Source organism: Pristiophorus japonicus, chromosome 5, assembly GCF_044704955.1.
Source record: "Pristiophorus japonicus isolate sPriJap1 chromosome 5, sPriJap1.hap1, whole genome shotgun sequence".
Classification (NCBI taxonomy): Eukaryota; Metazoa; Chordata; class Chondrichthyes; family Pristiophoridae; genus Pristiophorus; species Pristiophorus japonicus.
The window spans coordinates 302,624,964-302,697,052 of record NC_091981.1 but is presented as its reverse complement, the minus strand read 5'-3'; the positions used below and the strand labels follow the sequence as shown (position 1 = coordinate 302,697,052).

At 49.6% G+C, this 72,089-nt stretch overlaps 1 protein-coding gene across 1 annotated transcript; it reads left to right on the top strand.

Moving 5' to 3' along the window:
* The first annotated feature begins 34,123 nt into the window (after positions 1-34,123).
* LOC139264044 (plectin-like) lies at positions 34,124-64,911 on the top strand. Its single transcript, XM_070880144.1, has 2 exons — positions 34,124-34,210; positions 60,911-64,911. The coding sequence occupies exon 2, from the start codon at positions 61,004-61,006 to the stop codon at positions 64,904-64,906; it is 3,903 nt and encodes a 1,300-aa protein (XP_070736245.1). The 5' UTR covers positions 34,124-34,210; positions 60,911-61,003; the 3' UTR covers positions 64,907-64,911.
* Positions 64,912-72,089: the final 7,178 nt, after the last annotated feature.

Here is a 72,089-nt window from a genome sequence, read left to right as displayed (position 1 = left end):
CTGTACAGTGTTGTATATAACCCAGGTCAGACCCAGAATATAACTCTGTACAGTGCTGTATATAACCCAGGTCAGACCCAGTTTATAACCCTGTACAGTGCTGTATATAACCCAGGTCGGACCCGGTATATAACTCTGTACAGTGCTGTATATTACCCAGGTCAGACCCGGTATATAACTCTGTACAGTGCTTTATATAACCCAGGTCAGACCCAGTATATAACTCTGTACAGTGCTGTATATAACCCAGGTCAGACCCAGTATATTACCCTGTACAGTTCTGTATATAACCCAGGTCAGACCCGGTATATAACCCTGTACAGTGCTGTATATAACCCAGGTCAGACCTGGTATATAACTCTGTACAGTGCTGTACAGGGAGAGAGAAAACAGGTAATTATAGACTGGTTAGCCTGACATCGGTAGTGGGGAAAATGTTGGAATCAATCATTAAAGATGTAATAGCAGCGCATTTGGAAAGCAGTGACAGGATCGGTCCAAGTCAGCATGGATTTATGAAAGGGAAATTATTATGCATGTAAACCTGTAAATACCATGTCTAACCATGCTTATCTCCTGGAACATAAAAACATAAGAACATAAGAATTAGGAACAGGAGTAGGCCATCTAGCCCCTCGAGCCTGCTCCGCCATTCAACAAGATCATGGCTGATCTGGCCGTGGACTCAGCTCCACTTACCCGCCCGCTCCGCATAACCCTTAATTCCCTTATTGGTTAAAAATCTATCTATCTGTGATTTGAATACATTCAATGAGCTAGCCTCAACTGCTTCCTTGGACAGAGAATTCCACAGATTGACAACCCTCTGGGAGAAGAAATTCCTTCTCAACTCGGTTTTAAATTGGCTCCCCCGTATTTTGAGGCTGTGCCCCCTAGTTCTAGTCTCCCCGACCAGTGGAAACAACCTCTCTGCCTCTATCTTGTCTATCCATTTCATTATTTTAAATGTTTCTGTAAGATCACCCCTCATCCTTCTGAACTCCAACGAATAAAGACCCAGTCTACTCAATCTATCATCATAAGGTAACCCCCTCATCTCCGGAATCAGCCGAGTGAATCGTCTCTGTACCCCCTCCAAAGCTAGTATATCCTTGCTTAAGTAAGTTGACCAAAACTGCACGCAGTACTCCAGGTGCGGCCTTACCAATACCCTGTACAGTTGCAGCAGGACCTCCCTGCTTTTGTACTCCATCCCTCTCGCAATGAAGGCCAACATTCCATTCGCCTTCCTGATTACCTGCTGCACCTGCAAACTAACTTTTTGGGATTCCCCCCAGGTCCCTCTGCACCGCAGCATGTTGTAATTTCTCCCCATTCAAATAATATTCCCTTTTACTGTTTTTTTTTTCCAAGGTGTATGACCTCACATTTTCTGACATTGTATTCCATCTGCCAAACCTTAGCCCATTCGCTTAACCTATCTAAATCTCTTTGCAGTCTCTCTGTGTCCTCTACACAACCCACTTTCCCACTAATCTTTGTGTCATCTGCAAATTTTGTTACACTACACTCCGTCCCCTCTTCCAGGTTACCTGTGTATATTGTAAACAGTTGTGGTCCCAGCACCGATCCCTGTGGCACACCACTAACCACCGATTTTCAACCCGAAAAGGACCCATTTATCCCGACTCTCTGCTTTCTGTTAGCCAGCCAATTCTCGATCTATGCTAATACATTTCCTCTGACTCCGCGTACCTTTATCTTCTGTGGTAACCTTTTGTGTGGCACCTTTTTGAATGCCTTTTGGAAATCTAAATACAACACATCCATCAGGACACCTCTATCCATCATGCTCGTTATATCCTCAAAGAATTCCAGTAAATTAGTTTAACATGATTTCCCCTTCATGAATCCATGTTGCGTATGCTTGATTGCACTATTCCTATCTAGATGTCCCGCTATTTCTTCCTTAATGATAGCTTCAAGCATTTTCACCACTACAGATGTTAAACTTACCAGCCTATAGTTACCTGCCTTTTGTCTTCCCCCTTTTTTAAACAGAGGCATTACATTAGCTGCTTTCCAATCCGCTGGTACCTCCCCAGAGTCCAGAGAATTTTGGTAGATAATAACGAATGCATCTGCTATAACTTCCACCATCTCTTTTAATACCCTGGATATGCATTTCATCAGGACCAGGGGACTTGTCTACCTTGAGTCCCATTAGCCTGTCCAGTACTACCCGCCTAGTGATAGTGATTGTCTCCAGGTCCTCCCTTCCCACATTCCTGTGACCAGCAATTTCTGGCATGGTTTTTGTGTCTTCCACTGTGAAGACCGAAGCAAAATAATTGTTTAGGGTCTCCACCATTGCCACATTTCCCATTATTAAATCCCCCTTCTCATCTACTAAGGGACCAACATTTACTTTAGTCACTCTTTTCCGTTTTATACATCGGTAAAAGCTTTTACTATCTGTTTTTCTGTTTTGCGCAAATTTACTTTCGTAATCTGTCTTTCCTTTCTTTATTGCTTTCTTAGTCATTCTTTGCTGTCGTTTAAAATTTGCCCAATCTTCTAGTTTCCCACTAACCTTGGCCACCTTATACGCACGCATTGGTTTTTAATTTGATACTCTCCTTTATTTCCTTGGTTATCCACAGCTGGTTATCCCTTCTCTTACTGCCCTTCTTTTTCATTGGAATATATTTTTGTTGAGCACTATCAAAGAGCTCCTTAAAAGTCCTCCACTGTTCCTCAATTGTGCCACCGTTTAGTCTGTGTTCCCAGTCTACTTTAGCCAACTCTGCCCTCATCCCACTGTAGTCCCCTTTGTTTAAGCATAGTATGCTCGTTTGAGACACTACTTCCTCACCCTCAATCTGTGTTACAAATTCAACCATACTGTGATCACTCATTCCGAGAGGATCTTTTACTAGGAGATCGTTTATTATTCCTGTCTCATTACACAGGACCAGATCTAAGATAGCTTGCTCCCTTGTAGGTTCCGTAACATACTGTTCTAAGAAACAATTCTGTATGCATTCTATGAATTCCTCCTCAAGGCTACCCCGTGCGATTTGATTTGACCAATCGATATGTAGGTTAAAATCCCCCATGATTACTGCCGTTCCTTTTTCACATGCCTCCATTATTCCCTTGATTATTGCCCACCCTACCGTGAAGTTATTATTTGGGGGCATGTAAACTACGCCCACCAGTGACTTTTTCCCCTTACTATCTCTAATCTCCACCCACAATGATTCAACATTTTGTTCATTAGAGCCAATATCGTCTCTCACAACTGCCCTGATATCATCCTTTATTAACAGAGCTACCCCACCTCCTTTCCCTTCTTGTCTATCTTTCCGAATTGTCAGATACCCCTGTATGTTTAATTTCTAGTCTTGGCCCCCCTGCAACCACGTTTCTGTAATGGCCACCAAATCATACCCATTTGTAATGATTTGTGCCGTCAACTCATTTACTTTATTTCGAATGCTGCGTGCGTTTAGGTAGAGTGTTTTAATACTAGTTTTTAAACCATGATTTTTAGTTTTGACCCCTCTTGCAGCCCCTTTATATTCATACAAATTGTCCCTTCCTATCATCTTGTGGTTTACACTTACCCCAGTGTTACTCTGCTCTGTTGCCTCCTGCCTTTTGCATTCTTTCTTGGGGTTCTGTTCATCTGAGCTCTCACCCACTCTAACTAGCTCAGAGCTCTCTCCTGGGTTCCGAATACTCCTTGCATTGAGGCACCGAGCTTTCATGCTTGCCTTTTTATTACACTTTGACTCTTTAGAATTTTGCTGTACAGTAGCCCTTTTTGTTTTTTGCCTTTGGTTTTTCTGCCCTCCACTTTTACTCATCTCCTTTCTGTCTTTTGCTTCTGTCTCCATTTTGTTTCCCTCTGTCTCCCTGCATTGGTTCCCATCCCCCTGCCATATTAGTTTAACTCCTCCCCAACAGCACTGGCAAACACTCACCCCGAGGACATTGGTTCTGGTCCTGCCTAGGTGCAGATCTTCCGGTTTGTACTGGTCCCACCTCCCCCAGAACCGGTTCCAATGCCCCAGGAATTTGAATCCCTCCCTGCTGCACCACTGCTCAAGCCACATATTTATCTGAGCTATCCCTTGGGGGCACCTGTATATAAGGAGGCCTCACAGGCTGGAGAGGCACTCTGAGATCTGTAATAAAGGACTGCAGTCACACCTTACTTTGAGCTTGCAGTATCTAGTCTGACCCTTTATTCAAGATATAACAACTGGTGACGAGATACAGATGATGAACACCACCGTAGCAATGCAGAGAACCATGGGCATCCCGGAGATATTTTCGGAGGAAGATGATTGGGAAACCTTCGTGGAGTGACTCAACCAATACTTCGTGGCCAACGAGCTGGAAGGAGAAGCGAACGCTGCCAAATGAAGGGCGATCCTCCTCACTGTTTGCGGGACACCAATGTAAGGCCTCATGAAAAACCTGCTCGCTCCAGCGAAACCCACAGACAAGTCGTACGATGAGTTGTGCACATTGATACGGGAGCATCTAAACCCGAAGGAAAGCGTTCTGATGGCGAGATATCAGTTCTTCACGTTCAAGAGGTCTGAAGGCCAGGAAGTGGCGAGCTACATCGCCGAGCTAAGGCGCCTTGCAGGACATTGCGAATTTGAAGGACACTTGGAGCACATGCTCAGGGACTTCTTTGTACTTGGCATTGGCCATGAAGTAATACTTCGCAAACTTTTGACTGTGGAGACCCCAACCTTGAGTAAAGCCATTAGCGATAGCCCAGGTGACAATTCCAAGCAAATCTCTCAGCACACTAGTGCTGCTGCAAGTACTGTGAACAAAGTAACGTTGTTTTCGAAACAGGGCAGGACTTACACGCCTGTAGCTGCATATCCGCAGATGACTCAGAGTCCACCATCAAGGATGGTGAATCTAAGGCCATTAACACCTTGTTGGCGCTGTGGAGGTGATCAGCATTTCCATTCATGCCGCTTCAAAGGACACATTTGCAAGGGCTGTGGAACAATGGGACAGCTCCAACGTATGTGCAGGCGAGCTGCAAATCCTGCTAATCCTGCAAACCACCATGTTGCAGAGGAGGACAGATCCACGGCGGATCACGACGAATCAGAGCCTCGGACCGAGGAGGCAGAGGTATTTGGAGTACACACATTTACCACAAAGTGTCCCCCGATAATGCTGAATATTGAATTAAATGGACTCCCAGTGTCCATAGAGCTAAACACGAGCGCAAGCCGGTCCATAATGAGCAAAAAGACTTTCGATAAATTGTGTTGCAGCAAGGCCTCAAGGCCAGTCCTGACTTCCATTCGTACTAAACTGAGAACATACACAAAGGAACTGATTTCCATAATCGGCAGTGCTACTGTAAAGGTCTCCTACGATGGAACGGTGCATGAGTTACCACTCTGGGTGGTACCGGGCGATGGCCCCACGCTGTTCGGCAGGAGCTGGCTGGGAAAGATACGCTGGAACTGGGATGACATCCGAGCGCTTTTGTCCGTCAACGACACTTCATGTGCCCAGATCCTAAACAAGTTCCCCTCGCTGTTCGAACCAGGCATCGGGAAGTTCCAAGGAGCAAAAGTGCAGGTCCATTTGATTCCGGGGTGCGACCCATCCATCACAAGGCGAGAGCGGTACCGTACACGATGAGAGAGAGGGTGGAGATTGAGCTGGACAGGCTGCAATGAGAGGGCATCATTTCGCCGATCGAATTCAATGAGTGGGCCAGTCCGATTGTTCCAGTCCTCAAGGGAGACGGCGCCGTAAGAATCTGTGGTGATTACAAAGTAACTATCAATTGTTTCTCACTGCAGGATCAATACCCGCTACCAAAGACAGACGACCTATTTGCGACACTGGCGGGAGAGAAAGCGTTCACGAAACTGGACTTGACCTCGGCCTACATGACACAGTAGCTGGAGGAATCATCGAAAGGCCTCACCTGCATCAACACGCACAAAGGTCTCTTCATTTACAACAGATCCCCATTGGGGATTCGATAGGCCGCGGCAATATTCCAGAGGAACATGGAAAGCTTGCTGAAGTCGGTCCCGCGCACCATGGTCTTCCAGGATGACATCTTGGTTACAGGTCGGGACACCGTCGAGCACCTGCAGAACCTGGAGGAGGTTCTTAGTCAGCTCAATCGTGTGGGGCTCAGGCTGAAACGGCATCAGGCCCACCGATTCGAAGACGGAGGCAATCAAGAACACACTGAGACCACAGAACGTGACGGAGCTGCGGTCGTTTCTAGGACTCCTGAACTATTTTGGTAACTTCTTACCAGGTATGAGCTCATTGTTAGAACTCCTGCACTCTTTACTGAGTAAAAGAGATGAATGGGTATGGGGTAAAAGCCAAGAAAATACCTTTGAGAAAGCTAGGAAGCTGTTATGTTCAAACAAATTGTTTGTGTTGTATGATCCATGTATCCAGTTGGTACTAACATGCATGCGTTGTACGGGGTCGGGTGTGTATTGCAACAAGCTAATGAATTTAGGAAATTGCAACCGGTTGCTTATGGATCCAGAAGTCTGTCTAAGGCTGAGAGGGCCGACAGTATGATAAAAAAAGAAGCATTAGCGTGTGTTTAAGGGGTAAAGAAAATGCATCAATATTAGTTCGGGCTCAAATATGAATTGGAAACCGACCATAAACCACTTATATCCCTCTTTTCTAAATACGAATGCATCGGCCCGCATCCAGAGATGGGCACTCATGTTGTCCGCATACAATTGCGCCATCCGCCACAGGCCAGGCATAGAAAACTGTGCTGATGCTCTCAGTAGGCTACCATTGCCCACCACCGGGGTGGAAATGGCGCAGCCCGCAGATTTAGTTATGGTAATGGAAGCATTCGAGAGTGAGCAATCACCTGTTACCGTCTGACAGACAACAGACATAATCGAAATCCTGCTTGACAAATCTTCTAGAATTTTTTGAGGATGTAACTAGTAGAGTGGACAAGGGAGAACCAGTGGATGTGGTATATTTGGACTTTCAAAAGGCTTTTGATAAGGTCTCTCACAAGAGATTGATGTGCAAAATCAAAGCACATGGTATTGGGGGTAATGTATTGACGTGGATAGAGAACTGGTTGGCAGACAGGAAGCAAAGAGTAGGAATAAACGGGTCCTTTTCAGAATGGCAGGCAGTGATTAGTGGGGTACCGCAGGGTTCAGTGCTGGGACCCCAACTATTTACAATATACATTAATGATTCAGACGAAGAAATAGAATGTAATATCTCCAAGTTTGCAGATGACTCTAAACTGGGTGGCGGTGTGAGCTGTGAGGAGGATGCTCAGAGGCTGCAGGGTGACTTGGACAGGTTAGGTGAGTGGGCAAATGCATGGCAGATGCAGTATAATGTAAACAAATGTGAGGTTATGCACTTTAGTGGCAAAAACAGGAAGGCAGAATATTACCTGAATGGTGACAGATTAGGAAAAGGGGAGGTGCAACGAGACCTGGGTGTCATGGTACATCAGTCATTGAAAGTTGGCATGCAGGTACAGCAGGCGGTGGAGAAAGCAAATGGCATGTTGGCCTTTGATATATGTCCTTACTATACAGTATAAATGCACATGAGGCCCATACTTGAGACCGGTTACCTTTATTACCAAGACCTCAAGTGATGAAGGTGGGTGGAGCTTCCCCTTTTATACCTGAAAGTCCAGGTTAGGAGTGTCTCCCACAAGTTCACCCCCTTGTGGTCAATGTTCTCAAGGTGTACAACTTCGGTCAGCTTATACATGGGTTACAATGATAGTTGAATACATGACATCACCTCCCCCCAAAGTCTTATTGGGATCACAGGTTGAGTCTCTCTGGTGGTTTACGCTCCCTTGTAGAGCGCCTGAGTTGGGGCTCCGGTTGTTGGGCGCTGGCCTGAGTGTCTGCTGTTTGCGGTGCCTCAGGCCTGTCCGGACTGCCCACAGCGACTGGGCTCTCCTCCCTTTGGTTCCGGTGTTCGGTCACCTGTGGTGGAGTGAACTCTACATCGTGTTCTTCCTCTGTTTCTTCTATGGGGTTGCTGAACCTCCTTTTAGTTTGATCCACGTGTTTACGGCAGATTTGTCCATTGGTAAGTTTAACTACCAAAACCCTATTCCCCTCTTTGGAAATCACAGTGCCTGCGAGCCATTTGGGCCCTGCAGCGTAATTAAGGACAAAAACAGGGTCATTGTACACCAATACATCGCGCCCTCGCATTCCTGTCATGGTAGTCACATTGTGACTGACGCCTGCTCTCAACAATTTCTTTCATAGTAGGGTGTATAAGGGATAACCTGGTTTTGAGCGTCCTTTTCATTAGCAGCTCTGCGGGTGGAACTCCTGTGAGCGAGTGTGGTCGGGATCTGTAGGCCAACAGGAGGCGTGATAAGCTGCTTTGTAGGGAACCCCCTTGGATTCTGAGCATCCCCTGTTTGATTATCTGCACTGCTTGTTCTGCCAGGCCATTTGAGGCCGGCTTGAACGGTGCTCTTGTGAAGCACGGGCCATTGTCGCTGACCAAGATGTCTGGTAGACCGTGGGCGGCGAACATTGCCCACAGACTTTCCACCGTGGCAGAGGATGTGCTTGAATTTAAAATGTCACACTCAATCCGTTTGGAGTAGGTGTCTACTACAACCAAAAACATTTTTCCCATGAAAGGACCTGCGTCGTCCACATGGATGCGTGACCATGGCTTGGCGGGCCAGGACCAGGGGCTAAGTGGGGTTTCCCTGGATGCTTTGTCCAGCTGAGCACACGTGTTGCACCTGCAAACACAAAGTTCCAGGTCTGCATCTATCCCTGGCCACCAAACGTGTGACCTGGCAATTGCCTTCATCATGACAATGCCCGGGTGCTCATTGTGAAGTTCTCTGATGAACACCTCTCTGCCCCTCTGGGGCATGACTACTCGGTTTCCCCACAGTAGGCAATCGGCCTGAATCGAGAGTTCATCCTTGCGCCTATGAAACGGTTTAAATTCCTCAGGGCATGCCCCGTACGTGGCTGCCCAGTCCACATTCAGGACACATTTCTTAACTAAAGACAATAGCGGGTCTCTATTTGTCCAGACTTTAATCTGACGGGCTGTCACAGGTGAGCCTTCGCTTCCGAAAGCTTCAACAGCCATAACCATCTCAGCATCATGCTCAGTTGCCCTCTCAGTGGTGGCTAGTGGGAGCCTGCTGAGTGCATCGTCGCAGTTTTCAGTGCCTGGTCTGTGCCGAATTATGTAGTCATAGGCGGCTAATGTAAGTGCCCACCTCTGTATGCGGGTCGATGCATTCACATTTATGGCCTTGTTGTCAGCCAAAAGGGATGCTAGGGGTTTGTGATCTGTCTCCAGCTCAAATTTCCTGCCAAACAGGTACTGGTGCATTTTTTTAATTGCATATACACATGCTAGTGCTTCCTTTTCTACCATCCTGTAACCCCGTTCTGCCTGGGACAGACTTCTGGAGGCATAAGCTACCAGCTGTAACTGACCATTGGCATTCACATGCTGCAACACACATCTGACCCCATAGGACGACGCATCGCACGTTAGAACAAGTTTCTAACACGGGTCATATAACGTTAACAATTTGTTGGAGCATAACAAGTTGCGTGTTCTATCAAAAGCCCTTTCCTGGCTGTCCCCCCAGACCCAATCGCGACCTTTGCGTAGAAGCACCTGGTGCGGCTCTAACAGCGTGCTCAATTTGGGAAGAAAGTTACGAAAATAGTTCAGGAGCCCCAGGAACGAATGCATCTCCATTGTGTTACGGGGTCGAGGTGCTCTCTGGATCGCGTCCGTTTTGGACACAGTAGGTCTGATCCTGTCTGCTGCTACCCTCCTCCCTAGGAATTCTACCTCTGGAGCTAAGAAGACGCACTTCGCCTTTTTCAGTTGCAGCCCTACCCGGTCCAGTCTGCGTAGCACCTCCTCCAGGTTGTGGAGGTGTTCTTCAGTATCGCGACCCGTGATGAGACTTGAGGAAACTTTCCATACTTCGCTGAAAGATCGCGGCGGCCGAACGAATCCCGAATGGACATCTGTTATACTCAAACCACCCCTTGTGTGTCATGATGGTGGTCAGCTTTTTCGACTCACTCACCAGCTCCTGGGTCATGTAAGCTGAGGTCAGGACCAATTTTGAAAAAAGTTTGCCACCGGATAGCGTCGCAAAGAGGTCCTCCGCTCTCGGTAGCGGGTACTGGTCTTGGAGTGACACCCGATTGATGGTGGCCTTATAATCACCACATATCCTGACCGACCCATCCGCCTTGAGCACCGGCACGATCGGACTCGCCCAGTCACTGAATTCGACTGGCGAGATGATGCGTTCCCTCAGCAGGCGGTCCAATTCGCATTCTATCTTTTAGAAAAATAGAAAATAGGTGTAGGAGTAGGCCATTCGGCCCTTCGAGCCTGCACCGCCATTCAATGAGTTCATGGCTGAACATGCAACTTCAGTACCCCATTCCTGCTTTCTCGCCATACCCCTTGATCCCCCTATTAGTAAGGACTACATCTAACTCCTTTTTGAATATATTTAGTGAATTGGCCTCAACAACTTTCTGTGGTAGAGAATTCCACAGGTTCACCACTCTCTGGGTGAAGAAATTCCTCCTCATCTCGGTCCTAAATGGCTTCCCCCTTATCCTTAGACTGTGTCCCCTGGTTCTGGACTTCCCCAACATTGGGAACATTCTTCCTGCATCTAACTTGTCAAAACCCGTCAGAATTTTAAACGTTTCTATGAGATCCCCTTTCATTCTTCTGAACTCCAGTGAATACAAGCCCAGTTGATCCAGTTTTTCTTGATATGTCAGTCCCGCCATCCCGGGAATCAGTCTGGTGAACCTTTGCTGCACTCCCTCAATAGCAAGAATGTCCTTCCTCAAGTTCGGAGACCAAAACTGTACACAATACTCCAGGTGTGGCCTCATCCCTGCCCCTGTACAACTGTAGTAACACCTCCCTGCCCCTGTACTCAAATCCCCGTGCTATGAAGGCCAACATGCCATTTGCTTTCTTACATAAGAACATAAGAACAGAAGAATTAGGAACAGGAGTAGGCCATCTAGCCCCTCGAGCCTGCTCCGCCATTCAACAAGATCATGGCTGATCTGGCCGTGGACTCAGCTCCCCATAACCCTTAATTCCCTTATTGGTTAAAAATCACCTGCTGTACCTGCATGCCAACCTTCAGTGACTGATGTACCATGACACCCAGGTCTCGTTGCACCTCCCCTTTTCCTAATCTGTCACCATTCAGATAATAGTCTGTCTCTCTGTTTTTACCACCAAAGTAGATAACCTCACATTTATCCACATTATACTTCATCTGCCATGCATTTGCCCAGTCACCTAACCTATCCAAGTCACTCTGCAGCCTCATAGCATCCTCCTCGCAGCTCACACTGCCACCCAACTTAGTGTCATCCGCAAATTTGGAGATACTACATTTAATCCCCTCGTCTCAATCAGTAATTTACACTAAGGAGGACACAAACAACCTTCCGGATATAAAAGGGGTCAGAGGGTCGAGTAAGGAGGAGGAACTGAGGGAAATCTTTATTAGTCAGGAAATTGTGTTGGGGAAATTGATGGGATTGAAGGCCGATAAATCCCCAGGGCCTGATGGACTGCATCCCAGAGTACTTAAGGAGGTGGCCTTGGAAATAGCGGATGCATTGACAGTCATTTTCCAACATTCCATTGACTCTGGATCAGTTCCTATCGAGTGGAGGGTAGCCAATGTAACCCCACTTTTTAAAAAAGGAGGGAGAGAGAAAACAGGGAATTATAGACCGGTCAGCCTGACATCGGTAGTGGGTAAAATGATGGAATCAATTATTAAGGATGTCATAGCAGCACATTTGGAAAGAGGTGACATGATAGGTCCAAGTCAGCATGGATTTGTGAAAGGGAAATCATGCTTGACAAATCTTCTGGAATTTTTTGAGGATGTTTCCAGTCGAGTGGACAAGGGAGAACCAGTTGATGTGGTGTATTTGGACTTTCAGAAGGCTTTCGACAAGGTCCCACACAAGAGATTAATGTGCAAAGTTAAAGCACATGGGATTGGGGGTAGTGTGCTGACGTGGATTGAGAACTGGTTGGCAGACAGGAAGCAAAGAGTAGGAGTAAATGGGGACTTTTCAGAATGGCAGGCAGTGACTAGTGGGGTACCGCAAGGTTCTGTGCTGGGGCCCCAGCTGTTTACACTGTACATTAATGATTTAGACGAGGGGATTAAATGTAATATCTCCAAATTTGCGGATGACACTAAGTTGGGTGGCAGTGTGAGCTGCGAGGAGGATGCTATGAGGCTGCAGAGTGACTTGGATAGGTTAGGTGAGTGGGCAAATGAATGGCAGATGAAGTATAATGTGGATAAATGTGAGATTATCCACTTTGGTGGTAAAAACAGAGAGACAGACTATTATCTGAATGGTGACAGATTAGGAAAAGGGAAGGTGCAACGAGACCTGGGTGTCATGGTACATCAGTCATTGAAGGTTGGCATGCAGGTACAGCAGGCGGTTAAGAAAGCAAATGGCATGTTGGCCTTCATAGCGAGGGGATTTGAGTACAGGGGCAGGGAGGTGTTGCTACAGTTGTACAGGGCCTTGGTGAGGCCACACCTGGAGTATTGTGTACAGTTTTGGTCTCCTAACTTGAGGAAGGACATTCTTGCTATTGAGGGAGTGCAGCGAAGATTCACCAGACTGATTCCCGGGATGGTGGGACTGACCTATCAAGAAAGACTGGATCAACTGGGCTTGTATTCACTGGAGTTCAGAAGAATGAGAGGGGACCTCATAGAAACGTTTAAAATTCTGACGGGATTAGACAGGTTAGATGCAGGAAGAATGTTCCCAATGTTGGGGAAGTCCAGAACCAGGGTTCACAGTCTAAGGATAAGGGGTAAGCCATTTAGGACCGAGATGAGGAGAAACTTCGTCACCCAGAGAGTGGTGAACCTGTGGAATTCTCTACCACAGAAAGTAGTTGAGGCCAATTCACTAAATATATTCAAAAGGAAGTTAGATGAAGTCCTTACTACTCGGGGGATCAAGGAGTATGGCGAGAAAGCAGGAAGGGGGTACTGAAGTTTCATGTTCAGCCATGAACTCATTGAATGGCGGTGCAGGCTAGAAGGGCTGAATGGCCTGCTCCTGCACCTATTTTCTATGTTTCTATGTTTCTAAACAGCTGGGGCCCCAGCACAGTACCCCACTAGTCACTGCCTGCCATTCTGAAAAGTACCCATTTACCCCTACTCTTTGCTTCCTGTCTGCCAACCAGTTCTCAATCCACGTCAGCACACTACCCCCAATCCCATGTGCTTTAACTTTGCACATTAATCTCTTGTGTGGGACCTTGTTGAAAGCCTTCTGAAAGTCCAAATACACCACATCAACTGGTTCTCCCTTGTCCACTCGACTGGAAACATCCTCAAAAAATTCCAGAAGATTTGTCAAGCATGATTTCCCTTTCACAAATCCATGCTGACTTGGACCTATCATGTCACCTCTTTCCAAATGTGCTGCTATGACATCCTTAATAATTGATTCCATCATTTTACCCACTACCGATGTCAGGCTGACCGGTCTATAATTTCCTGTTTTCTCTCTCCTTCCTTTTTTAAAAAGTGGGGTTACATTGGATACCCTCCACTCCATCGAAACTGATCCAGAGCCTGTGGAATGTTGGAAAATGACTGTCAATGGATCTGCTATTTCCAAGGCCACCTCCTTAAGTACTCTGGGATGCAGTCCATCAGGCCCTGGGGATTTATCGGCCTTCAATCCCATCAATTTCCCCAACACAATTTCCCGACTAATAAGGATTTCCCTCAGTTCCTCCTTCTTACTCGACCCTCTGACCCCTTTTATATCCGGAAGGTTGTTTGTGTCCTCCTTAGTGAATACCGAACCAAAGTACTTGTTCAATTGGTCCGCCATTTCTTTGTTCCCCGTTATGACTTCCCCTGATTCTGACTGCAGGGGACCTATGTTTGTCTTTACTAACCTTTTTCTCTTTACATATCTATAGAAACTTTTGCAGTCCGTCTTAATGTTCCCTGCAAGCTTCCTCTCGTACTCTATTTTCCCTGCCCTAATTAAACACTTTGTCCTCCTCTGCTGAGTTCTAAATTTCTCCCAGTCCCCAGGTTCGCTGCTATTTCTGGCCAATTTGTATGCCACTTCCTTGGCTTTAATATTATCCCTGATTTCCCTTGATAGCCATGGTTGAGCCACCTTCCCTTTTTATTTTTACGCCAGACAGGAGGAGCATGACATGGGACCAAGCTCTCCTGCCATGACTTAACCCTTAAATTAATTTACTTACTAAAATTTACTTAAACACCAAACAGCTGCTTAGTAGTTCGCTGCCAATTAAACCAATCTAAAAGTCAGTCTAAAAGAGAGTTATACTTACCAGTCGAACCAGTTGACATCGCCCCATTTCCAGTTCATGATAGCAAGCCAACTCCTTCCTAGTAGTGCGGGACCGTCCCCCGGGACAACCCAGAGTGGCAACCTGTTCTCCGAATCTTTGTGCCTCATGACTACCGTGGCGCTGCCTAGCACCGGAATGATCTCCCTTGTATATGTCCGTAGCTGTGCGTCAATCGGCAATAATTTTGGCCTCCTGGCCTTGGACACCCAAAACCATTCGAACTGTTTGATACTCATCAGGGACTGGTTGGCCCCTGTGTCTAGCTCCATTGATACTGGGATGCCACTGAGGAGCACTTTCATCATTATCGGTGGCGTCCTGGTGTATGAACTGTATATGTGCTCCACATGAACTCGCTGAACTTCAGCTTCCAGCGATTTCCCCCAATATTCATTTGGCCTCGTAGGGCTTACATCAGGCCCGTCCTCCTCGTACATCAGCCTGGCTGCAGGCTTCCTGCACATACGCGCCAAGTGACTGCTGACGTTGCAGTTTCTGCAGGTATATTGCTGATACCTGCAAGCTCTGGCTGGGTGTTTGCCTCCACACTTCCAGCATGAGCTGGAGGCCCCGTTGTTGGAAACAAAAGGTCCATTACCAGTCGACTGTCTCTGTAACTGTCCTTAAGCGCACCATTGACAGGTGTTGATGGCCCCATTACTGGCCGCATTGTCCATTGCGATGGCATGAATTACCGTTCAGCTAGCCATTGTCTCTGTTGAATTCCCTCTTTGGGTTCGACCACATGCTCGGGCATGTCCGATTGCCCTTGTCTGCCTAGAGAACTGTGTGCCGCGTTAACAATGTTGACTCCCTGGTCGTTTGCTGCATTTGAGCCAAGATTTTTGTCATACATCATTCTGGTCTCTTCCTCTCCTGAGATAAATGTCTGGGCTATCAGAGCCGCCGCTTCCAAGGTCAAGTCTTTGGTCTCAATCAGTTTCCTGAAAACCCCAGCGTGACCGATATCCTCAATAAAAAAGTCTTGCAGCATCTCCGCTCTGCATGCATCTGGGAACTTACATAGTCTCGCCAGTCGCCGGAGGTCTGCCACGAAGTCTGGAACGCTTTGCCCTTCTCGCCGCCGGTGTGTGTAAAACTGGTGTCTCACCATGTGCATGCTGCTCGCCGGTTTAAGGTGTTCCCCGATCAACTTACTGAGCTCCTCAAACGTCTTGTCCGCTGGTTTCTCTGACGCTCGAAGGTCCTTCATCAGGGAGTACGGTCTGGATCCACAAACCGTCAGGAGATGAGCCCTGTGTTTGTCAGCTGAATCCTGTCCCAACCATTCCTTAGTGACAAAACTTTGCTGTATTCTCTCAATAAAATCTCCCAATCATCACCAACACAGTACCTCGCTTCTGTGCTGCTCGTGGCCATGCTTGCGTGGCCCAGTTTCTCGTCGCCAATAATACGTCCTTACTATACAGTATAAATGCACACAAGGCCCATACTTGAGAGAAGGTCACTCTGTGACCAGTTACTTTTATTACCAAGACCTCAAGTGATGAAGGTGGGTGGAGCTTCCCTTTTTATACATGAAATCCAGGTTAGGAGTGTCTCCCACAAGTTCACCCTCTTGTGGTCAATGTTCTCAAGGTGTACAACTTAGGTCAGCTTATACATGGGTTACAATGATAGTTGAATACATGACAGCCTTCATAGCTAGGGGATTTGAGTATAGGAGCAGGGAGGTCTTATTGCAGCTGTACAGGGCCTTGGTGAGACCACACCTTGAATATTGTGTTCAGTTTTGGTCTCCTAATCTGAGGAAGGACATTCTTGCTATTGAGGGAGTGCAGCGAAGGTTCACCAGACTCCCGGGATAGCAGGACTGACATATGAAGAAAGACTGGATCAATTAGGCTTATATTCACAGGAATTGAGAAGAATGAGAGGGTATATCATAGAAACATATAAAATTCTGACAGGATTGGACAGGTTAGATGCAGAAGAATGTTCCCAATGCTAGGGAAGTCCAGAACCAAGGGTCAAGGATAAGGGGTAAGCCATTTAGGACCAAGATGAGGAGAAACTTCTTCACTCAGAGAATTGTGAACCTGTAGAATTCTTTACCACAGAAAGTTGTTGAGGTCAGTTCGTTCGATATATTCAAAAGGGTGTTAGATGTGGTACTTGCGGCTAAAGGGATCTAGGGGTATGGAGAGAAAGCAGGAATGGAGTACTGAAGTTACATGATCAGCCATGATCATATTGAATGGTGGTGCAGGCTCGAATGGCCGACTCCTGCACCTATTTTATATGTTTCTATGTATATAACCCAGGTCAGACCCAGTATATAACCCTGTACATTGCTGTATGTAACCCAGGTCAGACCCGGTATATAACTCTGTACAGTGCTGTATATAACCCAGGTCATACCCAGTATATAACTCTGTACAGTGCTGTATATAACCCAGGTCAGACCCAGTATATAACTCTGTACAGTGCTGTATATAACCCAGGTCACACCCGGTATATAACTCTGTGACGTGCTGTATATAACCCAGGTCAGACCCGGTATATAACCCTGTACTGTGCTGTATATAACCCAGGTCAGTCCCGATATATAACTCTGTACAGTGCTGTATATGACCCAGGTCAGACCCAGTATATAACTCTGTACAGTGTTGTATATAACCCAGTTCAGATCCGGTATATAACCCTGTACAGTGCTGTATATAACCCAGGTCAGACCCGGTATATAACCTTGTACAGTGCTGTATACAACCCAGGTCAGACCCGGTATATAACCCTGTACATTGCTGTATATAATCAGGTCAGACCCGGTATATAACCCTGTACAGTGCTGTATATAACGCAGGTCAGACCCAGTATAAAATTCTGTACAGTGCTATATATAGCCCGGGTCAGACCCAGTATATAACCCTGTACAGTGCTGTATATAACCCAGGTCAGTCATTGAAGGTTGGCATGCAGGTACAGCAGGCGGTTAAGAAAGCAAATGGCATGTTGGCCTTCATAGCGAGGGGATTTGAGTACAAGGGCAGGGAGGTGTTGCTACAATTGTACAGGGCCTTGGTGAGGCCACACCTGGAGTATTGTGTACAGTTTTGGTCTCCTAACCTGAGGAAGGACATTCTTGCTATTGAGGGAGTGCAGCGAAGGTTCACCAGACTGATTCCCGGGATGGCGGGACTGACCTATCAAGAAAGACTGGATCAACTGGACTTGTATTCACTGGAGTTCAGAAGAATGAGAGGGGACCTCATAGAAACGTTTAAAATTCTGACGGGGTTAGACAAATTAGATGCAGGAAGAATGTTCCCAATGTTGGGGAAGTCCAGAACCAGGGGACACAGTCTAAGGATAAGGGGGAAGCCATTTAGGACCGAGATGAGGAGGAATTTCTTCACCCAGAGAGTGGTGAACCTGTGGAATTCTCTACCACAGAAAGTTGTTGAGGCCAATTCACTAAATATATTCAAAAAGGAGTTAGATGAAGTCCTTACTACTAGGGGAATCAAGGGGTATGGTGAGAAAGCAGGAATGGGGTACTGAAGTTGCATGTTCAGCCATGAACTCATTGAATGGCGGTGCAGGCTAGAAGGGCCGAATGGCCTACTCCTGCACCTAGTTTCTATGTTTCTAAGGTCAGACCCGGTATATAACCCTGTACAGTGCTGTATATAACGCAGGTCAGACCCAGTATATAATTCTGTACGGTGCTATATATAACCCGGGTCAGACCCAGTATATAACCCTGTACAGTGCTGTATATAACCCAGGTCAGACCCAGTATATAACCCTATACAGTGCTATATATAACCCAGGTCAGACCCGGTATATAACCCTATACAGTGCTGTATATAACTGTTGTAGGCATTAGGCACCCGAGGGCAACGGCACCTGTAGTATAAGGTTAGAACTAAATATGTAACTTGAATCATACAATGGCTACCAGTGAAGCCTCAAGGGATTTCTGTTAGCTGAATAAGACCGCATTCCTGGAAACTGATAATTGTTGTTTCCCACACACAGGACTAACAAGCTAATCAGCCAAGCCTCAGGACTAAATGTTCTGGTGGAAGTAAGGACAATACGACTCTGTAGCAGGATTGAGATAAGGAGGCTATCCAAAGACAGCACCCAAGGACAGTAAGATAAGGGAGGCCTGGATTCATGTTACATGAGTCGTTCCTAGCAACACACCTCTTAGCAACACATCTCTTAGCAACACATGAGCCACTTTATGTTTAGAAACTAACTCTATCTATTGGTCTAATTGAATTTATAATGTATATGATGTAACTGTAGTAAACTGTTGTAAAACATATAAAGATCCATGAAACCCTTTGTTCTGCGGAGTGAAGTGCCTGGAACCAGTCCTGAGGCTTCCTCCCCTCTGGCGTTAATAAAGGCCACATTGGCGTTGGAACCGACTCCGAGTGTTGAGTGATTCTTCTGATAAAACACTAACACTAACAGTGGCGTAGTCGGCAGGATTTCCCGGAGTTGCTGGACGCCCTTGGAAAAACCCGGGTGAGTATAAAAAACGATATTGAATTATAAAGGGTGCGGAAGGTGGAAGCTGGTTGATCGACACGAGGAGACGGTCTAATGTCTCAAACGCCTAGCCTGAGCCTGAATTAAGAGGATTTTTGTCCCACGTGACGGCCAGGAACCAAGTAGGCGTAGGGAACACACTTAGACCGTGGGATCGTGATACTGAAAGGCATCTTCCGGACCCAGTAGTGTGATTTGAAATATACCCCGGGGGAGAACCAAGCGGTGTACAGCGGCTAACGGAATCCAAACCTGTGAACAGGGTCGGACCAACGGTGGTAGGTAGTCATTAAGGATACGTAGAGCACTGCGGGAATTGCTTAAACGCGTTTTAAGAATTGTATAAGTTTGTGTAACAGCAGAACTTGTGACCTGACAGCAGCCCAGAGACGGTCTACTACAAGTTGTGCGAGGTAAAAGGCAAACCTCTGAGAGTAGATTCCGAACGGTTCTAGTCCTACCCAGGAATGGCCAGATAAAGCAGATAAACTCGAGTGGGGATCAGAAGGGTCCCTTACCCACCATCTGGCGGAAAAGCAAAAGAAACTAATCGAGAAAATGATTGGAGCAGGGTGGGATCCTCAGGACCTGCCAGCAGCCCAACGGGAATGGTGGGTGAAGGAACGGAAAAACCAATACCGGTAGTCCACTACAAAAGTTATGTGAGGAAATATTTAGATAAAACTACGAATTCCCTGAAAGGTCATGGATCCAAAAATAGAGCCAGCCAAAACATTAATAGGAAAGAAGAGAGACTGTTGTAAATGTCTGGTCGTTGAGTGAGAGTCCCTGTGTGATTTTGTGACTGCGGAATTAATTTTTATGTTGTCATGTTTCTGAAAGCCTGGTTGGAAGAGGAATGCAAGTGTCTGTTTATTTTAGCTCACCCTTTGTAGTGTTGTCCTGTATGTGGGAAGTTTTAAGACATTTTAAGTTAGAAACGCAGGTGTGGATTTATTCGGATGATAAGTTACGGAGCTAGGAAATGTACAAAGGATAGATTTGTTGAGCAAAAGATAAAAAATACATGGTCCCGGTGGTTAAAAAAAATAATAATTTACTTGTCGAAAGAAAACATGCAATGATTGATTACATTGGATTGAAAGACATAAATTTAGTCTCGGAATGTGATAAAGAATGCCTTTTAAGAAAGCTTCTAGCTCAAAACAAAAAAAAAAGGTTTTAAATAAAGATTGAAATGACAAAGTTTGAATTGGGATTTTGAGATATTCAGAGAAGGCACAGAAAATACTGAGGTGGATTCAAAAAAAATATATTAAATTAAATGATCAGGTCAAACTCCTGGGCGAGTGGCGAGCTATCTGCGAAGGTGTAAAAGGGACTTTTGGGAAAATGTTAAAAACAGCAAGCTTTAGCAGTTTAGAAGAGACATTTTAACGACTTTGAAACTGGAGCATTTTGAGATAACGAAAAGCAACCCTCAAACCCTCAAAGCTGGACTCCATTCCAGTTATGGAGAAAAGAAAAAGATAAAGATGCCACTTTGAAAGTAAATAAATGATTTTAAATTAACAAATGTGTTTGTGATGGAAAAAGACATAACTTACTAAATACTAGTTGATGTTTGCTGTGAAAAAGATATTGGTTTAATTCGAAGAAAAAAAATTGGAAGAGGTAAAACACACTACATGGATTCGAATTTTAAATTATGAGAAAGTTTCAATGCAGTTTGAAAAAATTTCCAAAATGGACAGTGTCTATCAAGAAAAGCCCCGAACAGTCTAAACAAGCAGGAGGGTTTTGAAGATCTAAGCTATGTGAACTCAGCACAGAAAAAAAAACTGGGAATTAGAGAATCTTACTGAATTCTTAAATTCTTATAGAAAATGGAACTGGCACAGAAGTTTAGATTTTGTGCTGAGAGAGAAATTTTAAAAAAAAAAATTGAATTTCAGTAAACAAAATTGCTATTAAAAATGTGTGATCTCGTTTTAAATCAATTAAAAAAAAATTATTTGGCAAGTACTTGAATTAGAAGTTAAGAAAACATTGGAGTTTACTCTAAAATGCCGTCTTCCCTGATGAGAAGATTTTTATTATGACCACTTTACTAATTTATGCTGTTTAACGGATTCCTAATTTCTAAGCAAGTTTTGAAGGCACAAAGACTTAAAAAAAAAGAATTTTTCGGATGATTACGTGAAGTCACGTAATGACATCAGGCTTTCTTACAAACCTGTAAAGGAGTTAACCCTTTCCATTGACAGCTGTTTTATACTGGACATTATTCATTTGGATTTCTTAATAAAATAAAGAAGACTCACCTGACAGACAGAGGAAATGGTGGGATATTCAGAATAAAAATAAAACGGAACTAGCTGGTCAAGAGTTAAAAGCTAAGATAAACAGGCTGGAAGAGATGTCACGCTTATGGTCTGTGGATGGTGGGACAGATCTGCCCAATCTCGACCAGATCCAATGTGGGGAAGTACCTGATTGGATAGACAGTTCACATTTAGCTCAGTTGGCAAACCAGAGGGGGACTCTGGATAATTGTACTCTGAAGGGACTGACCCGAGTATACCCAGCAATTCCAGATTGCCAGGTGGGAAGGAATACTGGGATAGGGATAGTCCTGATGATCCCTATAGCCACGCCGGACTCAGGGCCATTCCCTCTATACCAACTAGAGAATATCAGAGTAATACGGGAAAATGTCTCCATATGTTACTATCTGACCAACACCTCCGCTGTTCGTTGGAACAACATACTTACCGGGATTTCCCTAACAGATTGCAAGCAAAGGGGGAAATCACAGTATCACAGTATGCCCTCACCCGGTGGGCCGAGGGGAGCTAGACGAGTGCGGGTTTAACCGAACCGACGGGTGTGTACTAGAAATAGTGCCCGCACACATGCACTTCGTGAGGGCAGGCTACGGAGGGAAGGGAAGATACTGCGTCTCTACCACAGAGCGTTCATACCAGTATAATGACCTGCAGTGCCCTATACCACAGTCGAACTTTTGCTTTACACCACTACGACCTGTCGCGATCGGGCAAGCGCATATCACCCAGGTTAGGCGCCGGAAGTCCGAAGTTATTGATGTAACCGATCAGCTCCACGATCATTTGCAGGATTATGACGAGCCAGATCAGGTCCCTATCCCACATCTAACCAAAGCATTACGAGATTTGAGGCTCAGAGTGGGTCAATCCGTAAAGCTCTACCACCATCTGCAAACTAAAATCAAAGTATTGTAAGAAGATATCGAAATAGACTTACAAAGTCAGAGTTGGTGGAGAAAGGTCTGGGACTGGGGAATAAATGTGAACATCCATCCTTGGATTTGAATAATTTCACACATACTGGTCGGGACACAACTGATCTTAGCGATAACATGGGGCATAATGGCCTGCCAGGCATGCAGGCACCAAGCACAATGAAGAGGGACCCATGACCGGTCCCTAAATACTAAACAAGCCTGTCTAATAAAGGAGAAGGAGGATTTGACCTTAGTTAATTTGATCTAAGCAACTGGTACTCCTGAAACTACGTGACTGGCCAGCACGTTGAGGCAGGGAGTACCGGGCCGTGCACAAAAACTAATAAAAGTAGGGCGGTCGGTTAAAGGGGGACTAGGACTAGTCCCCTTACCGAAAGGAGGGAATTGTTGTAGGCATTAGGCACCCGAGGGCAACGGCACCTGTAGTATAAGGTTAGAACTACACCTGTAGTATAAGGTAAGAACTATATGTAACTTGAATCATAAAATGGCTACCAGTGAAGCCTCAAGGGATTTCTGTTAGCTGAATTAGACCGCATTCCTGGAAACTGATAATTGTTGTTTCCCACACACAGGACTAACAAGCTAATCAGCCAAGCCTCAGGACTAAATGTTCTGGTGGAAGTAAGGACAATACGACTCTGTAGCAGGATTGAGATAAGGAGGCTATCCAAAGACAGCACCCAAGGACAGTAAGATAAGGGAGGCCTGGATTCATGTTACATGAGTCATTCCCAGCAACACACCTCTTAGCAACACATCTCTTAGCAACACATGAGCCACTTTATGTTTAGAAACTAACTCTATCTATTGGTCTAATTGAATTTATAATCTATATGATGTAACTGTAATAAACTGTTGTAAAACATATAAAGATCCATGAAACCCTTTGTTCTGCGGAGTGAAGTGCCTGGAACCAGTCCTGAGGCTTCCTCCCCGCTGGCGTTAATAAAGGCTGCATTGGCGTTGGAACCGACTCTGAGTGTTGAGTGATTCTTCTGATAAAACACTAACACTAACAATAACCCAGGTCAGACCCGGTATATAACCCTGTACAGTGCTGTATATAACCCAGGTCAGACCCGGTATATAACCCTGTACAGTGCTGTATATAAACAAGGTCAGTCCCGGTATATAATTCTGTACAGTGCTGTATATAACCCAGGTCAGACCCGGTATATAACCCTGTACAGTGCTGTATATTACTCAGGTCAGACCCGGTATATAACCCTGTACAGTGCTGTATATAACCCAGGTCAGACCCAGTATATAACCCTGTACAGTGCTGTATATAACCCAGGTCAGACCCAGTATATAACCCTGTACAGTGCTGTATATTACCCAGGTCAGACCCGGTATATAACCCTGTACAGTGCTGTGTATAACCCAGGTCAGACTCGGTATATAACCCTGTACAGTGCTGTATATAACCCAGGTCAGACACGGTATATAATTCTGTACAGTGCTGCTGGCTGATTATCTGAAAGCATAACGGCACCAGACTCGCGATAAAGTGAGGGCAGGGGAGCAGGAGTGCAGCCAGTATCAGGAGCTGGAAAGTGAAAGTACAGCACCTCCCTGTCCTCTGCTGTTCCCTCCGGCTATGGGCCGTCTTGGCCTGTAAAACAAAGGAATGTGGGTGAGTCACAGTCCAGCTATGAGATACGCCTCTGACGTTGAATAGCTGTTCAATAGCTGTGAATGTAGGCAAGGCGTGAGATGAGGTTGTGCATTTGAGTCATTGAAGCACTGACTACACTCGATCAGCTCCGCTGGGCAGGCCACATTGTCCGCATGCCAGACACAAGACTCCCAAAGCAAGCGCTCAATTAGGAACTCCTTCACGGAAAACGAGCCAAAGGTGGGCAGAGGAAACGTTACAAGGACACCCTCAAAGTCTCCCTGATAAAGTGCAACATCCCCACTGACACCTGGGAGTCCCTGGCCAAAGACCGCCCTAAGTGGAGGAAGTGCATCTGGGAGGGCACTGAGCACCTCGAGTCTCATCGCCGAGAGCATGCAGAAACCAAGTGCAGGCAGCGGAAGGAGCGTGCGGCAAACCAGTCCCACCCTCCCTTACCCTCAACCACTGTCTACCCCACCTGTGACAGAGACTGTGGCTCCCGTATTGGTCTGTTCAGCCACCTAAGGTCTCATTTTTAGAGTAGAAGCAAGTCTTGCTCGATTCCGAGGCACTGCCTACGATGATGATGATAGTTGCAGGGTAGTGGTGCTTTGTGCAGTGTGCACAGACAGAGGTTCAGATACTGGTATGTAGGACCTGTTGAACCATGTACTCACCCTGACCACCCGACTGAGGTCGTTGAACTTCCTACGACACTGCGTGACGCTGCGGGCGACCGCACGACTGGGTGAGACCCCCTGTGCAACTTCCCTCCACGTTGCCCCGAAGGCATGGGCCAATGGTCTCCCCACATGGCTGATCTTCGACCTCAAATCCACTCTCCTGCACTGGCCCCATAATCCCTTGATTCCCAAAATATCCAAAAATCTAACAATCTCTTTCTTGGATATACTTTCCGAATCACTTGCTGTACCTGCCTGTTAACTTTCAGTGATTGGTGTACAAGGACACCCAGGTCCCTCTGAACACCAACATTTCCCAATCTCTCTCCATTTAAAAATACTCTGCTTTTCTATTTTTCCTACTAAAGTGGATAACTTCACATTTCTCCACATTATATTCCATTTGCCATGTTCTTGCCCACTCACTGAGTCTGTCTATATCCCCTTGAAGCCTCTTTGCATCCACCTCACAACTTACATTCCCACCAAGCTTTGCATCATCAGACCTGGGTCAGACCCGGTATATAACCCTGTACAGTGCTATATATAACCCAGGTCAGACCCGGTATATAACCCTGTACAGTGCTGTATATAACCCAGGTCAGACCCAGTATATAACCCTGTACAGTGCTGTATCTAACCCAGGTCAGCCCCGACATATAACCCTGTACAGTGCTGAATATAACCCAGGTCAGACCCGGTATATAACCCTGTACAGTGCTGTATATAACCCAGGTCAGACCCAGTATATAACCCTGTACAGTGCTGTGTATAACCCAGGTCAGACCCAGTATATAACTCTGTACAGTGCTGTATCTAACCCAGGTCAGCCCCAGTATATAACCCTGTACAGTGTTGTATATAACCCAGGTCAGACCCGGTATATAACTCTGTACAGTGCTGTATATAACCCAGGTCAGACCCGGTATATAACCCTGTACAGTGCTGTATATTACCCAGGTCAGACCCAGTATATAACCCTGTACAGTGCTGTATATAACCCAGGTCAGACCCGGTATATAACCCTGTACAGTGCTGTATATTACCCAGGTCAGACCCAGAATATAACCCTTTACAGTGCTGTATATAACCCAGGTCAGACCCAGTATATAACCTTTACAGTGCTGTATCTAACCCAGGTCAGACCCAGTATATAACCCTGTACAGTGCTGTATATTACCCAGGTCAGACCCAGTATATAACTCTGTACAGTGCTGTATCTAACCCAGGTCAGACCCAGTATATAACCCTGTACAGTACTTTATATAACCCAGGTCAGACCCAGTATATAACTCTGTAAAGTGTTGTATCTAACCCAGGTCAGACCCGCTATATAACTCTGTACAGTGCTGTATATAACCCAGGTCAGACCCGCTATATAACTGTACAGTGCTGTATATAAGCCAGGTCAGACCCGGTATATAAACCTGTACAGTGCTGTATATTACCCAGGTCAGACCCGGTATATAACTCTGTACAGTGCTGTATATAACCCAGGTCAGACCCGGTATATAACTCTGTACAGTACTGTATACATCCCATGTCAGACCTAGTATATAACCCTGTACAATGCTCTAATCCTCTCCCTTTAGAACATAAGAACATAAGAATTAGGAACAGGAGTAGGCCATCTAGCCCCTCGAGCCTGCTCCGCCATTCAACAAGATCATGGCTGATCTGGCCGTGGACTCAGCTCCACTTACCCGCCCGCTCCCCATAACCCTTAATTCCCTTATTGATTAAAAATCTATCTATTTGTGACTTGAATACATTCAATGAGCTAGCCTCAACTGCTTCCTTGGGCGGAGAATTCCACAGATTCACAACCCTCTGGGAGAAGAAATTCCTTTTCAACTCGGTTTTAAATTGGCTCCCCCGTATTTTAAGGCTGTGCCCCCTAGTTCTAGTCTCCCCGACCAGTGGAAACAACCTCTCTGCCTCTATCTTGTCTATCCCTTTCATTATTTTAAATGTTTCTATCAGATCACCCCTCATCCTTCTGAACTCCAACGAGTAAAGACCTTGTCTACTCAATCTATCATCATAAGGTAACTCCCTCATCTCCGGAATCAGCCTAGTGAATCATCTCTGTGCCCCCTCCACAGCTAGTATATCCTTCCTGAAGTAAGGTGACCAAAACTGCACGCAGTACTCCAGGTGCAGCCTCACCAATACCCTATACAGTTGCAGAAGGACCTCCCTGCTTTTGTACTCCATCCCTCTCGCAATGAAGGCCAACATTCCATTTGCCTTCCTGATTACCTGCTGCACCTACAAACTAACTTTTTGTGATTCATGCATAAGGACCCCCAGGTCCCTCTGCACCGCAGCATGTTGTAATTTCTCCCCATTCAAATAATATTCTCTTTTACTGATTTTTTTCCCAAGGTGGATGACCTCACACTTTCCGACATTGTATTCCATCTGCCAAACCTTAGCCCATTCGCTTAACCTATCAAAATCTCTTTGCAGTCTCTCTGTGTTCTCCACACAACCTGCTTTCCCACTAATCTTTGTGTCATCTGCAAATTTTGTTACACTACACTCTGTCCCCTCTTCCAGGTCATCTTTGTATATTGTAAACAGTTGTGGTCCCAGCACCGATCCCTGTGGCACACCACTAACCACCGATTTCCAACCCGAAAAGGACCCATTTATCCCGACTCTCTGCTTTCTGTTAGCCAGCCAATTCTCGATCCATGTTAATACAATTCCACTGACTCCACGTACCTTTATCTTCTGCAGTAACCTTTTGTGTGGCACCTTATCGAATGCCTTTTGAAAATCTAAATACACCACATCCATCGGTACACCTCTATCCACCATGCTCGTTATATCCTCAAAGAATTCCAGTAAATTAGTTAAACATGATTTCTCCTTCACGAATCCATGTTGCATCTGCTTGATTGCACTATTCCTATCTAGATATCCCGCTATTTCTTCCTTAATGATAATTTCAAGCATTTTCCCCACTACAGATGTTAAACTAACCGACCTATAGTTACCTGCCTTTTGTCTGCCCCCTTTTTTAAACAGAGGCGTTACATTAGCTGCTTTCCAATCCGCTGGTACCTCCCCAGAGTCCAGAGAATTTTGGTAGATTATAACGAATGCATCTGCTATAACTTCCGCCATCTCGTTTTTTTAGTTTTTAAAGCTCTTTAGTTTTACAGCCAGGTGTCGGGGCAGAATCTAATTTCTTGCTGATGTCAGTGTGAAATAGGGAGAGGCCTACCTCGCCACAAAGATAATTACCTGTTGACATTATATACCTTACATGATTTATTATTCTCAACACACATCAGAGGATTGAAAGTGCTGCAGGCCAGTGGGGACGCCCTAGAGCTGTCACAGCTGATGATTGTCAATAGCACGCCAGCTTCCTGTGCTCAAATGTTCAGCTCCTCATTCCCCACGTAGTGTCCTGAGCGACTGACTGGGTCTTCGAAAACCCAGGAGTGGAGAAATTCCACCCTGAACATCCCACCCCCTCCTTCCATCTGAAACATGGCACCTCTGACAGTGCGGCACTCCCTCAGTACTGCCCCTCCGACAGTGCAGCACTCCCTCAGTACTGCCCCTCCGACAGTGCAGCACTCCCTCAGTACCGCCCCTCCGACAGTGCGGCACTCCCTCAGTATTGCCCCTCCGACAGTGCGGCACTCTCTCAGTACTGCCCCTCCGACAGTGCGGCACTCCCTCAGTATTGCCCCTCCGACAGTGCGGCACTCTCTCAGTACTGCCCCTCCGACAGTGTGGCACTCCCTCAGTACTGCCCCTCCGACAGTGCCGCACTCCCTCAGTATCGCCCCTCCGACAGTGCAGCACTCCCTCAGTACCGCTCCTCCGACAGTGCGGCACTCCCTCAGTACCGCCCCTCCGACAGTGCGGCACTCCCTCAGTACTGCCCCTCCGACAGTGCGGCACTCCCTCAGTACCGCCCCTCCGACAGTGCGGCACTCCCTCAGTACCGCCCCTCCGACAGTGCGGCACTCCCTCAGTACCGCCCCTCCGACAGTGCGGCACTCCCTCAGTACCGCCCCTCCGACAGTGCGGCACTCCCTCAGTACCGCCCCTCCGACAGTGCGGCACTCCCTCAGTACTGCCCCTCCGACAGTGCCGCACTCCCTCAGTACCGCCCCTCCGACAGTGCAGCACTCCCTCAGTACCGCCCCTCCGACAGTGCAGCACTCCCTCAGTACCGCCCCTCCGACAGTGCGGCACTCCCTCAGTACCGCCCCTCCGACAGTGCGGCACTCACTCAGTACCGCCCCTCCGACAGTGCGGCACTCCCTCAGTACTGCCCCTCCGACAGTGTGGCACTCCCTCAGTACTGCCCCTCCGACAGTGCGGCACTCCCTCAGTACCGCCCCTCCAACAGTGCGGCACTCCCTCAGTACCGCCCCTCCGACAGTGCGGCACTCCCTCAGTACTGCCCCTCTCACTGTGCAGCACTCCCTCAGTACTGCCCCTCCGACAGTGCGGCACTCCCTCAGTACTGCCCCTCCGACAGTGCAGCACTCCCTCAGTACTGCCCCTCCGACAGTGCGGCACTCCCTCAGTACTGCCCCTCCGACAGTGCGGCACTCCCTCAGTACCGCCCCTCCGACAGTGCGGCACTCCCTCAGTACCGCCCCTCCGACAGTGCGGCACTCCCTCAGTACTGCACTGCTCTTTCAGCCGAAGTAACGAGCTCAATTCGTTTGGGCTGGGGCTGAAACACACAACCTTCTGAAGCAAGTGTACGGCCACAAGCGTCTCGGCATAACAACTTACCATCGTGCGTCAGGATGGGTGCAGTAACACCGTGGTGTGCTCCGTGACTAATAATCCAGGGGTCCATGATTTCAAATCCCACCCAGGCAAGTTGGGAAATTGATTCAGTAAATCTGGTAACTTGTGGCTGGAATCAGATTAAAATAAGCATGTAAACTCCTAGATTGTTGTAAAAAGGTGGTTGAGGAAAGGGTACCTACCATAATTTCCCATCAGACCTACACATGGCTCCATTCCCTTATAACTTTGTTCATTCTCCCTTCTTGCCCTCCGGGCACTTATGTGCAATAGGCGCTGTCCCTGACAATGATGGCTGATGTCAGGTTAATTATCATGCTCTCATGGACTGCCAAATCCTATACCCTTCAGGCACTTTCTTCATTTATTGCCCATCCCTAACTGCCCCTTGAGAAGGTGATGGTGAGCCGCCTTCTTGAACGGTTGCAGTCCGTGTGGTGAAGGTGCTCCCACAGTGCTGTTAGGGAGGGAGTTCCAGGATTGTGACCCAGCGACGATGAAGGAACGGCCGATATATTTCCAAGTCAGGATGGTGTGTGACTGGGAGGGGACCTTGCAGGTGGTGGTGTTCCCATGCGTCTGCTGCCCTTATCCTTCTAGGGGGTAGAGGTCACGGGTTTGGGAGGTGCTGCCGAAGAAGCCTTGGCGAGTTGCTGCAGTGCATCTTGTAGATGGTGCACACTGCAGCCAGGGGGCGCCGGTGGTGGAGGGAGTGAATGTTGAAGGTGGTGGATGGGGGGCCAATCAAGCGGCTGCTTTGTCCTGGATGGTGTCGAGCTTCTTGAGTGTTGTTAGAGCTGCACCATCCAGGCAAGTGGAGAGTATTCCATCACACTCCTGACTTGTGCCTTGTAGATGGTGGAAAGGCTTTGAGGAGTCAGGAGGTGAGACACTCACCGCAGAACACCCAGCCTCTGACCCACTCTTGTTGTCACAGTATTTATGTGGCTGGTCCAGTTAAGTTTCTGGTCAATGGTGACCCCCAGGATGTTGATGGTGGGGGATTCGGTGATGGTAATGCCATTGAATGTTAAGGGGCAGTGGTTAGACTCTCGCTTGTTGGAGATAGTTATTGCCGGCACCTGTGTGGTGCGAATGTTACTTGCCATTTATCAGCCCAAGCCTGAATGTTGTCCAGATCTTGCTGCATGCGGGCATGGACTACTCAATTATCTGAGGATTTGTGAATGGAACTGAACACTGTGCAGTCATCAGCGAACATCCCCACTTCTGACCTTATGATGGAGGGAAGGTCATTGATGAAGCAGCTGAAGATGGTTGGGCCTGGGACACTGCCCTGAGGAACTCCTGCAGCGATGTCCTGGGGCTGATGATTGATCTCCAACCACCACAACCATCTTCCTCTGTGCTGGTAATGACTCCAGCCAGTGGAGAGTTTTCCCCTTGATTCCCATTGACTTCAGTTTACTAGGGCCCCTTGATGTCACACTGGGTCAAATGCTGCCTTGATATCAAGGGCAGTCACTCTCACCTCACCTCTGGAATTCAGCTCTTTGTCCATGTTTGTAATGAGGTCTGGAGCCGAGTGGTCCTGATGGAACGTAAACTGAGCATCAGTGAGCAGGTTATTGATGAGTAAGTGACGCTTGATAACACTGTCGACAACACCTTCCATCACTTTGCTGATGACTGAGGGGGTGTTCAGAATGGATTTGTCCTGCTTTTTGTGGACAGGACATACCTGGGCAGTTTTCCACATTGTTGAGTAGATGCCAGTGTTATACTGGAACAGCTTGGCTCGAGGCGTGGCTAGTTCTGAAGTCTTCATCACGTCAATCGGAATGTTGTCGGTATGCATAGCGTTTGCTGAATCCAGATGACTCAGCCATTTCTTGATATCACGTGGGGACCTCAGGAGGAGGCCGCTATGGATCATCCATGCAGCACTGCTGGCTGAAGATGGTTGCAAACGCTTCAGCCTTGTCTTTTGCCCTTGCGTGCTGGGCTCTGCCATCATTGAGGATGGCGGGGTTCACGGAGCCTCCTCCTGTTAGTTGTTTAATTGACCAATTGTTTCACTCCACGTGATATCAAGAAACGGCTGAGCACACTGGATACAGCAAAGGCTATGGGCCCCAACAACACCCCGGCTGTTGTGCTGAAGACTTGTGCTCCAGAACTAGCCGTGCCTCTAGCCAAGCTGTTCCAGTACAGCTACAACACTGGTATCTACCCGTGTGAAAAACTGCCCAGGTATGTCCTGTCCACAAAAAGCAGGACAAATCCAATCCGGCCAATTACCACCCCATCAGTCTACTCTCAATCATCAGCAAGGTGTCGTTGACAGTGCTATCAACGGCACTTACTCACCGATAACCTGCTCACCGATGCTCAGTTTGGGTCTGCCAGGACCACTCGGCTCCAGACCTCATTACAGCCTTGGTCCAAACATGGACAAAGAGCTGAATTCCAGAGGTGAGGTGAGAGTGACTGCCCTTGACATCAAGGCAGCATTTGACTGAGTGTGGCATCAAGGAGCCCTAGTAAAACTGGAGTCAATGGGAATCGGGGGAAACTCTCCAGTGGCTGGACTCAGACCCAGCACAGAGGAAGATGGTTGTGGTGGTTGGAGACCAATCATCACAGCCCCAGGACATCGCTGCAGGAGTACCTCAGGGCAGTGTCCCAGGCCCAACCATCTTCAGCTGCTTCATCAATGACCTTCTCTCCATCATAAGGTCAGAAGTGAGGATGTTCGCTGATGACTGCACAGTGTTCAGTTCCATTCGCAACTCCTCAGATAATGGAGTAGTCCATGCCCGCATGCAGCAGGACCTGGACATCATTACAGGCTTGGGCTGATAAGTGGCAAGTAACATTCGCGCCACACAAGTGCCAGGCAATGACTATCACCAACAACCAGAGTCTAACTACCGCTCCTTGACATTCAACGGCATTACCATCGCTGAATCCCCCACCATCAACATCCTGGGGGTCACCATTGACCAGAAACTTAACTGGACCAGCCACATAAATACTGTGGCTACAAGAGCGGGTCAGAGGCTGGGTATTCTGTGGTGAGTGTCTCACCTCCTGACTCCCCAAAGCCTTTCCACCGTCTACAAGGCACAAGTCAGGAGTATGATGGAATACTCTCCACTTGCCTGGATGAGTGCAGCTCCAACAACACTCGAGAAGCTCGACAGCATCCAGGACAAAGCAGCCGCTTGATTGGCCCCCCATCCACCACCTTCAACATTCACTCCCTCCACCACCGGCGCCCCCTGGCTGCAGTGTGTACCATCTACAAGATGCACTGCAGCAACTCGCAAGGCTTCTTCGACAGCACCTCCCAAACCCGCGACCTCTACCGCCTAGAAGGACAAATGCAGCAGGCGCATGGGAACACCATCACCTCCACGTTCCCCTCCCAGTCACACACCATCCTGACTTGCACATATATCGGCTGTTTCTTCATCGTCGCTGGGTCAAAATCCTGGAACTCCCTCCCCAAAAAGCACTGTGGGAGCACCTTCACCACACGGACTGCAGCGGTTCAAGAAGGCGGCTCACCACCACCTTCTCAAGGGCAATTAGGGATGGGCAATCAATGCCGGCCTTGCCAGTGATGCCCACATCCCATCAATAAATAAAAAATAAAAGTTAAGAGTCAAGCACATTGCTGTGGGTCTGGAGTCACATTTAGGCCAGACTGAGTAAGGACAGCAGGTTTACTTCCCCAAAGGGACCAGATGGGTTGTTTGACAATCCGGTAGTTTCATGGTCATCATTAGTAACATTAGCTTTTAATTCCAGATGTATTTAATTAACTGAATTTAAATTCCCCAGCTGCCGTGGTGGGATTTGAACTTGGATGAGAGTTTGGTGTGATTGAGGGTTTGGTCGGAGTTTGGTGTGATTGAGGGTTTTGTCCGAGTGAGGGTTTGGTCCGAGTAAGGGTTTTGTCCGGGTTTGGTGTGAATGAGGGTTTGGTCTGGGTGAGGGTTTGGTCCGAGTGAGGGTTTGGTCTGGGTTTGGTCTGGGTGAGGGTTTGGTCTGGGTGAGGGTTTGGTCCAAGTGAGGGTTTGGTCCGAGTGAGGGTTTGGTCTGGGTTTGGTCCGGGTGAGGGTTTGGTCCGAGTGAGGGTTTGGTCCGGGTGAGGGTTCGGTCTGGGTGAGGGTTTGGTCTGGGTGAGGGTTTGGTCCGGGTGAGGGTTTGGTCCGGGTGAGGGTTTGGTCCGAGTGAGGGTTTGGTCTGGGTTTGGTCTGGGTGAGGGTTTGGTCCGGGTGAGGGTTTGGTCAGGGTGAGGGTTTGGTCCGGGTGAGGGTTTGGTCCGGGTGAGGGTTTGGTCCGAGTGAGGGTTTGGTCTGGGTTTGGTCTGGGTGAGGGTTTGGTCTGGGTGAGGGTTTGGTCCGGGTGAGGGTTTGATCCGAGTGAGGGTTTGGTCCGGGTGAGGGTTTGGTCTGGGTGAGGGTTTGGTCCGAGTGAGGGTTTGGTCCGGGTGAGGGTTTGGTCTGGGTGAGGGTTTGGTCCGAGTGAGGGTTTGGTCCGTGTGAGGGTCTGGCCCGGGTTTGGTCCGGGTGAGGATTTGGTCCGAGTAAGGGTTTGGTCTGGGTTTGGTCCGGGTGAGGTTTAGGGCCGGGTTTGCTCCAGCCCCGCTCTCTGCATTCCTTGGAGAGGTTGAACTGGTGTGATTCGGTTCGGCTCCGCCTCCTGTCACTGAGTTACGTGATATCTAAACTGCTGACGGGATTATTGTTTAAATGTCAGGGCGGGGTTTCTGTGCTAGATAAGGCTCAGCTCAGAGCGAGAGAAATCACAGAATCCGGAGCAGAGAGAGAGAGAGAGAGAGAGAGAGCCGGATCCGTGCTGACCTTCCCCAGGACAGGACAGAGCAGTGTGTCCAACTGCAGACAGGTGAAGTCCAACTCCTTTCAATAGCTCCTGTCTATATAAATCCAAACCTTTCTTGTCCCTGTATGGCAACCCACCCTGCTCTGTCCCCTGGGGTGGTGAATGCCTGACCTGGGGATCAGTGTCAGTCCCACCCCTGTGCTGAGCCAGTGTGAGACCGGCTCTCCCCAACTCCCCAAACTCTCGGGATTACACTGTGTGGGATATTAAATATCTTCGGAGTGTTTTTGAAATTACGGGGGTGGGTACCGCAGGGCTCAGTACTCGGTCCCTTACTTTTTGTGGTATATATCAATGATTTAAACTTAAATGTAGGTGGTAAGATAAAGAAGTTTGCAAATGATACAAACATTGGCTGATGAGGAAAGCTTTAGGCTGCAGGAAGATATTGATGAACTGGTCAGTTGGACAGAAACGTGGAAAATCGAATTCAATCTGCAAGGTAAGGGAATATACAATAAATGGGAGGATACCGAGTGGTGTGGAGGTGGTTAGTGTATGTCCCTGAAGGTATCAGGCCAGGTGGATAAGGTAGTTACGAAGGCATACAGAATGCTTGCCTTTATTAGCCGAGGCATGGAATACAAGAGCAGAGAGGGTTATGCTTGAACTGTATAATACTCTGGTTAGACCACAGCTGGAGTACTGCGGGCAGTTCTGGTCACCACATTACAGGAAATATATGATTGCACAAGAGAGGGTACAGAGGAGGTTTACGAGGATGTTGCCGGGAGTGGAGAATTTTAGCAATGAGGAAAGGATGGATAGGCTGGAGCCGTAACCTACATGGCTACGGACCTAGTGCTGGAAGGTGGGATTAGGCTGGACAGCTCTTCTTCAACCAGGGCGGTCACGATAGGCTGAATGGCCTCCTTCCATGTCGTAATTTATCTTTGAGTGAGGGGGAGAGTGGGATTAGACTGGGTGGGATATTAAAGTGTGTGGGGAGTGAGGGGAGAGTGGGACTAGACTGGGTGGGATATTAAAGGGTGTGGGGAGTGAGGGGGAGAGTGGGATTAGACTGGGTGGGATATTAAAGGGTATGGGGAGTGAGGGGGAGAGTGGGATTAGACTGGGTGGGATATTAAAGGGTACGGGTAGTGAGGGGGAGAGTGGGATTAGACTGGGTGGGATATTAAAGGGTATGGGGAGTGAGGGGGAGAGTGGGATTAGACTGGGTGGGATATTAAAGGGTACGGGGAGTGAGGGGGAGGGTTGGATTAGACTGGTTGGGATATTAAAGGGTACGGGGAGTGAGGGGGAGAGTGGGATTAGACTGGGTGGGATATTAAAGGGTATAGGGAGTGAGGGGAGAGTGGGATTAGACTGGGTGAGATATTAAAGGGTACGGGGAGTGAGGGGGAGGGTTGGATTAGACTGGGTGGGATATTAAAGGTACGGGGAGTGAGGGAGAGAGTGGGATTAGACTGGGTGGGATATTAAAGGGTACGGAGAGTGAGGGGGAGAGTGGGATTAGACTGGGTGGGATATTAAAGGGTATGGGGAGTGAGGGGGAGAGTGGGATTAGACTGGGTGGGATATTAAAGGGTACGGGGAGTGAGGGGGAGGGTTGGATTAGACTGGTTGGGATATTAAAGGGTACGGGGAGTGAGGGGGAGAGTGGGATTAGACTGGGTGGGATATTAAAGGGTATAGGGAGTGAGGGGAGAGTGGGATTAGACTGGGTGAGATATTAAAGGGTACGGGGAGTGAGGGGGAGGGTTGGATTAGACTGGGTGGGATATTAAAGGTACGGGGAGTGAGGGAGAGAGTGGGATTAGACTGGGTGGGATATTAAAGGGTACGGGGAGTGAGGGGGAGAGTGGGATTAGACTGGGTGGGATATTAAAGGGTATGGGGAGTGAGGGGGAGAGTGGGATTAGACTGGGTGGGATATTAAAGGGGACGGGGAGTGAGGGGGATTATCATGATAACTCCCTTCTATTTTGGTCTCCCTTGTCTGATGTCCCATTGACCTGACTAACGATTGTGTGATCCGCACATTGTGCTCCTAGTGTCCAAATCCAGATCATAGCAATACACTGGGCCCTGGGGGAAGCACTCCAGCCATCACTCGTGCCATGGGACCCGCACTGTACAATGTGAGTTCAGATCCGACCAGGGCAGTTTGAGAATTTGAATTAATTTCAAAAGAAGCGGGAAGTGAAAAGCTAGGATCAGTAACGGTAACTATGAAGCTGTTGGAAATTTCGTAGAAACCCAACTGGTTCACTAATGTCCTTTCGGGAAGGAAACCTGCCGATTCTGTCCCTGCCACAGCACCGAACCGGCTCTCATCAAAGTCACAAATGACATCCTTTGTGCCAGTGACAAAGGTAAACTATCCCTCCTCGTCCTTCTCGACCTGTCTGCAGCCATTGACACGGTTGACCACTCCATTCTCCTCCAACACCTCTCCACCATCGTCCAGCTGGGTGGGACTGCACTCGCCTGGTTCCATTCTTATCCATCTCATCGTAACCAGAGAATCTCCAGCAACAGCTTCTCTTCCCGCCCCCGCATCGTTACCTCCGGTGTCCCCCCAGGATCTATCCTTGGCCCCTCCTATTTCTCATCGACATGTTGCCCCTCGGTGACATCATCCGGAAACACGGAGTCAGTTTCCACATGTAATCTGAGACACCCAGCCCTACCTCACCCTCACTTCTCCCAACCCCTCCACGGTCTCTGATTCGTCAGACTGCTGGTCCGACATCCTGTCCTAGATGAGCAGAAATTCCTCCAACCAAATATTAGTAAAGCCGGAGCCATTGTTTTCGGTCCCCGCCACAAACTCCATTGCTGAGCCACCGATTCCATCCCTCTCCCCGGCCACTGTCTTGAGGCTGAGCCAATCCATTTGAACCTGGGCATTCTATTTGACCCCGAGATGAGCTTCCGACCACATACCATCTGCATCACCAAGACCACCTATTTGCACGCTGCAACATGGCCCGTCTCCGCCCGTGCCTCTGCTCATCCGCTGCTGAAACCCTCATCCGTGCCTTTGTTACCTCTGGACTCGACTATTCCAACGCACTCCTGGCTGGCCTTGCATCTTCCACCTCCATAAACTTGAACCTATCCAGAACTCCCGTATCCAAACTCGCACCAAGTCCCTCTCACCCATCGCCCCCGTGCCTCCTGACCTGCATTCTCTCCCGGTCCAGCAATGACTTTAATATTCTCATCCTTTTTTACAAATCCTTCAATGGCCTCGCCCCTCCCTATCTCTGTCGCCACCTCTGGCCCTACAAGCCGAGATCTCTGCGCTCCTCCAATTCTGGCCTCTTGAGCATTCATAATTTTAATCGCTCCACCGTTGGTGGCCATGCCTTCTGTTGCCTGGGTCCTAAGCTCTGGAATTCCTCCCCTAAACCTCTCCGCCTCTCTCTCCTTTTTTAAGACGCTCCTTAAAACCTACCTCTTTGACCAAGCTTTTGGTCATCTGCCCTAATAAGTTACTATGTGGTTTCGTGTTAGATTTTGACTGATAATTCTCCTGTGAAGCATTTGGGGCATTTTACTGTGTTAAAAATGCTATATGAATGCAAGTTAGAACCATAGAATTGTTTCAGCACAGAAGAAGGCCATTCATCCCGTCGAGCCCATGCCGGCGCTCTGCAAGAGCACTTCAAGCTAGTCCCACTGCCGCGCCCTCTCCACTTAGCCCTGCAAAAAAAAAAATTATTTCAGCTACTTATCCAACTCCCTTTTGAAAGCCGTGATTGAGTCTGCCTCCATCACCCTCTCAGGCCGTGCATTCCAGATCCTAATCACTCGCTGCATAAAAACATTTTCCCTCATGTTGCCTTTGGTTCTTCTGCCAATCACCTTAAATCTGTGTCCTCTGGTTCTCGACCCTTCCACCAATGGGAACAGTTTCTCTCTCTCTACTCTGTCCAGACCCCTCATGATTTTGAACACCTCGATCAAATCTCCTCGCAACCTTCTCTGCTCCAAGGGGAACAACCCCAGCTTCTCCAGTCTATCCCCGTAACTGAAGTCCCTCATCCCTGGAACTGTTCTGGTCAATCTCCTCTGCTCCCTCTCTAAGGCCTTCACATCCTTCCTAAAGTGTGGTGCCCAGAATTGGACACAATACTCCCGTTGAGGCCGAACAGTGTTTATAAAAGTTCATCATAACTTCCTGCTTTTGTATTCTCTGCCTCTATTTATGAAGCCCAGGATCCCGCAAGCTGTTTTAACCGTTTCTCACCCTGCCCTGCCACCTTCAATAATTTATACCCCAGGTCTCTCTGTTCATGTGCCCCCTTTAGAATTGTACCCTTTAGTTTATATTGCCTCTCCTCATTCCTCCCACCTGTCATGTATACAACCAGCATTGTAACCCATGTATAATCTGACCTAAGTTGTACACTGTGAGAACAATGACCACTAGGTGGTGAACTTGTGGGAGACACTTCTAACCTGGACCTTCGGGTAGAAAAGGGGAAGCTCCGCCCACCTTCATCACTTGAGTGCTAAGGAATAAAGGACAGGTCACAGACTGACCTTCTCTCAAGCATGGGCCTCGTGTCCATTAATACGTCCTTACTATACAGTATAAATGCACACGAGGCCCATGCTTGAGAGAAGGTCAGTCTGTGACCTGTCCTTTATTCCTTAGCACTCAAGTGATGAAGGTGGGTGGAGCTTCCCCTTTTATACCCGAAGGTCCAGGTTAGGAGTGTCTCCCACAAGTTCACCACCTAGTGGTCATTGTTCTCACAGTGTACAACTTAGGTCAGATTATACATGGGTTACAATGCTGGTTGAATACATGACACCACCAAAATGTATCACTTTGCACTTTTCTGTGTTAAATTCCATCTCCCACGTGCCCGCCCATTCCACCAGCCTGTCTGTGTCCTCTTGAAGACCATCACTATCCTCCTCACAGTTCACTATACTTCCAAGTTTTGTTATCTGCAAAGTTTGAAATTATGCCATGTACACCCAAGTCCAAGTCATTAATATAGATGAAGAAAAGCAGTGGTCCCAGAATCGACCCCTGGGGAACAACACTGTATATCTTGTCATTACCTTACCTGGTCTGGGCATAAATGTGACTCCAGTCCCATACCAATGTGGTTAACTCTGAACTGTCCTCTGAAGTGACCTGGCAAATCACTCACTTGTCTCTCTCTCTCTGTCTCTCTGTCCCTCTCCCTCTCTCTCTCTCTCTCTCTCTGCCCCCCCCCCACCCCCACCCCCCGCCCTCCCTGCCGTGTCTCTCTCCCTCTCTCTCTGTCCCTTTATCCCCTGACTTGTATTGTTGTAACCTGCTGTAATGGGTGTGTCAGGGGAAGATTTTGGACAGATACTGTCTGGAGCTGGCTGGAATCCAGCAGAGAGCACTCTGAACTTTGACCCTGCTTACGCACTGAGAGCTGTTCCATGGCAACAGGCTGCTGACCGAGGGCCGTGTGGCTCTTTGTCGGCCAGAATGGCCTCCTTCTGCACTGTAAGTTTCTATGTTTCTCGGCGCTGGTCAGTGTTTTGGCTTCTGGGCATCTGGCAAAGTGTCTGCTGACAGACGGGAATACTGGCGAGTCTCAGACCTGCAGAGCCAACAACAATGGCAGTAGCTGTGACCTCGGAACCACAGGACAGGGTCAGGCCAGGACACGGAGGTCTGAAATAATGAGACTGCTGGGTAATTGGCATCACAGTGAGATAAGAAAGGACTTGCATTTATAGAGCGCCTTTCACCACATTGCGATGTCCCAAAGCGCTTCACCCAATGAAGTACATTAGAGGTTTAGTCACTGTTGTACTATAGCAAATGCGGCAGCCAATTTGCACAGCAAGATCCTACAGACAGTGCGGTGCTCCCTCAGCACTGCCCCTCCAACAGTGCAGCACTCCCTCAGTACTGCCCCTCCAACAGTGCAGCACTCCCTCAGTACTGGCCCTCCAACAGTGCAGCACTCCCTCAGTACTGCCCCTCCAACAGTGCAGCACTCCCTCAGCACTGCCCCTCCAACAGTGCAGCACTCCCTCAGTACTGCCCCTCCAACAGTGCAGCACTCCCTCAGTACTGCCCCTCCAACAGTGTAGCACTTCCTCAGTACTGCCCCTCTGACAGTGCAGCACTTCCTCAGTACTGCACCTCCAACAGTGCAGCACTTCCTCAGTACTGCCCCTCTGACAGTGCAGCACTTCCTCAGTACTGCCCCTCCAACAGTGCAGCGCTCCTTCAGTACTGCCCCTCTGACAGTGCAGCACTCCCTCAGTACTGCCCCTGGCGTATCAGACCCCACCCCTCACACTGGGGTATCAGACCCCCCCTCACACTCTCCCTCTCACACTGGGGTATCAGACCCCCCCTCACACTGGGGCATCAGACCCCCCCCCCCGCACACTGGGGTATTAGACCCCCAGCCCTCACACTGGGGTATCAGACCCCCCTCACACTGGGGCATCAGACCCCCCCTCACACTGGGGTATTAGACAGTCCCCCTCACATGGGGCATCAGACCCCCCCCCGCACACTGGGGTATTAGACCCTCCCCCCTCACATGGGGCATCAGACCCACCCTCACACTGGGGCATCAGACCCCACCTCACACTGGGGTATTAGACCCCCCCCCCTCACATGGGGCATCAGACCCCCCCCCCACACTGAGGTATTAGACCCCTCCTCACACTGGGGCATCAGACCGCCCCTCACACTGGGGCATCAGACCCCTCTTCACACTCTCCCCCTCACACTGGGGCATCAGACCCCCCCTCACACTAGGGCATCAGACCCCCCCTCACACTCTCCCCCTCACACTGGGGCATCAGACCCCCCCTCACACTGGGGCATCAGACCCCCCCTCACACTCTCCCCCTCACACTGGGATATCAGACCCCCCCTCACACTGGGGCATCAGACCCCCCCTCACACTCTCCCCCTCACACTGGGGCATCAGACCCCCCTCACACTCTCCCCCTCACACTGGGGCATCAGACCCCCCCGCACACTGGGGCATCAGACGCCCCCCTCACACTGGGTTTTCAGACCCCCCCCTCACACTGGGGCATCAGACCCCCCCGCACACTGGGGCATCAGACGCCCCCCTCACACTGGGTTTTCAGACCCCCCCCGCACACTGGGGCATCAGACCCCCCCCGCACACTGGGGTATCAGACCCCCCCCTCACACTGGGGTATCAGACCCCCCCCCTCACACTGGGGTATCAGACCCCCCCTCACACTGGGGTATCAGACCCCCCCTCACACTGGGGCATCAGACCCCCCCCGCACACTGGGGCATCAGACCCCCCCCGCACACTGGAGTATCAGACCCCCCCCTCACACTGGGGCATTAGACCCCCCCCGCACACTGGGGCATCAAACCCCCCCCCCCCTCACACTGGGGCATCAGACCCCCCCCTCACACTGGGGTATCAGACCCCCCCTCACACTGGGGCATCAGACCCCCCCTCACACTGGGGTATCAGACCCCCCCTCACACTCTCCCCCTCACACTGGGGTATCAGACCCCCCCGCACACTAGGGCATCAGATCCCCCCTCACACTGGGGCATCAGACCCCCCCTCACACTGGGGTATCAGACCCCCCCTCACACTGGGGTATCAGACCCCCCCTCACACTCTCCCCCTCACACTGGGGTATCAGACCCCCCTCACACTGGGGTATCAGACCCCCCCTCACACTCTCCCCTTCACACTGGGGCATCAGACCCCCCCCCACACTGGGGCATCAGACCCCCCCTCACACTGGGGTATCAGACCCCCCCTCACACTGGGGTATCAGACCCCCCCTCACACTCTCCCCCTCACACTGGGGTATCAGACCCCCCCTCACACTCTCCCCCTCACACTGGGGTATCAGACCCCCCTCACACTCTCCCCCTCACACTGGGGTATCAGAACCCCCTCACACTCTCCCCCTCACACTGGGGTATCAGACCCCCCCTCACACTCTCCCCCTCACACTTGGGTATTAGACCCCCCCCTCACACTCTCCCCCTCACACTGGGGTATCAGACCCCCCTCACACTCTCCCCCTCACACTGGGGTATCAGAACCCCCTCACACACTCCCCCTCACACTGGGGTATCAGACCCCCCCTCACACTCTCCCCCTCACACTGGGGTATCAGACCCCCCCCTCACACTCTCCCCCTCACACTGGGGTATCAGACCCACACTCATCTGCCAGGATTGTGTTCAGCGACGCAAGCAGCGACGGGGTGAGCTTTGATGTGTGTGAGGAATGCAAACAGTCGGTCACAGATGGCCCACTCCAGCTCGGGGTGTGGAGAGGACAGGCTGCAACTGAGTGGATAGGAATTCAAAGCAGATTTATCTGATGATACACTCCCAGCAATCTGCAATCCACAGCGACCAATACCAGCACAACCCGTGCTGTACCTGCCATGGGAGTGTTTGATGGGACAGTGTAGAGGGAGCTTTACTCTGTATCTAACCCGTGCTGTACCTGCCCTGGGAGTGTTTGATGGGACAGTGTAGAGGGAGCTTTACTCTGTATCTAAACCCGTGCAGTACCTGCCCTGGGAGTGTTTGATGGGACAGTGTAGATAGAGCTTTACTCTGTATCTAACCCGTGCTGTACCTGCCCTGGGAGTGTTTGATGGGGACAGTGTAGAGGGAGCTTTACTCTGTATCTAACCCCCTGTACCTGCCCTGGGAGTGTTTGATGGGACAGTGTAGAGGGAGCTTTACTCTGTATCTAACCCCCTGTACCTGCCCTGGGAGTGTTTGATGGGGCAGTGTAGAGGGAGCTTTACTCTGTATCTAACCCCCTGTACCTGCCCTGGGAGTGTTTGATGGGGCAGTGTAGAGGGAGCTTTACTCTGTATCTAACCCCCTGTACCTGCCCTGGGAGTGTTTGATGGGACAGTGTAGAGGGAGCTTTACTCTGTATCTAACCCCGTGCTGTACCTGCCCTGGGAGTGTTTGATGGGGCAGTGTAGAGGGAGCTTTACTCTGTATCTAACCCCTGTACCTGCCCTGGGAGTGTTTGATGGGACAGTGTGGAGGGAAATGTTCAACAGGCACCTGCTGTTTTGGAGCGGGAGAGTGAAGGGGATTGCTGCTTACTGTTGCCCTGTCGGTATGGAGCAGGCTTGGGCCGAGTTCTGGTTACAGCAGAAAGCCCACTCCATCACCTCTCCCAGACTGGGACACTGGGACGTAGCTGGACAGGAATGATCGGACAAAGTGGGAGTCACCGACACAAGGGACCTTGCCACCCCTCACATCAGTCCATGTAACCAGAGTTTCTACTGTGTCAGCCATGTCTCAGTCACAAGGTCGCGGGTTCAAGTCCCGGTCCAGATACTTGAGCACATAATCCAGGCTGAGGGAGCACCGCACTGTCGGAGGGGCAGTACTGAGGGAGTGCCGCACTGTCGGAGGGGCAGTACTGAGGGAGCGCCGCACTGTCGGAGGGGCAGTACTGAGGGAGTGCCGCACTGTCGGAGGGGCAGTACTGAGGAAGTGCCGCACTGTCGGAGGGGCAGTACTGAGGGAGTGCTGCACTGTCGGAGGGGCAGTACTGAGGGAGCGCCGCACTGTCGGAGGGGCAGTACTGAGGGAGCGCCGCACTGTCGGAGGGGCAGTACTGAGGGAGTGCTGCACTGTCGGAGGGGCAGTACTGAGGGAGCGCCGCACTGTCGGAGGGGCAGTACTGAGGGAGCGCCGCACTGTTGGAGGGGCAGTACTGAGGAAGCAGTAGGACCCAAGTTCTACGGTCTCCTCTGCTCTCTCAGGCGGGCGTAAAATATCCCATGGCCCAACTCGAAGAAGAGCGGGGTGGCGGGGGAGGGAGCGGAGTTATCCCCAGTGCCTGGCCAATATTTATCGCTCAATGAGCAGCAGTGGAACAGATTATCGGAACATCGATCACAGCGTTGTGTGTGGGAGCTTGCTGTGCGCAATTTGGCTGCTGCGTTTCCTACATTACAGTAGTGACTACACGTCAAAAAGTACTTCACTGGCTGTAAAGCAATTTTGGGACATGTGATCACCCAGAAGCAACTGAAAATGGGAGTTCCACACAGGAAGGCAAGGCATTGTTAATCCTTTGGCCCTGCCCGAACAACACATCATCATCATAGGCAGTCCCTCGCAATCGAGGCAGACTTGCTTCCACTCTTAAAATCAGTCCTTAGGTGGCTGAACAGTCCAATACGAGAACCACAGTCCCTGTCACAGGTGGGACAGACAGTGTTTGAGGGAAGGGGAGGGTGGGACTGGTTTGCCGCACGCTCCTTCCGCTGCCTGCGCTTGACTTCTGCATGCTCTCGGCGACGAGACTCGAGGTGCTCAGCACCTTCCCGGATGCTCTTCCTCCACTTAGGGCGGTCTTTGGCCAGGGACCTCCCAGGTGTCAGTGGGGATGTTGCACTTTATCAGGGAGGCTTTGAGAGTTTCCTTGTCACGTTTCCTCTGCCCACTTTTGGCTCGTTTGCCGTGAAAGATTTCTGTGTAAAGCGCTTGCTTTGGGAGTCTCGTGTCTGGCATGTGAGCAATGTGACCTGCCCAGTGGAGCTGGTCAAGTGTGGTCAGACCCCAACACTGCACGAGGTAGAAAAAGCCATAAGACAGCTTAAAAACAACAAGGCTGCAGGAGCGGATGGAATCCCTGCTGAGGCACTGAAGTAAGGCGGAGAGGCACTGCTGGCGTGAATACATGACCTCATCGCTCTCATCTGGAGAGAGGAGAGCATGTCGGGAGATCTCAGAGATGCAGTGATCGTGACAATCTTTAAAAAAGGGGACAAGTCCAACTGAGGCAATTGCACAGTCTCTTTTTATTGAATCAAAGATGGGAGGAACAGAGTTCAGTGAGCTAATGTAAATAAAATTGGTTATAGATTAGCCCAGTAGCTCTGACACGTTGCAGATGCTCTGGTGTGCAAATATTTGCCATTGCTCAGAATGACAGTCCAGGAATTGCATTCCACACCAGCGATGACAGCCGGTTTATTAACCACCCACACTGGTTACTGAGGGGGCTGGGTGCAGCAAGAAGGGTTTACATGCTCAAACTTGTTCTGAATTAGCAGCCCATTGACATAACAGCACACCACAGAGCCTGTGTTGTTGGTTTTGTTAAGCACCCTGATGAGTTTAGCCAAGGGTACGGTGCACACCGTCACCTGTGGAGTCTCCCACCTCTTCCCGACTACCTGCCTGCTGGGCCGACGGACATCAGAGGGTTCACTGTCTGTCTGTCTGTCCCTCGCTGTCTGTCTGCCCCTCGCTGTCTGTCTGTCTGTCCCTCGCTGTCTGTCTGTCTGTCCCTCGCTGTCTGTCTGTCCCTCGCTGTCTGTCTGTCCCTCACTGTCTGTCTGTCCCTCGCTGTCTGTCTGTCTGTCCCTCGCTGTCTGTCTGTCTGTCCCTCGCTGTCTGTCTGTCCCTCGCTGTCTGTCTGTCCCTCACTGTCTGTCTGTCCCTCGCTGTCTGTCTGTCTGTCCCTCGCTGTCTGTCTGCCCCTCGCTGTCTGTCTGTCTGCCCTTTGCTGTCTGTCTGCCCCTCGCTGTCTGTTTGTCTGCCCCTCGCTGTCTGTCTGCCCCTCGCTGTCTGTCTGTCTGCCCCTCGCTGTCTGTCTGTCTACCCCTCGCTGTCTGTCTGTCTACCCCTCGCTGTCTGTCTGTCTGTCCCTCGCTGTCTGTCTGTCTGCCCCTCGCTGTCTGTCTGTCTGTCCCTCGCTGTCTGTCTGCCTGCCCCTCGCTGTCTGTCTGCCCTTCGCTGTCTGTCTGTCTGCCCCTCGCTGTCTGTCTGTCTACCCTTCGCTGTCTGTCTGTCTGTCCCTCGCTGTCTGTCTGTCTGCCCTTCGCTGTCTGTCTGTCTGCCCCTCGCTGTCTGTCTGTCTGCCCCTCGCTGTCTGTCTGTCCCTCGCTGTCTGTCTGCCCCTCGCTGTCTGTCTGTCTACCCCTCGCTGTCTGTCTGTCTGTCCCTCGCTGTCTGTCTGTCTACCCCTCGCTATCTGTCTGTCTGTCCCTCGCTGTCTGTCTGTCTACCCCTCGCTGTCTGTCTGTCTGTCCCTCGCTGTCTGTCTGCCCCTCGCTGTCTGTCTGTCCCTCGCTGTCTGTCTGTCCCTCGCTGTCTGTCTGTCTGCCCCTCGCTGTCTGTCTGTCTACCCCTCGCTGTCTGTCTGTCTGCCCCTCGCTGTCTGTCTGTCCCTCGCTGTCTGTCTGTCTACCCCTCGCTGTCTGTCTGTCTGCCCCTCGCTGTCTGTCTGTCTGCCCCTCGCTGTCTGTCTGTCCCTCGCTGTCTGTCTGTCTACCCCTCGCTGTCTGTCTGTCTGTCCCTCGCTGTCTGTCTGCCCCTCGCTGTCTGTCTGTCCCTCGCTGTCTGTCTGTCCCTCGCTGTCTGTCTGTCTGCCCCTCGCTGTCTGTCTGTCTACCCCTCGCTGTCTGTCTGTCTGCCCCTCGCTGTCTGTCTGTCTACCCCTCGCTGTCTGTCTGTCTGCCCCTCGCTGTCTGTCTGCCCCTCGCTGTCTGTCTGTCTACCCCTCGCTGTCTGTCTGTCTGCCCCTCGCTGTCTGTCTGTCTGTCCCTCGCTGTCTGTCTGTCCCTCGCTGTCTGTCTGTCCCTCGCTGTCTGTCTGCCCCTCGCTGTCTGTCTGTCTGTCCCTCGCTGTCTGTCTATCCCTCGCTGTCTGTCTGTCCCTCGCTGTCTGTCTGTCCCTCGTTGTCTGTCTGTCCCTCGCTGTCTGTCTGTCTGTCCCTCGCTGTCTGTCTGTCCCTCGCTGTCTGTCTGTCTGCCCCTCGCTGTCTGTCTGTCCCTCGCTGTCTGTCTGTCCCTCGCTGTCTGTCTGTCCCTCATTGTCTGTCTGTCCCTCGCTGTCTGTCTGTCTGTCCCTCGCTGTCTGTCTGTCCCTCGCTGTCTGTCTGCCCCTCGCTGTCTGTCTGTCTGCCCTCGCTGTCTGTCTGTCTACCCCTCGCTGTCTGTCTGTCTGTCCCTCGCTGTCTGTCTGTCTGTCCCTCGCTGTCTGTCTGTCCCTCGCTGTCTGTCTGCCCCTCGCTGTCTGTCTGTCTGCCCTCGCTGTCTGTCTGTCTACCCCTCGCTGTCTGTCTGTCTGTCCCTCGCTGTCTGTCTGTCTACCCCTCGCTGTCTGTCTGTCTGTCCCTCGCTGTCTGTCTGTCTGTCCCTCGCTGTCTGTCTGTCTGTCCCTCGCTGTCTGTCTGTCTGTCCCTCGCTGTCTGTCTGTCTGTCCCTCGCTGTCTGTCTGTCTGTCCCTCGCTGTCTGTCTGTCTGTCCCTCGCTGTCTGTCTGTCTGTCCCTCGCTGTCTGTCTGTCTGCCCCTCGCTGTCTGCCCTCGCCGAGCACCTTCACCACACGGACTGCAGCAGTACAAAACGGCTCCCACCACTTTCTCGAAGGTAATTAGCGACGGGAAATAAATGCCGGCCTGGCCAGCGACGCCCACATCCGGTGAATGAACAAAGAAACACAGATGGCCCTGCCCCTGGTGAAGGTTCACTCATATTACCATCTAATGTTGTTCTGCAGAAACATTGCTTTCTTTCATTCCCTTAGCTTCTCGTTCCATATTTATACAAAGAGCCGTATTGTCCTCTCACACGCCCCACCTTCATTTTCAGATCTGTTGGGCACTAACTACTCCACACTCACTCTCTCCGTGTCCATTCACGTAATCCCATTTAACCCTGAAGAGAAACTCCTATTTCGATAGAGCCTGTCACAAGCTCAGGGTGTACCCACATCGCTTTACAGCCAGTGAAGCACTTTGTAGTGTCATGTAGTCACTGATGTAGTGCAGGAAACGCGGCTAACAATTTGTGCACAGCATATCCCACAAACAGCAATGTGATAAATGAACAGATAATCTGTTTTAGTGATGTCGATTGAGGGATAATCATGGGCCCAGGAACATCGCACAGAATTCCCCTGCTCTTCTTGGAATAGTCTCATGGGATCTTTTACATTCACCCGAGAGAGCCTCAGTTTAATTACCTCAGTCTTGCCCCTCCGACAGTGCAGCCCTCCCTCAGTACTGACCCTCCGATAGTGCAGCCATCCCTCAGTACTGACCCTCCGACAGTGCGACGCTCCCTCAGTACTGCCCCTCCGACAGTGCGACGCTCCCTCAGTACTGCCCCTCCGACAGTGCGGCCCTCCCTCAGTACTGCCCCTCCGACAGTGCGACGCTCCCTCAGTACTGACCCTCCGATAGTGCAGCACTCCCTCAGTACTGCCCCTCCGACAGTGCGACGCTCCCTCAGTACTGCCCCTCCGACAGTGCGGCGCTCCCTCAGTACTGACCCTCCGATAGTGCAGCACTCCCTCAGTACTGCCCCTCCGACAGTGCGACGCTCCCTCAGTACTGCCCCTCCGACAGTGCGATGCTCCCTCAGTACTGACGCTCCGACAGTGCGGCACTCCCTCACTACTGACCCTCCGACAGTGCAGCACTCCCTCAGTACTGCCCCTCCGACAGTGCAGCGCTCCCTCAGTACTGTCCCTCCGACAGTGCGGCACTCCCTCAGTACTGTCCTTCCGACAGTGCGGCACTCCCTCAGTACTGTCCTTCCGACAGTGCAGCACTCCCTCAGTACTGACCTTCCGACAGTGCAGCACTCCCTCAGTACTGCCCCTCCGACAGTGCAGCACTCCCTCAGTACTGCCCCTCCGACTGTGCGACGCTCCCTCAGTACTGACCCTCCGACAGTGCAGCACTCCCTCAGTACTGACCTTCCGACAGTGCAGCACTCCCTCAGTACTGACCCTCCGACAGTGCAGCACTCCCTCAGTACTGACCCTCCGACAGTGCAGCACTCCCTCAGTACTGACCTTCCGACAGTGCGATGCTCCCTCAGTACTGACCCTCCGACAGTGCGACGCTCCCTCAGTACTGACCCTCCGACAGTGCAGCACTCCCTCAGTACTGCCCCTCCGACAGTGCGACGCTCCCTCAGTACTGACCCTCCGACAGTGCAGCACTCCCTCAGTACTGACCCTCCGACAGTGCAGCACTCCCTCAGTACTGACCTTCCGACAGTGCGATGCTCCCTCAGTACTGACCCTCCGACAGTGCGACGCTCCCTCAGTACTGACCCTCCGACAGTGCAGCACTCCCTCAGTACTGCCCCTCCGACAGTGCGACGCTCCCTCAGTACTGACCCTCCGACAGTGCAGCACTCCCTCAGTACTGACCCTCCGACAGTGCGGCACTCCCTCAGTCCTGCCCCTCCGACAGTGCAGCACTCACTCAGTACTGACCCTCCGACAGTGCGGCACTCCCTCAGTCCTGCCCCTCCGACAGTGCAGCACTCACTCAGTACTGACCCTCCGACAGTGCAGCGCTCCCTCAGTCCTGCCCCTCCGACAGTGCAGCACTCCCTCAGTACTGCCCCTCCGACAGTGCAGCACTCCCTCAGTACTGCCGCTCAGTGTGAACTTGAGTCCATGACCCAGAGCCGAGAGTGCTCCCGACTCAGCCACTGACTGCATGGAATGCGACAGCTGTAACGATGCGCTGGTCGGAGTCCGCCTGCCCTCCAACCCGCCGTGTCACCCTCACCAGGAGCAGGTCTTGCGATGTGTTGAATCCCAGTGAACGGGACCAACCTCCCAGTTCGGGCATTGCGTGGATCGCTAACCATGCAGCTGATGCCGCTCCGCGATCAGTGGGTGAGGTCCTGTGGCCAAGTTGCTGCTGCAGAGACCCTCCCCCTCCTCCCCGGGTCAGGCCCCCCTGGGGTACAGAGACACCCCCCTCCCCGGGTCAGGCCCCCCTGGGGTACAGAGACCCTCCCCCTCCTCCCCGGGTCAGGCCCCCCTGGGGTACAGAGACACCCCCCTCCCCGGGTCAGGCCCCCCTGGGGTACAGAGACCCTCCCCCTCCTCCCCGGGTCAGGCCCCCCTGGGGTACAGAGACACCCCCCTCCCCGGGTCAGGCCCCCCTGGGGTACAGAGACCCTCCCCCTCCTCCCCGGGTCAGGCCCCCCTGGGGTACAGAGACCCCCCCTCCACGGGTCAGGCCCCCCTGTGGTACAGAGACCCTCCCCCCCCTCCCCGGGTCAGGCCCCCCTGGGGTACAGAGACACCCCCCTCCCCGGGTCAGGCCCCCCTGGGGTACAGAGACCCTCCCCCTCCTCCCCGGGTCAGGCCCCCCTGGGGTACAGAGACACCCCCCTCCCCGGGTCAGGCCCCCCTGGGGTACAGAGACCCTCCCCCTCCTCCCCGGGTCAGGCCCCCCTGGGGTACAGAGACCCTCCCCCTCCTCCCCGGGTCAGGCCCCCCTGGGGTAGAGAGACACCCCCTCCCCGGGTCAGGCCCCCCTGGGGTACAGAGACCCTCCCCCTCCTCCCCGGGTCAGGCCCCCCTGGGGTACAGAGACACTCCCTCCCCGGGTCAGGCCCCCCTGGGGTACAGAGACCCTCCACCCCCCTCCCCGGGTCAGGCCCCCCTGGGGTACAGAGACCCCCCCTCCCCGGGTCATGCCCCCCTGGGGTACAAAGAACCCCCCCTCCCTGGGTCAGGCCTCCCTGGGGTACAGAGACCCCCCCCCCTGGGTCAGGCCCCCCTGGGGTACAAAGAACCCCCCCTCCCTGGGTCAGGCCTCCCTGGGGTACAGAGACCCCCCCCCTCCCTGGGTCAGGCCCCCCTGGAGTACAGAGACACCCCGCCTTCCTGGGTCAGGCCCCCCTGGGGTACAGAGACACCCCCTCCCCGGGTCAGGACCCCCTGGGATACAGAGACACCCCCTCCCCCTCACCCCCCCCGGATACAGATACACCCCCTCCCCCTCACCCCCCCCCCTGGATACAGAGACACCCCCTCCCTTTCACCCCCCTGGATACAGAGACACCCCCTCCCACTTACCCCACCCCCCTGGGGTACAGAGACACCCCTCCCCCCCACACAACCACTCCTCCCCACATAACCCCTCCCCCCCCACACAACCCCTCCCCCACACATAACCCGGTGGGGCGGGCAATAATCAAGGGAATAATGCAGGCATGTGAAAAAGGAACAGCAGTAATCATGGGCAATTTTAACCTACATATCGATTGGTCAAATCAAATCGCACTGGGTAGCCTTGAGGAGGAATTCATAGAATGCATACGGGATTGTTTCTTAGAACAGTATGTTACAGAACCTACAAGGGAGCAAGCCATCTTAGATCTGTCCTGTGTAATGAGACAGGAATAATAAATAATCTCCTAGTATAAGATCCTCTCGGAATGAGTGATCACAGTATGGTTGAATTTGTAATACAGATTGAGGGTGAGGAAGTAGTGTCTCAAACGAGCGTACTATGCTTAAACAAAGGGGACCACAGTGGGATGAGGGCAGAGTTGGCTAAAGTAGACTGGGAACATAGACTAAACGGTGGCACAATTGAGGAACAGTAAACTTGTGCAAAACATAAAAACAGATAGTAAAAGCTTTTATCGATATATAAAAGGAAAAGAGAGACTTAACTAAATGTTGGTCCCTTAGAAGAGGAGAAGGGGGATTTAATAATGGGAAATGTGGAAATGGCTGAGACCTTAAACAATTATTTTGCTTCGGTCTTCACAGTGGAAGATACAAAAACCATGCCAAAAATTGCTGGTCACAGGAATGTGGGAAGGGAGGACCTTGAGACAATCACTATCACTAGGGGGGGTAGTGCTAGACAGGCTAATGGGACTCAAGGTAGACAAGTCCCCTGGTCCTGATGAAATGCATTCCAGGGCATTAAAAGAGATGGCGGAAGTTATAGCAGATGCATTGGTTATAATCGACTAAAATTCTCTGGACTCTGGGGAGGTACCAGCGGATTGGAAAGCAGCTAATGTAACGCCTCTGTTTAAAAAAGGGGGCAGACAAAAGGCAGGTAACTATAGGCAGGTTAGTTTAACACCTGTAGTGGGGAAAATGCTTGAAGCTATCATTAAGGAAGAAATAGCGGGACATCTAGATAGGAATAGTGCAATCAAGCAGACGCAACATGGATTCATGAAGGGGAAATCATGTTGAACTAATTTACTGGAATTCTTTGAGGATATAACAAGCATGGTGGATGGAGGTGTACCGATGGATGTGGTGTCTTTAGATTTCCAAAAGCCATTCGATAAGGTGCCACACAAAAGGTTACTGCAGAAGATAAAGGTACGCGGAGTCAGAGGAAATGTATTAGCATGGATCGAGAATTGGCTGGCTAACAGAAAGCAGAGAGTCGGGATAAATGGATCCTTTTCGGGTTGGAAATCGGTGGTTAGTGGTGTGCCACAGGGATCGGTGCTGGAACCACAACTGTTTACAATATACATCGGTGACCTGGAAGAGGGGACAGAGTGTAGTGTAACAAAATTTGCAGATGACACAAAGATTAGTGGGAAAGCGGGTTGTGTAGAGGACACAGAGAGGCTGCAAAGAGATTTAGATAGGTTAAGCGAATGGGCTAAGGTTTGGCAGATGGAATACAATGTCGGAAAATGTGAGGTTATCCACCTTGGGAAAAAAAACAGTAAAAAGGAATATTATTTGAATGGGGAGAAATTACAACATGCTGCGGTGCAGAGGGACCTGGGGGTCCTTGTGCATGAATCACAAAAAGTTAGTTTGCAGGTGCAGCAGGTAATCAGGAAGGCGAATGGAATGTTGGCCTTCATTGCGAGAGGGATGGAATACAAAAGCAGGGAGGTCCTGCTGCAACTGTATAGGGTATTGGTGAGGCCACACCTGGAGTACTGCGTGCAGTTTTGGTCACCTTACTTAAGGAAGGATATACTGGACTTGGAGGGGTTACAGAGACGATTCACTAAGCTGATTCCGGAGATGAGGGGGTTACCTTATGATGATAGATTGAGTAGACTGGGTCTTTACTCGTTGGAGTTCAGAAGGATGAGGGTGATCTTATAGAAACATTTAAAATAATGAAAGGGATAGACAAGATAGAGGCAGAGAGGTTGTTTCCATTGGTCGGGGAGACTAGAACTAGGGGGCACAGCCTCAAAATACGGGGGAGCCAATTTAAAACCGAGTTGAGAATTAATTTCTTCTCCCAGAGGGTTGTGAATCTGTGGAATTCTCTGCCCAAGGAAGCAGTTGAGGCTAGCTCATTGAATGCATTCAAGTCACAGATAGATAGATTTTTAACCAATAAGGGAATTAAGGGTTACGGGGAGAGGGCGGGTAAGTGGAGCTGAGTCCACGGCCAGATCAGCCATGATCTTGTTGAATGGCGGAGCAGGCTCGAGGGGCTAGATGGCCTACTCCTGTTCCTAATTCTTATGTAACCCCTCCCCCTCCACACACAACCCCTCCCCCCACACACAACCCCTCTCCCCCCACACAGATCCTCTGGCCCCCCTCCCCCACACAGACCCTCTGGCCCCCCGCCCCCGCAACAACCCGCTGTCCTCCAGCCCAATATTGTGCAGCCCGCAACGGCTGGAGATCTCCGAGCTCGGTTCTCTGCCCCCGAGACTAACCAGTGTCTGATGGAACAGGTTTTGTCGCCGGGACACCCGGGAGTCCTGACATCCATTTGCCGGGGAAATCCCAGCCATGCTGAACTGCAACAGCACGGCACCACACGGCTCGCTATCTGTGGAGCACAAGCTCCCAGTCTGCGGCGTGTGATGGCGATACCCTAGAGCAGTGCCAGTCTGCGGCGTGTGATGGTGATACCCTAGAGCAGTGCCAGTCTGCGGCGTGTGATGGCGATACCCGAGAGCAGTGCCAGTCTGCGGCGTGTGATGGTGATACCCTAGAGCAGTGCCAGTCTGCGGCGTGTGATGGCGATACCCTAGAGCAGTGCCAGTCTGCGGCGTGTGATGGCGATACCCTAGAGCAGTGCCAGTCTGCGGCGTGTGATGGCGATACCCTAGAGCAGTGCCAGTCTGCGGCGTGTGATGGCGATACCCTAGAGCAGTGCCAGTCTGCGGCGTGTGATCGTACTCCTCTGGAACAGTCCCTTGTGGTGGATATCACGGCACTGCCCAATAATATTCCATTATAAGATATCACACTAGCAGCGCAGTACATCCCATTCCATTGCACAGTAAGGTACTCTCCACAACACGCTTGCGTGACCGAGAGTTCCTCTACAACAATCCATTTGGTTGCCTCGGTGTTGTCGAACTGCTGCATTATGTTCTGTAGTTGTGGTCCCACACTGCAATCCTTATATTGTCATGGCATTCACGGCGTGCATGGTATGGGTGGCCCGAGATCAGCGCCATGTATTACATGAAAGAAAGAAAGACGTGCATTTGTGTAGCACCTTTAACGACCACCGGACAACTCAAAGTAGTGTAGTCACTGTTGAATTGTGGGAAACACAGCAACCAAAGTGTGCACAGCAAGCTGCCACAAACAGCAATGAGGTAATGACCCACATAACCTTTTTTTGTGATGTCCATTGAGGGATAAATATTGGCCAGGACACCGAGGATAATTCACCTACTCTTCGGAAAACTGCCATGGGATCTTTTACATCCACTTGAGAGAGCAGACGGGACCTCGGTTTAACGTCTCTCTGACAATGCAGCGCTCCCTCAGCACTGCACTGGGAGTGTCACCTGAGATTTTTTTGTCCTTAAGTCCCTGGAGTGGGACTTGAACCCACAACCTTCTGACTCAGAGGTGAGAGTGCTGCCCACTGAGCCAGGGCTGACATGGCATAATAATAACACGCTAGAAAATATCCAATCTTTGTATGGCAAGGTGTTGATGTACAGGGTACATAGAAACATAGAAAATAGGTGCAGGAGTAGGCCATTCGGCCCTTCGAGCCTGCACCACCATTCAATAAGATCATGGCTGATCATTCACCTTAGTACCCCTTTCCTGCTTTCTTTCCATACTCCTTGATCCCTTTAGCCGTAAGGGCCATATCTAACTCCCTCTTGATTATATCCAATGAACTGGCATCAACAACTCTCTGCGGCAGGGAATTCCACAGGTTAACAACTCTCTGAGTGAAGAAGTTTCTCCTCATCTCAGTCTTAAATGGCTTACCCCTTATCCTAAGACTGTGTCCCCTGGTTCTGGACTTCCCCAACATCGGGAACATTCTTCCCGCATCTAACCTGTCCCGTCCCGTCAGAATCTTATACGTTTCTATGCGATCCCCTCTCATCCTTCTAAACTCCAGTGTATAAAGGCCCAGTTGATCCTGTCTCTCCTCATATGTCAGTCCAGCCATCTCTGGAATCAGTCTGGTGAACCTTCGCTGCACTCCCTCAATAGCAAGAATGCCCTTCCTCAGATTAGGAGACCAAAACTGAACACAATATTCCAGGTGAGGCCTCACCAAGGTCCTGTATAACTGCAGTAAGACCTCCCTGCTCCTATACTCAAATCCCCTCGCTATGAAGGCCAACATACCATTTGCCTTCTTCACCGCCTGCTGTACCTGCATGCCCACTTTCAGTGACTGATGAACCATGACACCCAGGTCTCGTTGCACCTCCCCTTTTCCTAATCTGCCGCCATTCAGATAATATTCTGCCTTCGTGTTTTTGTCCCCAAAATGGATAACCTCACATTTATCCACATTATACTGCATCTGCCATGCATTTTCCCACTCACCTAACCTGTCCAAGTCACCCTGCAGCCTCTGAGCATTCTCCTTACAGCTCACACCGCCACCCAGTTTAGTGTCATCTGCAAACTTGGAGATATTACACTCAATTCCTTCATCTAAATCGTTAATGTATATTGTAAAGAGCTGGGGTCCCAGCACTGAGCCCTGCGGCAGTCCACTAGTCACTGCCTGCCATTCTGAAAAGGACCCGTTTATCCCGACTCTCTGCTTCCTGTCTGCCAACCAGTTCTCTATCCACGTCAGTACATAGAAACATAGAAACATAGAAAATAGGTGCAGGAGTAGGCCATTCGGCCCTTCGAGCCTGCACCGCCATTCAATGAGTTCATGGCTGAACATGCAACTTCAGTACCCCATTCCTGCTTTCTCACCATACCCCTTGATCCCCCCATTAGTAAGGACTACATCAAACTCCTTTTTGAATATATTTAGTGAATTGGCCTCAACAACTTTCAGTGGTAGAAAATTCCACAGGTTCACCACTCTCTGGGTGAAGAAGTTTCTCCTCATCTCGGTCCTAAATGGCTTACCCCTTATCCTTAGACTGTGACCCCTGGTTCTGGACTTCCCCAACATTGGGAACATTCCTCCTGCATCTAACCTGTCTAAACCCATCAGAATTTTAAACGTTTCTATGAGATCCCCTCTCATTCTTCTGAACTCTAGTGAATACAAGCCCAGTTGATCCAGTCTTTCTTGATATGTCAGTCCCGCCATCCCAGGAATCAGTCTGGTGAACCTTCACTGCACTCCCTCAATAGCAAGACTGTCCTTCCTCAAGTTAGGAGACCAAAACTGTACACAATACTCCAGGTGTGGCCTCACCAAGGCCCTGTACAACTGTAGCAACACCTCCCTGCCCCTGTACTCAAATCCCCTCGCTATGAAGGCCAACATGCCATTTGCTTTCTTAACCGCCTGCAGTTCCTGCATGCCAACCTTCAATGACTGATGTACCATGACACCCAGGTCTCGTTGCACCTTCCCTTTTCCTAATCTGTCACCATTCAGATAATAGTCTGTCTCTCTGTTTTTACCACCAAAGTGGATAACCTCACCTTTACAGACTAGTCACTGCCTGCCATTCTGAAAAGTACCCATTTACTCCTACTCTTTGCTTCCTGTCTGACAACGAGTTCTCAATCCACGTCAGCACACTACCCCCAATCCCATGTGCTTTAACTTTGCACATTAATCTCTTGTGTGGGACCTTGTCGAAAGCCTTCTGAAAGTCCAAATACACCACACCAACTGGTTCTCCCTTGTCCACTCTACTGGAAACATCCTCAAAAAATTCCAGAAGATTTGTCAAGCATGATTTTCCTTTCACAAATCCATGCTGACTTGGACCTATCATGTCACCTCTTTCCAAATGTGTTGCTATGACATCCTTATTAATTGATTCCATCATTTTTCCCACTACCGATGTCAGGCTGACCGGTCTATAATTCCCTGTTTTCTCTCTCCCTCCTTTTTTAAAAAGTGGGGTTACATTGGCTACCCTCCACTCCATAGGAACTGATCCAGAGTCTATGGAATGTTGGAAAATGACTGTCAATGCATCCGCTATTTCGAAGGCCACCTCCTTAAGTACTCTGGGATGCAGTCCATCAGGCCCTGGGGATTTATCGGCCTTCAATCCCATCAATTTCCCCAACACGATTTCCCGACTAATAAGAATTTCCCTCAGTTCCTCCTTCTTACTCGACCCTCTGACCCCTTTTATATCCGGAAGGTTGTTTGTGTCCTCCTTAGTGAATACCGAACCAAAGTACTTGTTCAACTGGTCTGCCATTTCTTTGTTCCCCGTTATGACTTCCCCTGATTCTGACTGCAGAGGACCTACGTTTGTCTTTACTAACCTCTGGGATGCAGACTATCAGGGGATTTATTGGCCTTCAATCCCATCAATTTCCCTAACACAATTTCCCACCTAATAAGGATATCCTTCAGTTCTTCCTTCTCACTAGGCTCCCACTACTATGCGCTTTGATTTTGCACACCAATCTTTTGTGTGGGATCTTGTCAAAAGACTTTTGAAAGTCCAAATACACCACATCCACTGGTTCTCCCTTGTCCACTCTACTGTTATATCCTCAAAAAATTCCAGAAGATTTGTCAAGCATGATTTCCCTTTCATAAATCCATGCTGACTTGGACCGATCCTGCCACTGCTTTCCAAATGTGCTGCTATTTCATCTTTAATAATTGATTCCAACATTTTCCCCACTACTGATGTCAGGCTAACCGGTCTATAATACCCGCTTTCTCTCTCACTCCCTTTTTAAAAAGTGGTGTTACATTAGCTACCCTCTAGTCCATAGGAACTGATCCGGAGTCGATAGACTGTTGGAAAATGATCACCAATGCCTCCACTATTTCTAGGGCCACTTCCTTAAGTACTCTGGGATGCAGACTATCAGGCCCCGGGGATTTATCAGCCTTCAATCCCATCAATTTCCCTAACACAATTTCCCACCTAATAAGGATATCCTTCAGTTCCTCCTTCTCACTAGACCCACAGTCCCCTAGTACATTCGGAAGGTTATTTGTGTCTTCCTTCGTGAAGACAGAACCGAAGTATTTGTTCAATTGGTCTGCCATTTCTTTGTTCCCCATTATAAATTCACCTGAATCCGACTGCAAGGGACCTACGTTTGTCTTCACTAATCTTTTTCTCTTCACATATTTATAGAAGCTTTTGCAGTCAGTTTTTATGTTCCCTGCAAGCTTCCTCTCGTACTCTATTTTCCCCCTCTTAATTAAACCCTTAGTCCTCCTCTGTTGAATTCTAAATTTCTCACAGTCCTCAGGTTTGTTGCTTTTTCTGGCCAATTTATATGCCTCTTCCTTGGTTTTAACACTATCCTTAATTTCCCTTGTTAGCCACGGTTGAGCCACCTTCCCCGTTTTATTTTTACTCCAGACAGAGATGTACAATTTCTGAAGTTCATCCATGTGATCTTTAAATGTTTGCCATTGCCTATCCACCGTGAACCATTTAAGTATCATTTGCCAGTCTATTCTAGCCAATTCACGCCTCATACCATCGAAGTTACCTTTCCTTAAGTTCAGGACCCTAGTCTCTGAATTAACTGTGTCACTCTCCATCTTAATAAAGAATTCTACCATATTATGCTTACTCTTCCCCAAGGGGCCTCGCACAACAAGATTGCTAATTAGTCCCTTCTCATTACACATCACCCAGTCTAGGATGACCAGCTCTCTAGTTGGTTCCTCGACTGTACAGTACTGTCGTGTTTATGTTACTGTGCTAGTAAGTCAGCGCACATGAGTTCAAATCCCACCAGGGACGTTTGAGGTTTTGAATTAAGTTTTTTTTTAAATCTGGAAATTAAAAGCTTGCATCAGTAAAAGTGACCATTTACTGTCGGATTGGGATAAAAACCCAACGGGGTCACTAATGTCCTTTAGGGGAGGAAAACTGCTGTCCTTACCCGGTCTGGGCCTACATGTGACTCCAGTCCCACACCAACATGGTTGACACAAAAGAACATAAGAAATAGAAGCAGGAGTAGGCCTGTTCCACCATTCAATAAGATCATGGCTGATCCGATCATGGACTCAGCTCCACTTCCCCGCCCGCTCCCCATAACCCTTTACTCCCTTATCACTCAAAAATCTGTCTATCTCCACCTTAAATATATTCAATGACCCAGCCTCCACAGTTCTCTGGGGCAGAGAATTCCACAGATTTACAACCCTCTGAGAGAAGGAATTCCTCCTCATCTCAGTTTTAAATGGGCGGCCCCTTATTCTGAGACTATGTCCGCTAGTTTTAGTTTCCTCTATGAGTGGAAATATCCTCTCTGCATCCACCTTGTTGAGCCTCCTCATTATCTTATATGTTTCAATAAGATCACCTCACATTCTTCTGAACTCCAATGACTACAGGCCCAACCTACTCAATCTTTCCGCCTAAGTCAACCCCTTCATCCCCGGAATCAACCGAGTGAACCTTCTCTGAACTGCCTCCAATGCAAGTATACCCCTCCATAAAGAGAGACTAAAACTGTACGCAGTACTCCAGGTGTGGCCTCACCAATACCCTGTACAGTTGTAGCAGGACTTCTCTGCTTTTATACTCTATCCCCCTTGCAATAAAGGCCAACATTTAATTTGCCTTCCTGATCACTTGCTGTACCTGCAGACTAACGTTGTGTTTCATGTACAAGGACCCCCAGGTCCCGCTGTACTGCAGCACTTTGCAATTTTTCTCCATTTAATTATAATTTGCTTTTCTATTATTTCTGCCAAAGAGGATTACCTCACACTTTCCCACATTATTCTCCATCTGCCAAATTTTCACCCACTCACATAGCCTGTCTATATCCCTTTGCAGATTTTTTGTTTCCTCCTCACAATTTGCTTTCCCACCCATCTTTGTATCACCAGCAAACTTGGCGACATTACACTCGGTCCCTTCATCCAAGTCATTGGATGATCATTCCCTCAGTACCCCTTTCCTGCTTTCTCTCCATACCCCTTGATTCCTTTAGCCGTAAGGGCCATATCTAACTCCCTCTTGAATATATCTAACGAACTGGCCTCAACAACTCTCTGCAGTCGAGAATTCCACAGCTTCACCACTCTCTGAGTGAAGAAGTTTCTCCTCATCTCGGTCCTAAATGGCTTACCCCTTATCCTTAGATTATGTCCCCTGGTTCTGGACTTCCCCAACATTGGGAACATTCTTCCTGCATCCAACCTGTCCAGTCCCGTCAGAATTTTATATGTTTCTATGAGATCCCCTCTCATCCTTCTAAACTCCAGTGAATAAAGGCCCAGTCGATCCAGTCTCTCCTCATATGTCAGTCCTGCCATCCCGGGAATCAGTCTGATGAACCTTCGCTGCACTCCCTCAATAGCAAGAATGTCCTTCCTCAGATTAGGAGACCAAAATTGAACACAATATTCCAGGTGAGGCCTCACCAAGGCCCTGTACAACTGCAGTAAGACCTTCCTGCTCCTATACTCAAATCCCCTCGCTATGAAGGCCAACATGCATTTTGCCGCCTTTACCACCTGCTGCACCTGCATGCCAACTTTCAATGACTGATGTACCATCTCAGATGGAACAACAGTGAAGCTGTGCACAATAACGATATTGTTGTGTCTTTGAATAACAGATACTGATACTTGTGTGGTCTCCGCATCACAGACACCAACAGGACCTGCGGCAGCCCAATACCTGGACCAAGGTCTAGACTCAATCGGACAGAATGCAGAACACGAATGGTGTGGCCGTGTGTGGAGTCAAGGCGCTCCACTCCTCCCTGAGCACAGGTAACCAGTCTAAGGCCGGCGATGTCAGCAAGGGGTGTATTCTCATGGAACAGCTTACGCCGTCACTGTGCTACCTCAAATCTCGCCATGGAGAAGGGAGCATTGCTGGCCTCCTGGTTCATGCAAGTAATGAAAAGATGAGCATCTACCAAGCCATGAGGAAGGGCATACTGAGTCCGGGAGCAGCTCTCATTCTGCTGGAGGCCCAAGCGGCCACAGGCTTCCTCATTGACCCGGTGACAGACCAACAACTGTCTGTTGATGAGGCTCTGCAGGCAGGCATCATTGGGCCTGATGTGTATGATAACCTGCAATCTGCAGAGAAGGCGCTGTTGGGCTATAAAGACCCCTACACAGGAGACACGCTCTCCCTCTTCCAAGCAATGAAGAAAGAGCTGGTTGTAAACTCTCATGGAATCCGTCTACTGGAAGCTCAGATAGCAACAGGAGGCATCATTGACCCATGCTCTAGCGAACGCATTCCCGTGGATGTGGCCTACAAGCGAGGAATGTTTGATGAGGACATGAACAAGATACTCTTGGACCCCAGGGATGACACCAGAGGCTTCTTTGACCCCAACACCCAGGACAACCTCACCTACCTGGAGTTGAAGCAGAGATGTGTGACTGACCCAGACACGGGTCTGTGCCTCCTGATCGTCACTGACAAGCTGCTCAAAGGAGTCCAGATTTCCATAGATGACCAATTCAAGAAGATCTTTAAAAAGACTTTGGTTTCGCTAAAATACGGCCGGTTCAAAGACCGGTCGGCGACATTGTGGGAAATCATCAATTCTGAATACTTCACTGAAGATCAAATCAGGGAGTTTATCAATAATTTCAAATCAGGGAAAGTCACCATCGATGCAATTATCATCAGTGTCACTGCAACCATCGAACAAGCAGAGAGGAAGAAGAAGGAGATAAGCTTTCATGGCCTGAGGCGTAAAGTGTCCGCACTGCAGTTATGGGAGTCCAAGATCATTGACGACAATCTCCTTCGCAAACTAGAGCAAGGGATCACCACCATTAAAGAGGTTTCCCAGCTCCAGTCTGTAGACCAGTATCTGACAGGCACTTGTAGCATTGCTGGGGTAGTTGTGGAGTCAACCAATGAGAAGATGAGCATCTACCAGGCCATGAGGAAACAGATGCTGATGCCAGGAGCAGCCTTGATCATGTTGGAGGCTCAGGCAGCGACTGGGTTTCTCATTGACCCAGTGAAGAATGTGAAGCTCACTGTCGATGAGGCAGCTGAGGCAGGTCTTGTCGGCCCAGAACTCCGTCAGAAGCTACTGTCTGCAGAAAGAGCAGTAACTGGGTACAAAGACCCGTACACAAGTGATATGATCTCCTTGTTCCAGGCCATGAGGAAGGATCTGATTGTCAAGGACCATGGAATACGTCTCCTGGAGGCACAGATTGCCACTGGGGGCATCATTGACCCCGTCAACAGCCATCGTCTGCCGGTCGATGTGGCCTACAAGCGAGGACTGTTTGATGAGGAGATGAACAAGATTCTCTTGGACCCCAGCGATGACACCAAGGGCTTTTTTGACCCCAACACGAAGGACAACCTCACCTACCTGCAGCTGCAGGAGAGATGTGTGACTGAGCCGGAGACTGAGCTCTGTCTGTTGTGTCTCAGGGACCTGCGTTATATAGATCAGCAAACAGAAGTTGCATTCAAACAGGCCACATTCTCCATTACACGGGGCAAATTCCAAGGGAGGACCATCTCAATCTGGGAATTCATCAACACCCAATACGTGACAGACACAAAGAGAAGGGAGATTGTGCAAGAGTTCAAATCGGGCACCATCACCATCCAACAGGTCATCACCACCCTCATCACCATCATTGAAGAGACAGAACGCAAAACTCACTCAGACATTACTGTGGATGGGTTGCGAAAGAAAGTTCCCCTGGAGGAGTTGCTGAACTCTGAGGTGATTCAGACCAGAGTATTTGAAGATCTCCAGATGGGCAGGAAGACAATTGAAGAACTCCTTCAGATGGACTCAGTGTGGAAATACCTATATGGAGAGAGCAGCATTGCGGGGATACTCCTGGGACATTCCAATGAGAAGATAAGCATCTACCAGGCCATGAGGAAACAGATGCTGATGCGAGGAACAGCCTTGATCTTGTTGGAGGCTCAGGCAGCGACTGGGTTTCTCATTGACCCAGTGAAGAATGTGAAGCTCACTGTCGATGAGGCAGTTAAGGCAGGTCTTGTTGGTGCAGAACTCCATCAGAAGCTACTGTCTGCAGAAAGAGCAGTAACTGGGTACAAAGATCCCTACACAGGTGATGTGATTTCCTTGTTCCAGGCATTGAAGAAGGATCTGATTGTCAAGGACCATGGAATACGTCTCCTGGAAGCACAGATTGCCACCGGAGGCATCATTGATCCCGTGCACAGCCATCGTCTGCCGGTCAATGTGGCCTACAAGCGAGGACTGTTTGATGAGGAGATGAACAAGATTCTCGCAGATGCGGGTGATGACACCAAGGGCTTCTTTGACCCCAACTCCAAAGAGAATCTCACCTACCTGGAGCTGAAGGAACGATGTGTGACTGACCCAGGCACTGGTCTGTGCTTGTTGAAGATGACAGACCAGAGAGTGAAGGATCAGCGAAGTTACAGCATTGTAGAAACTCAGAGAGCGTTTCGGGGAGAAGCAATGTCTATCACATGTGGCACATTCAAGGGGCAGACTCTCTCAGTCTGGGACCTCATTCACTCGGAATATTTCACTGAGGAGAAGAGGCAGGAACTGATAGAGAAATACAGCAGGAAGGAGATCAACATGAAGACCATCATTACAACCATCACCACAATCATTGAGCAAACGCAAACAGCCTCCACCACCAAGCTCCCACTGCAGAGTGCCCAGGGTTACACTGCAGAAGCGATTGAAGCAGCATTTAGAAAGGTAACAGTGAGCTTCTCAGTCTGGTGTCTCATTCATTCCAAACTCTTCACTGAGGAGCAGCGGAAGGAGCTGATCGAGAAATACAGCAGGAAGGAGATTGACATGGAGACAATAATCAGAACCATCACCACAATCATCGAGGAAACCCAAACACAGACTGTCCCTTCAATGACCTTCACAGGTCTCAGATGTGAAATCTCTCTGCAAGAATTGGTGGAGTCAGAGATCATCGATCTAACAACATTGCAGGAGCTGAAGCAGGGTAAGAAGACTGTGCAAGACGTCAGTGAGTTGGACTCAGTGAAGATCTATCTCAAGGGATCAGACAGCATTGCTGGGGTACTTGTGGAGTCAACCAAGGAGAAGATGAGCATCTACCAGGCCATGAGGAAACAGATGCTGATGCGAGGAACAGCCTTGATCTTGTTGGAGGCTCAGGCAGCGACTGGGTTTCTCATTGACCCAGTGAAGAATGTGATGCTCACTGTCGATGAGGCAGTTAAGGCAGGTCTTGTCGGCCCAGAAATCCATCAGAAGCTATTGTCTGCAGAAAGAGCAGTAACTGGGTACAAAGACCCGTACACAGGTGATATGATCTCCTTGTTCCAGGCACTGAAGAAGGATCTGATTGTCAAGGACCATGGAATACGTCTCCTGGAAGCACAGATTGCCACCGGAGGCATCATTGATCCCATGCACAGCCATCGTCTGCCGGTCAATGTGGCCTACAAGCGAGGAATGTTTGATGAGGACATGAACAAGATTCTCGCAGATGCGGGTGATGACACCAAGGGCTTCTTTGACCCCAACTCCAAAGAGAATCTCACCTACTTGCAATTGAAGGAGCGATGTATTAAAGATCCTGTAACTGGTCTCTGTTTCCTGTTGCTTCAAAAATAAATGAATCTGATTAAGATTGAATTTTACACACTGGGTGCTATGTGCTCATTTCCTGTTTGTTTGCTCCATACCCCTCTCTTCACCCTCAATGCATCGCTTTGAGTTCTTCGATGCCGCCAATTGTAGTGGAATAGCAAGGGAGGCACATTCCTTTCCCATGTCCCACCGTCTCAGTGAGTGCCACTTCATTGCTCCCTTCCCTTGTCAGCCAAAGATCCAGGTTGTTCCTCATTCCCTGGGAGCTTTGGATGGGGAGGGTAGAATCAACTCTCCTCGTCCAATGTCCAATCAGAATCCGAGAGTGTGGAACGAGGTTTAATGGACAGGCCGATGCTCAGCTCATCCCCTCTCTGTCTGAGTGCAATCCTTCTCCCCAGATTGTGCCCCACAACAAGTTCGAGTTCAAATCGACAATATGTTCCTGCTCCTTGGCCTCTCGGGTAGACTTCAACCAGGACCCTTTCAAGAGAGTTCCGTCTCAATGAGAAAGAGAAATTAAAGCTGAAATAATCCACCATTCAGTTCCCCCCCCGGCAGCATGAGAAAGGATGGAATGTGAGAAGGTAACAAAGCAGAGAGGGGTGCACAGCAACAATGGGATCGAAGGAGCCTTAACCTCACCTTTGGTGCTTGGAGTGTGGTCCCGGGGTCTCCATGGATCACTGTGAAAGGGGGATCACTGTGAGAGGATCCCTGCGAGGGGGGATCCCTGTGAGAGGGGGAATCACTGAGAGGGTCACCAAGAGAGTGGATCACTGTGAGGGGGATAGCTGAGTGGCTCAATGTGAATCATTGAGAGAGGGATCTCTGTGAGAGGATCACTGAGTGGATCCTTGTCAGAGCAGATCACTGGGGATCGATCAATGAAAGAGGGCACTGAGAGTGGATCACTGTGATGAGATCATGGAGACAGAATCATTGTGATAGGAATCATCGTAACAGGGGATCACTGAGAGTTGATCACTTAAAGATAATCAGTGTGAGAGTGGATCACTGAGGGCTTCACTTAGAGGGGATCACTGAGAGGGGACCACTATGAGAGGATCAGTATACGAGTGGATCACTGTGAGAGGGGATCATTGTGAGAGGAATCATTGTAACAGGTAATCACTGAGGGTGGATTGCTGAAAGAATCATTCTTAGAGTGGATCACTGAGAGCAACACAGAGGGTGGTGGGGGTCTGGAACTCACTGCCTGAAAGGGTGGTAGAGGCAGAAACCCTCACCACATTTAAAAAGTACCTGGATGTGCACTTGAAGCGCCATAACCTACAGGGCTACAGACCCAGCTCTTGGTCGGCCGGCACGGACACGATGGGCCGAATGGCCTCCTTCCGTGCTGCAAATTTCTATGAGAGGGGATCACTGTGAAGAGATCATTATGGTACTGGATCACTGGGGATCATTGTGGATCGATCACTGTGAAAGTGAAATATCATTCAGAGAGTATCATTGTGAGAGGGGATCGCTGCGAAGGTGATCACAGTGAGAAGATCTCTGAGAGGAGATCACTGTCAGAAGGGATCACCCTGATTGGGGTTAATTGAGAGGACACCACTGATAGTGGATCACTATGTGAGGGGATTACCTAGAGGAGATCACTGGGAAAGTGGATCACTGGGAGAGTGAGTCACTTGTGAATGGGATCACTGTGAGTATATCACTGAGTGAGTGGGCAAAAATTTGGCAGATGGAGTATAATATGGGAAAATGTGAGGTTATCCACTTTGGCAGAAATAATAGAAGAGCAGATTATAATTTAAATGAAGAAAAATTGCAACATTCATTGAAGACTGTTCAGAGAAGGTGAACTAGGCAGATTCTGGAGATGAGGGGGTTGACTTATGAGGAAAGGTTGAGTAGGTTGGGCCTCTACTCATTGGAGTTCAGTAGAATGAGAGGTGATCTTATCGAAACGTATAAGATAATGAGAGATAATTGTGAATGGGGATCGCTGTGAGGGTGGATCACTATGAGAGGGGATTACTATGAGAGGAGATCAGTGTGATGGATCCACTGAGAGGAGATCACTGTCAGATGGGATCACTGAGATGGAATCACTGAGAATTGATCACTGTCAGAAGGTATCAGTGTGAAGCTGGATTACTGTGAAAGGGAATTACTGTCAGGGGTTCATTGAGAGGAGATTGCGGTGACAGGAAATCACTGATAGCGGATCACTGTGAAGGGTTTACTGAGAGCAGATAACAGTGAGGGTGGATCACTGTGAGAGGGGATCTCTATAAGAGGCGATCACCGAGGGGAGATCACTGAGAGTAGAAAATGGAGAGTGGATCACTGGGAGAGTGGATCATTGGGAGAGGGGATCATTGGGAGAGTGCATCAATGTGAGAGGAGATCACTAAGAGGGAATCACTGTGGAGATCACTGTGATAGGGGTTCATTGTGAGAAGATCACAGTGAGAGGAAATCACTGACAGTGGATCATTGTGAGAGGGGATTACTGAGAGAGTGAATCACTGTCTGACAGGGTCACTGAGAGTAGATCACTGTCATAAGCGAACACTGTGTTGGTAGATCACTGTGAGAGAGGATCACTGTGAGTGAAGATAACTGTAAGTGGGGACCATGGTGAAAATGAATCACATAGTAGATTACTATGAAAGGGGTACATTGAGAGAAGATCGTGGTGTGAGGGGATTACTGAGGGGATTACTAAGAGGGGATCACTGGGGGAGTGGATCACTTTGACAGTAGATCGATTTTAAGTGGTTCACCATGAGGATGGAACACTGAGAGGGGATCATGTGAGTTAGAGATCAACGAGAGTGTATAACAGAAGGGATCACTGAGAGGGTGGATCACCGTGAGAGGGTTCGCTCTCAGAGGAATTCAGTGTGAGAGGGAATCACTGGGAGAGTGGATCACTGTGCGAGGCCATCACTATGAGGGGATCATTAGAGAGTGTATTACTGTGAGGAGATGAGATAGAAGATCTCTATGAGGGGATTATTGTGAGAAGGGATCATTGAGGGGAGATCACTTTGAGAGTAGAAAACTGAGTGGATCACTGTGAGAGGGGGTCACTGAGAGGGCATCAGTGTGAGAGAGTATCACAAAGAGGAGAACAATGAGGAGGTCACTGTGAGAGGAGATCACTTGGAGAGGGGATCACTGTGAGAGGAGATCACTTGGAGAGAGGACCACTGTTAGTGGAGGTCATTCAGAGTGGGGATTGTGGGGAGAGTGGGTCACTCTGAGAATAGTGAATTGAGAGGAGATCACTGTGAGAGGGGATCACTGTGAGAGGGGATCACTGTGAGAAGGAATCACTGGGAGAGTGAATCATTGTGACATGGGATCACTGTGGGGGGTTCACTGTGAGGCTGGATCACTGAAGTGGGATCGTATGAGTTAGAGATCACAGAATATAACTGAGAGTGGATCACTGTGAGAGGAAATCAGTGTGATAAGGGGATCACTGCGAGAGTGCATCAGTGTGAGAGAAGATCACTGAGAGTAGGGATCACTGTGAGAGTGGATCACCTGAGAGGGGTGCATTGAGAGGCGATCACGGTGAGAGGAAATCACAGTTAGGTGAGAGGGGGTTACTTACTGCTAGAATGAATAACTGACGGGATCACAGTGAGAAGGAATCTCTGTGAGATAGGATCACTGAATGGATCACTGTACTGGGCATCACTCTGAGAGGAAATCATAGACACATAGAAATTTACAGCGCAGAAGGAGGCCATTCCGGCCCATCGTGTCCGTGCCGGTCGACAAAGAGCCGCACGGCCCTCGGTCAGCAGCCCTGAAGGTTACATATAAACCTATAACCAATAACAGAAAGGCAAAGAGCACCCAGCCCAACCAGTCCGCCTCACACAAGTGTGACACCTCAAGTGTCCATCCAAGCACCTTTTAAAAGTGGTGAGGGTTTCTGCATCCACCACCCTTCCAGACAGCGAGTTCCAGATCCCCACAACCCTCTGCGGGAAGAGGCCCCCCTCAAATCCCCTCTAAACCTTCCACCACCCACCTTAAAACTATGCCCCCTCGTAATAGACCCCTCCAGCAATCAGTGTGAGAGGAGATCACTGTGAGATGGGATCACTGTCAGAGGGGATCAATGTCAGAGTGGATCACTGTTCGAGGGAATCACTGAGAGGTGATCACTGTGATACGGGACTACTGTGAGAATGGATCATTGTGAGGGCACTTCACTGTGAGAGGAAGTCTCTGAGAGTGTATAATTGTGTGAGTGGATCATTGTGAGAGGTGATCACTGTGAGAATGGATCACTGTCAGAAGGGATCGCAGTGAGAGGGGATCACTGTTAGAAGGGATCACTGTGCAGCTGGATTAATGTGGGAGAGGATCATCGTGAGTGGAGATGAATGTGAGTGGAGATCCCTGTGAGAGGGTTTCATCATGAGGCAATCACAGTGAGAGGAAATCACTGATAGTGGATCACTGTGAGAGGGGAATACCGAGAGTGGATCACTGTGAGGGGGGTCACTGGGAGAGTGGGTGACTGGGAGAGCAAATCACTGTCAGACAGGCTCACTGTGAGGAAATCACTGTCAGAAGGCATCACTGTGATGGTGGATCACTGAGAGAGTGGATCACTCTGAGGGGGTTCATTGAGAGGAGATCACATTGAGGAAATCATTGTTAGTTCATCACAGTGAGAGGCGATTACTGAGAGTGGAGTACTGTGAGGTGGGTCACTGGGGGAGTGGATCACCAAGAGATCACTGTGATAGGGAATTATTCTGAGAGAGGGTCACTGTAAGAGGAGATCACTGTGAGAGGAGATCACACTGAAAGAGGGACACAATGAGAGATCAATGTGAGGGCATCAATGTGAGAAGAGGTCACTGAGGGAAGATCACAATGAGATTGGATCCCTGTGAGAGCGGATCACTGAGAGAGGGGATCACTGTAACGGGATTACTGTGAGTGAAGATATCTTTGGGAGGGAATAGTTGTGATGGTGAACCTTTATGAGAGTGGATCACTGGGGTGGGATCATTGAGAGGAAACCATTGAGTGGATCACAAATAAAATGGGCCACTGTGAGAGGAGATCCCTACGAGAGTAGATCACTGCGTGAGAAGATTGCTGGGAGCATGGATCACTATGATATGGGATCACTGTGATATTGGATCACTGTGAAAGTGAATCACTGTGAGTGTTGATAATGGTGGGAGCGGATCACTGTAAGAGGGGATCACTATGTGGAGGTCACTATGATATTGGTTCACTGTGAGGGTAGATGTGTGAAAGGGGATTGCTATGAGTGGAGAGCACTCTGAAAGGACATGACTGAGGGAGAGAATCACTATGAGGGATCACTGTGAGAGGGAAGTACTGTGAGAGAGGGTTACTGTGAAAGGAGATCACATTGAAAGGGGGTCACAGTAAGAGATCACTGTAGGAGGACATCACTGTGAGTGGATCACTGTGAGAGGGGATCACTGTGAGAGGGGATCACTCTGAGTGTATAACTGTGAGAATGGATCTCTGTGAGGGCGGATCACTGTGAGAGGGTTCACGCTGAAATGCAATCAGTGTTAGAGTGGATCACTGTTAGAGGGATCACGGATAGGATATTACCATGAGAGCAGATTACTATGAGAGGGGATCTCTGAGAGGGGGTCACTGTGAGTAGAGATCTCTTTGAGAGAGTATTGTTGTGAGGGTGGGTCACTGTGAGTGGACAACTGTGAGAGGGGATCATTGAGAGGAGATCACTTTGAGCATAGAAAGCTGAGAGCGGATCACTGTGAGAGGGGGTCACTGGGAGAGTGGATCGCTGGGAGAGGAAATCAGTGCGAGAGGAGATCACCATGAGAGGGGATCACTGAGAGAGGGGGTCACTGGGAGAGTGGATCGCTGGGAGAGGAAATCAGTGCGAGAGGAGATCACCATGAGAGGGGATCACTGAGAGGCGAACACTAAGAGGAGAACACTATGAGAGGAGATTACTGTGCACGTGGATCACTGAGAGAGGATCATTGTGAGAGAGGATCACTGTAAGAGGGGATCACTGTGAAGGTGATTCACTGTGAATGGATCACTTGGAGAGGAAATTAGAGGAGGCAGATCACTGTGAGAGGTAATCTCTGAGAGGGCAGATCGCTGTGAGAGGTAATCACTGATAGAGTGTGTCACTCTGAGTGGAGATCAATTTGAATTGTGATGGCTGTAAGGGTGGATCACTCTGAGTGGATAACTGTGAAAGGAAATTACTAGAGAAAGATCTCTATGAGAGGGGGATCACTGTGAGGGGATCATTGAGAGTAGATCACTTTGAGAGTCAAAACACTGAGAGTGGATCACTGAGAAGGGGTCACTGAGATGAGATCATCATGAGAGGAAATCACTGTGGGGATCATTGTGCGACGCAATCACTGGCAGAGTGGATCACTGTTAGAGGGGATCGGTGTAAGAGTTGATCACTGTGAGAGGGTATAACTGATAGGAGATCATTCAGGGGATATCAGTGTAAGAGGAGATCACTGGCAGAGTGGATCACTATTAGATGAGATCACTGAGTGTATACAATTGTGAAACTGGATCACTGTGAGAGATCACTATGAGAGTGGACCACTGGCAGAGGGGATTAGTGTAAAAAGGCATAATTTCGCGAAGGATCACTGTAAGAGGGGATACTGTGAGAGGAGGTCACTCAGAGAGGGGATCACCAGGAGAGTGGATCACCATGAGAGGAAATCACCGTGATAGGATAATTGTGAGAGAGGTTCATTGCGAGTGGATCACTGTGAGAGGGTATCACTGTGAGAGAGATCACTGTTAGTGGAGATCACTGTGATGTTGGATTACTGTGAGGGTGGATCAGTGTGAAAGGGGATTACTATGAGTACTTTTCTACTCTCAAAATGATTTCTTCTCAATGATCCCTCTCATAGGGATCTCTAGTCATTTACTTTCAGTTATCCACTCTGAGAGGGAATCACTGTGAGAGAGAATCAGTGTGAGAGGAGATCACTGTAATAGGAGATCACATTGAATGGGGGTCACAGTGGGTTATCACTGTAGGAGGGAATCACTGTGAGTGAGGATCGCTGTGAAAGTGTATCAGTGTGAGAGAAGATCACTGAGAGGAGATAACTGAGAGAGGGGATCACTGTAAGTGGAGATCACTGTGAGAGTGGAGCATCTGAGAGGGGTGCATTGAGAGGAGATCACGGTG

What these genes read in the sequence shown, in the direction of transcription:
- LOC139264044 (XM_070880144.1), top strand. Translation starts at nt 61,004, where the DNA reads ATGCAGAACACGAATGGTGTGGCCGTGTGTGGAGTCAAGGCGCTCCAC.